The 50,726-nt window shown below is 58.2% G+C and overlaps 2 protein-coding genes across 4 annotated transcripts; one reads left to right on the top strand and one right to left on the bottom strand.

Moving 5' to 3' along the window:
• Positions 1-1,131: 1,131 nt before the first annotated feature.
• TFDP1 (transcription factor Dp-1) lies at positions 1,132-42,509 on the top strand. 3 transcript variants are annotated; one of them, XM_045869765.3, is made up of 12 exons: positions 1,132-1,194; positions 1,924-2,001; positions 20,170-20,236; positions 29,391-29,497; positions 32,394-32,515; positions 33,630-33,795; positions 34,168-34,311; positions 34,759-34,827; positions 36,615-36,766; positions 37,253-37,419; positions 38,192-38,270; positions 41,527-42,509. In XM_045869765.3, the coding sequence occupies exons 2-12, from the start codon at positions 1,990-1,992 to the stop codon at positions 41,672-41,674; spliced, it is 1,233 nt and encodes a 410-aa protein (XP_045725721.1). In that variant the 5' UTR covers positions 1,132-1,194; positions 1,924-1,989; the 3' UTR covers positions 41,675-42,509. The 3 variants fall into 3 exon arrangements, with proteins under 3 accessions (XP_045725721.1, XP_045725720.1, XP_045725719.1); XM_045869764.3 differs by having other exon boundaries at positions 1,147-1,289; XM_045869763.3 differs by having other exon boundaries at positions 1,160-1,289; positions 1,927-2,001.
• Positions 42,510-44,182: 1,673 nt separating this feature from the next.
• Positions 44,183-50,089, bottom strand: ATP4B (ATPase H+/K+ transporting subunit beta). The gene is made up of 7 exons (XM_045867867.2): positions 49,978-50,089; positions 49,090-49,218; positions 46,851-46,964; positions 46,510-46,709; positions 45,493-45,549; positions 44,808-44,906; positions 44,183-44,344 (listed from the first exon to the last, which is right to left on the bottom strand). Exons 1-7 carry the CDS (start codon positions 50,087-50,089, stop codon positions 44,183-44,185), a joined length of 873 nt encoding a protein of 290 aa, XP_045723823.1.
• Between the last annotated feature and the right edge of the window lie 637 nt (positions 50,090-50,726).

The raw sequence follows: 50,726 nt of genomic DNA, 5'->3' as shown, positions 1-50,726 counted from the left end.
CTAATCTGCACAAAGGCACCTATTTCTGCTGTCTTCAAGAAACCAACGCTGAGCCCAGTGTTAGCAGAAGAGGCCGGTTGGCAGAGAAGTAGGAGTGGACCCGAACCGTGCTGGGGAGTAATGGAGTAACAGCGGCCCTCACCGTGGAGAGAGGCCTTTGCTCTGCTCCTCGTCGCACCTGGCCAGGCAGCCCTGAACTTCCGACTCCAGCCCACCCTCTGCTGGGTCTCTAGTCTGGGAGGTGGAGGGTGGGGTGGGCAATGCCATGGCCCTGCAGGTGGTGGGCTCCAGGGAGGAAGAGTCTCCAGGACTCAGGGTCCACCAGGCCCACCCAGTGATGGAGAGCAAACAGGCCGCCTGATTTCCCTCCTGAGCACCCCACGGGGATGCGGAGGATCAGGTGTAGGCGGGGCGTAGGCATGGAGACCGCTGGCCCTCCAGGTGGACAGGGCCTGCTGCGCTGTGTGCATGCACCCCCTATCTTCTCTGTGTACCTACACTTGCACATGGGCTCACTGCACAAACCCAGTCAGCCTTTCTCTTCCACAAGGACGCTTGCACACATGTGCACACACACCGGCCCTTCTTCCTCTGCGTCTGTACATCCACACCTGCACACAGCTGGCCTCTATCCAAGTGTGCACACACCTCTGCCCTCTCCTCCAAGGACATGCACCCCTGCATGTGCACACCCCCAGCCCCCTCTCCGCATAAACACCTGTGCGCACAAGATCTACCCTCCTTCCCCCTGCACAAACACACACCCACAAATACACCCATGTGCACATGCACACACCTGGCGGCCTCTCTCCCTTGCGCAACCCGTGCATACACACTTGCCCCCCCACCTCTGCACACACCTGGCCCCTCTCCGCGTGTGCGCGCACACCAGCACGAGCACACTCCCGGGCCTTCTCCAGGTGTGCGCACGCCTCCGGCCCCTCTCCAAGCGCGCGCGCACCACGGCCTCCCGGCGCCAGACTTTCCGCCTCCGTCCCCGCCCGGCGCGCACGCGCACACGCACCCGCACCCGCGCGGCCCATCCCCCTCGGAGCGCGCGGGCCGCACCGGCGGGAGGAGGAGGAGGGAGGCGAAGGCGCGAAAAGGCGCGCAGGCGCGCTGCGGGAGCCGGCCCGCCGCCCACGTCACGTCGCCGCGCCGCGCACGTCACGCCGCCCGACGCCCGCTCGCAGGGTGAGCCCCGCGCGCCGGCGCCTCGCAGGGCAGGGACCCCGGGGCCGCGCGCGCCGCCGGGACCCCGCCCGTGCCCGCGCGCCGGAGCGAGCCAGGTGCGGCGGGCCGGGGTCCCGCGGGGGGCGCGGGCGCGCGGGCGCCGCCCCGGTGCCGCCGCCGTCCCGCCGCGTGTGCGGGTCGGCTCCGCGGCTCCCGCGGTGGGCCCCGGGCCCCCCGCGCCCGCGCCGCCGTGGGGGCGCCCGGTGGCTCGGCCCGGCGGGGTCGCGGGCGGGTCGGGAGCCGGGGCCCAGGGCGCGCGGGGGCCGTGCGGGCGGGACTCCCGCGGAGCAGCGGCGCTCGCGCCGGCGGGGGCCGGGCGCCGGGGTCGGCCCGAGCGCGGGGTTCCTGGGGGCCCCGCGGGCGCGGCGCGGGGTGGGGGCGGCGCTGACCCGACTGCCGGTTTCGGCGCGGGAGGCGCGCGCGCGGCGGCGGCGGCGGTCGGGTGACAGGCCGCCGGGCCGGAAGCCCACCTGTCACGGTGGCCGCGGGCGGCCGCGGGCGCGGCGGGCGGCCGGGCCTTTGTGTGGGCCGGTGGGCTGTACCCGCCGTCGGGGCGCGGGCGCCGGTGGGCAGCCGCCCCCAGGCCGCGCCGTGGGTCTGGAAGGGCGGGCGGGCCGCCCCGGGGGCGGGGGCGCCGGGGCCACCGGGGTTCTCACTCTTACTCATTTCTTGTCTTTCCGTCTTTCTTAGCAGCAAAATCCGTTTTCTTCTCTGGAGGGTGAACATTTGTAGCATCGATTGCACGGATCTGGTAACATGGCAAAAGATGTAAGTATGTCTGCGTCGCGCCTCGGCCGTGGCGGTGCGCGGTCCTCCGCGGGGACGGCCGCCGGTCCTGCGGGCGGGGTCTCCCTCTCGGTCTGAGGGTGTGTGTTCAGTGAGGCCGGGCGCTGGGGCCCCGAGCACCTGTTTAGGTGGAGGGCACGCAGTTAGTTCAGCCCCGAGCGCTTGGTTTGGCCTCGTTTTTTTGCCTCAGAAAAATGAAATTTGGTGACTAACGAAATGTGAAAGATCCTACTTCAGCTTTTTCCGTATTTGTCACCAAACTCTAGAATATGTTTGTTCCAAGAAACAGGCTTTTAGGTCCAAAGCCAGTCTGTTTCCTGGGTCCTGTGGCTCTTTGCTGCAGTGTGACCTCAGGCAGCTGTTCCGCGGTCAGCGGTGCCGGGGGCCGCTTAGTGTCTGCTGCCCAGAGTGGACACACGGCCCCGATGAGCGGCACCTGCCTGACCCACGGGCTGTCCTGCATCTTGCAACCCCTCGATAGATGTCCAGCCTGCCCGTCATGCCCCAGAAGGCCTCGCTGGAGGCATGCCCGCGCTCAGCCGCCGTTGGGCACGCGCTGCTGTTAGGCTCCTGCCCTCCAGTGCGGCGTTTCACTTGGCAGAGAGTGTGAGGACACGCACTGCGCCCTGCGTGGTGGGGTTTAAGTTAAAGTCATAATCTGCACACAGTGTGGGGCTGTGGTTATCACCTCTGGTCGCATCTGTTGATGGCTGTGCCCTGTTCCCTGGCATTTGTCCCCCACAGATGCCCGGCAGGTGGTGTGTGCTCAGTAGCAGATGAGGTAGGGGTCTCAGAGGGAGCCTCTGTTGGAGTCAGTGCTGGGGTGAGTGCTCCAGGAAGCCACGTTGATTGACTTTATTAACTGTGTTCGGAGGCTGGGGCACTCCTTGTCGGGAGGCCCTCTTGGAGCCCGTGATGGCCTCTGCAAAGTTCAGGGCAGCCCCCTGGCTGGGTGTCCCTGGAGCTTATAGTGGGTGACACACTGGAGGGTGGAGCGGGGTAGTTGAGGCCGAGAAACGGTGTGAGGAGAAGCAGATGCGAAGGGCCTCTCTGTCCTGGGAGCTGGGGACGTCAGGTGTGGCTGGAACCAGGTCTCAGCAGGGCTGGTGGATCAGGCTGGGATGGGGAGTGTGGTCCAAGGAAAGGCGTTCGGCTTTTCCCCTAACTGCCTTGTTTTTTTAAGTAGGGGTGTGACGTCTGAGTTTGGGAAGAGGGCTCTGGCAGCCAGTGTTGGCGGGAAGCAGCAGGGGTTAATTTAGGAGGTGGCGCTGCAGTTTGAGTAAGTGTAAGATCAAAGCCCATAAGCACAGGCGGGAGCTGAGCCCCTTCCTTGGGTTAAAGGGGGTGGCTGGGTTCCCAACTTTACAGAGCTCTGGGGTTTCTGTGGAAGGCTGGAACGGGCTGCAGTTAGGTTCTGGGGGTCATAGTGAAGGACGACAAATGTAGGGGACAGGTAAGGGTCAGGCAGAATTTGCTGAAGAGGATACAGGAAAATGGCGTGGCAGCTTCCTACCTCCAGTGGAGGTCCAGGGACACCAGCAGGTTTTGGGGGCGCTGGACGGCTTGAGCCTGTTCACTGAGGGTGATGGGGTGGTGGGTGTGGGCAGATTTTAAAGGGCAGGAGCCACCCCTTGAGGGAGAGGGGCAGCCAGCTGGAGGGCCTAGGGAGGGGCAGCAGGCCCGGGGCCGCGATGGCCATCCCGACCGGTGAGCTGTGGGCCACGCCGTGGCCCTGGGCGGGCATCTAGGCATGCAGACCGCTGTTGTAGGCTAACCCCCCGAACTGTGTCTCTGGTGGAGGGGCCTGATGTCATCTTCTGGGAAGACCTGTATCTTTTCACTCATCCTGTTGTGGGCGTGTCTCAGTTTAGAATTGACAAGAGCCAGGCGTGTGGCTCCTGTGTGCAGTATGTCTGCCCCAGTTCTCGGCATGTGGGGACGAGGCGAAATGCCCGAGTCGAGGCCAACCTGCTTGTTCTGTTCATGCGTCCATCCTGTCCATCCTTCGCTGTTTGATGAGTGCCCGTGCCTGGCGGAGAGAGCCAGGTGTGCCATTCAGCTGCTCTCATGAAGCTTGCAGGGGCCGGGGGGCCTGGAGCAATGGGGGTGGAGGGGGCGCTGCGGGCATGGGGGAGGCCTAGGGGTGGGGGTGTTGGGGCAGGAGGGGAGCCAGGGGTATGGGGGTGCCGCAGGGGTATGAGGGGGCCCTGGGGGCAGGGGGCTGGAGGGGGGGCTGGGACATGGAGGGGCCAGGGGTTGGGGGGGTAGAGGGTGGATGGAGGAATGGGGTTTGCCCAGGGGCAGGAGGGCCTGGGGGGACCCCGGAGGCATGGGAGGGCAGGGCAGGGGTGATGGGGGTGGAGGCCCCGAGGAAGCCGTGCTGTTTCCACTGAAATGGTAGGACAGGAAGAGCGCGGAGGTGGGTGTGTGGGACCTGCAGGAGCCTGGACCTGGAGCCCAGCTGCTCTGGTGCTGAATGCACCTTGTGTTTTCTGTTTCTCGAACACAAATATTTCTGTAGTTTAAAAAGGATATCTAGACAAAACACTGTAATTCCTTTGCTTAAAAAAAACCCTTGCATTTTCTAGCAACGTGAAAATAAGCCAGATTCCTTCGTGATTAGTCTCGAGCGTTGCCTTTTGCAAGCACGTCTCTTCACCTGGAGGTGTGTGTGACAGGAGTGAGTGGGCTGCCGTCAGGTGTCCTGGGGGCAGGACCCCAGCTGCCCTCCTGTTTCCCTGGCTTTACTCTGGGCTGACACAGACAGATGGCTCTGTGGCCTGGGGCAGTGCGTCAGGGTGGAGGCCCGCTGCCTCCCGTCTCCAGGGAGCTGGCTGGGGCAGCAAGGGCTGAGTGGGCTGTAGGCCTTGGACGTTCGTTTACTGGAATTATGTTGGTATAAGCAGGCAACGAAAAATTCAAATGGTAGAAATCGAAATTCCATATTCATACCTGGCATGGATGGAAGAAAGCTCAGCTGGTGCAAAGCACAGTTTGGAAGTGACCGAGACCCCCAGCTCAGTCATTGCCAGAGGTGACCGTGAGCAACAGTTTCGGGATTCACTTCCAGAATTTAATATGAGAGTATTGGCGGGTGCTGGGATCTGGGGCGGGAGTTCCCTGGCTGTAGAGCCTGCCACATGATGATGGTGGTCCCTCCCGCAGTTGGGGACAGCTTTGGAGGCCGACACCTGGGGGTCAGTGCAACCAGCAGAGAACTGCCTCAGGGCCTTCCACCAGCGCCCCCGCGGGACCCCCTGGCTGCGCGCAGGCTGCCCCTCCACGCTCAGCCCGGAAGCTTGGGACCCTCCATAGATGAGCATCGTGGGCAGCGTTTCTACAGTCCTGTGGAGTCTCGGCCGGGCAAGGCGCATGGTGACATTTCAGTTGCCGCCCCTGGACCGCGTGGGTCTCTGCTCCCACAGCTGTGGACCTGTCCCTCCGTCATGGGGCTCATCACCCGGGGAGGTGAAGACTGTAGATTGTGTACTGATTGATGAAGCTAGGTGTCTGAATTTCGTTTTGTGCCAACCAAGGCTCCCGTGGACACAGATCATGAATGGGGAGGTTCGCCAGGCTGAGGGGACAGTCCCATTTCCAGCCTGAGAAGGGCTCCAGGGGTGAATGTCGACTTTGGAGAAAATACAGACATTGCAATGGCTTAAACGTGCTCCTTGTATTAGAGATCACCTTCGGGTGAAGTAGGAAAGGGAAGGCGTGTGATGCCAGTGTGTCCGTGTGCCTGCCGTGTGTGTGCACGTGTGGTGTGTGTGTGGTGCAGCCCCACAGGGGTTTGTGCATTTTCTCAAGGTCACCGGCAAAGCCCCAGTGGGAAGTCCGTGTTCTGGTCCTCGTCCAGTGCGGTGAAGGTTTGTAAAGAACAGGGAGATAGCTGGTTGTAGACTGGCAGAGGTGCTTCTGCGGGGCCGCCTCTGCAGGCTGCAGGTGTGGGAGCCAGAAGGCCGGCCTGCCTGCAGGGGTCCCGGTCTGGGGCTGCGGGCAGTGCAGTGGTAACTGGAGGAGTGGTCTGTAAAACCCTCTGCAGCGCGCGTGGCCTCCCGTTTCGAGAGCTGGTGTGTGACTCCACTTTGTGTTGTGTGAGTTTGTGGAAAATTCTCTGAATGGTGTCCTCAAGAGCTGGAGACCAAGGAAGAATGCATCCCATCTAAGCTTTGGAGGGTTGATATAATGAGGCCTGCTTTAATACCACTAGGAGACTATTGAGCTTATCTAAAAATACACGTGCCGAGTATCATTTTTCAGACCCAGACCTCGATGGCGAAATGAGGGCTGAAGAAATAAACGCGGTAAAGCAGTAACGTGCAGTTTCCTTCAGTCTTGGCTGCAGAGAGTTGTGGGATCTGATGCTGACTCGTGCAGCGGTGACGTCACATCGGACTCGGAGAGGGGCGTTGGTGGCGTGCCCGCAGGTTACCGAGTGACACGTGCTGGGGTGGCGGCCTTGCTCTTACCCGGGCTTCTCATGGTTCAGACTGGACGTTTTTCCGCGCAGGATGCACTGGGGAAACTCTGGGATGGGGTCCCAAGCAGAAAGTGACAGCTCGATTGAGTGTCAGCCTGGAACATCTCTCTGTCAAACTGTTGGACGAATGAATTCCTGGTGTAAAACTCAAAAGATGAAAGGCGTCCTTCTCACGGTCTCAAACCGTTGGGAAAAGGGCCTGTGGTATCTGCGCGGCCTGGCTGGTGGTGCGACTTCTAGGGGACGCTTTCCTCACAGATCACAGAGCCACCTTTCTGAAAAGCTCTTCTCTTTAAGTGTTTAGAACACCTTATTGCTTTTCAGTGTAGAACAGTTAGGAAGTTCTCATTCGGAATCCATACCAGGCTTCTCCTGTGTTGAGCTTTGCACCTTCTGTGAGGAGGGACTGGGTTTCCAGGGAAGAGCGGGGCAGGGAGGGGTCGCCCAGCAGGTGCTTGCTGAGGGCGTGTCGGCGCTGGCCGAATTAGAGGGGGACCCCCCAGGCACCTTCTGACTCTGTCTTGTGACACGCGAGGGAGGTGTCCGCGGTGGGTTTGGCAGCTGTATGTTTATTCACGGTGGGGAGTTGTAGATGGTAGGCTATTGAAAAGGTGAGGTAAAATGGGAAATCAAAATGGATACAAGCCTAAACACGTTATTTTAAATTCAAGCAAGTATTTATTCAGTCCCCAATCCTTGCTTTAGAGTGGAAGCCCTTTCTTAGCCCACTTGTTTGAATTTCTTGGCTGAACCGTACACATAACATCCAGTGTTAGTGTCTGTCATTTAACCTTCTAGATTGTTTGCAGTTTTTCCAAGGTCTTAATAACAGATGACTAGCACAAAGAGGTGTTTAGGAGCTGCCAGGAGCACAGCCGTGCAGGCCACCCGAGGGTCCTCAGGGAGGGCCGAATGCCCGCCGGTTTGGCAAATGCCCGTCCCGCCATGTGGACGCGCCCTAGGTCCCCCATCTCCAGCGCCGGGGGTTCCCGTGCTTTCCAGCCAGCTCTTCTCAATCTTGCGCCAATCTGTGATGACATCCGGGGCTAAGTCCTCGGTCGTGGAATTGTGCGTGGACACGGGCGGGCACGCGTGTGCGCATGCTGTCTCTGAGAAGGACTGTGCTGGCTTATCCTTACCCATCAGGTTATAGCAGAGAGCTCATCGTAACGACATTCGGTTTGAAATTCGGTGTAAAAGCCCAGAAAAGTTGCTTCCTTTGGTAGGTAAACTTTTAAATTGTGTTTTGTTTTAGTTTGCATCTCTTGACACAAGTTGAATATTTTCCTTTTAAAACGTGTTTCTCTGTGAATTGAGGAGTGTGTCCTGTGCTCATTTTCCTATTCCAGTGTCTGTTTCCTGTTGATTTATTTGCATCCACTCTTTATAAATTAAGGATATTAAACCTTTGTTCATCATTTCACAGCAAAATGTTAACATTAGGTTTGCCTTGGTCATTCTAGCAAGAGTTGTAAATATAAAATGATTTCGTTGTAAACCTATGGGAAATATACCTTGAATTCATACCCTGAATTTTAATGTTAAATACAGATAGTTTTTAGGTAGTTTAAACGTTGGTGCTGTGTTTAATGAGTTAGTGTGTTTTTGTTCATCTTCATTCAGTGTGACCCTCAGGACTGAGGCCCACGTTCAGGACAGCGGCCGGTGTTCGTGTAACTTCCTGAGTAATGACAGTGCAGCATAAGTATAGCCCATCGGGTCTGCTCAGCCTTGCGCAGTATCTTCCTTCCTCTGCTTGGAAGTATTAATGACTTGGACTCTACCTCGGAGGGGTCTTACGTTTCTCTCGTTTCATTTGCTCTTCCGAAAAATGAGGATTTGAGTGACAATATCTTATTCCTCCTGTATTGACAGACCCTAAATCCTGGTTTGCAGGGAGGGAGGATAAAGAGGGAGGTATTTACGTGGGAGTCCAACCTGCAAATTTGTCCCAAGGCTGAGTGCGGGGGTCAGTTTTTAAGTCATACGTGGCTTTGATGCAGCGCACTTTGCAGTTAACCCAGATCATCCAGAAGTTGTTCGTTCCTGGAGGTCATCAGTACTCCTGCCCTTCTGAAACCCTTGCTTTTTTAAAAGTGAGGTACCTTGTTTGTAACGAAATACAGCATAAAAGATGAATGTCTGTCTTAATATTGTCTAAACATGTAGGCTTACAGTAAGATGACTGTGGATTGGGAGGTGTCCCATCCTTGTTTTAGGGTGCCCTGATGTGCCCTCCCCCAGCACAAGCACCAGCTCAGGCAGGAGGGAAGTCACAAAATTACAATCTCATGGGGTTTTGCAACTGCAGAGAGCTTTGAAACGGGGCCTGTAGACCTAGATGCTGGAACACTTCCCAGCCGGAAGTGGGGGCACCCTGGGGGCACCTACCTCCCGTGGGCGTACCTCCTCTTTCCTTGACAAACTGGACAGTGGCCCCCATGGAGCTGCATGGCCACATCGTACTTTGAGAGCAGGAGGGGTGAGGAGGTGGTTAGTGTGCAGGTCAGTTTGTTTGATGGCTGAGGCCCCGACCTCTTGTGTGTCCTAGGTCGTTGCTGCAGTGACATATGGCTAGAAACTGTTCACTCTGGAGTCATCACTCCTTCCCCTGCGAGGGGCCCCACCTGGGCCCCAGGGAGCACCTTGGAGGTTGTGAAGGACTGTGGTCCTTGTTCAAGCTCCTGGCCTTAGCGACTTGGTTTTTGTTGAGAGGGAATTTAGGGTCTTTCTGAAAGGGAGAAAGTGCCCTGCAGTAACTTTTCTAGGAGAGAAGTTAGAGTGGCATGTTTTTATTTATTTATTTATTTTTTTAAGGTTTTATTTATTTATTTGACAGCGAGAGAGGGAACACAAGCAGGGGGAGTGGGAGAGGGAGAAGCAGGCTTCCCGCGGAGCAGGGAGCCCGATATGGGGCTTGATCCTAGGACCCTGGGATCATGACCTGAGCCAAAGGCAGATGCTTAATGATTGAGCCACCCAGGAGCCCCTAGAGTAGCATATTTTTAAATTAGCTGATAAAATAAAGACACTCCATGAGCAGAAGTGTCTCCACCTCTGGCTCTGTTACTCCTAGGAGAGCCCTATAGGCCTGGACCCCGCCACCCTCCACCCGAAGCCATGGGACAGTGGGCATTTCCTGGAAATGCTGTCTGTGTCTGGATAGACGCAATGATTCTGAGCAGACCCACACTGTGGGCTCTGAGTCCAGCTGTCCGTCTTGCTGAGTCTTCAAAGGGCTTGGTGACTCGTTGGTAGAACGAAGGTGACAAGTGTCCTATCCCTTCCTCTCTCGGGGCAGTGAAGATTAAAGGGCCAGGCACATCACATGTCCCGCCCAGCCTGGCAACACTTGGATGGGTTCTGAGAGCGAGGCGTATGGCTTTGAACAGCTTGGGAGCTCATCGCAGGCCCAGGTCTCGTAGACATGCTTCGTGGCTGTGAGTGGTTGGTCTGATCAGAGCTCTGGGGGGGACCCACTCCTAGTGAGGGAATCGGCTCCTTGTTAGGGCCTGAACTTGGGAACTGAGTTGGGGTGCAGGGGGCAGCAGGCTCCTGGAGACGGGGCATAAGGGGGATGCTTCTTCTCCGCCAGGAGCCCAGGGTCCCCAGGCCTGTTTTAGCCCCGTTCCTCACCTCAACCCCAGTCTCTCTGTAGACAAGTCTCTGCCCTGCCTCCTCCAGCTTGCCCTGACTACAGTTTGGACAAATTGCATGGGACGTGGGCAGCGGGAACTCGTCCTGGGTGGATGGAGCCTCTGACCCCTGGGGCTCCCCCTTTAGGGGTTGAGGCTGGGGCTGGGCCATCAGGAGGGTGGGTGTGGGGCAGTTAAATAGCATGGACTTTGGTTAAGGAGAAAAGCACTCAGTGTGGCCATCTGGTTGGCTCAGCCTTTGTCATTATAAAGAAGGCGGACTCCTGTTCTGCTGGGGAATGGCTTACTGATAAATCACATCCTGGCCTGCTGCTTTGTGTTCCACGTTACAAGTCCTCGTCAGGCCCCGGGAGTGAAAATGCAGGACACAACATACCGCGCCACCTCTGTGCAGATCGGCCATAGAAACGCCAGAAAGTGAGATGCAGGCAAATACTTAAACATTGTTTTGGAGTCCTGTTATATTTTCTTCCAGGCAGCTTTGCATTTCTGCGTGCTCTGGAATAAATTTGACATTTTTCTGGCAAAAAGGCAAAGGGTGAAGTGTAGAGTGCGGTCAGATAGGGAAGAAAAGCAGATGCTGTGGTTCCGGCTGCGTCTGTCTAGGAAGGGCGGTACCTCTGGGGAGCGAGAGAGACAAATCCAAGGAGCAACACAGAGCCTTGTGCTTTGGTGTGAGTGGGAGGCCGTGTGCCCATGCTTTCTGAAGTGGGGTGAGGGATCATACTGCAGTGGTTCTGCATTTGGTTGACATTCGGGTCCTGCTTGGCGGGTGGAGTCGGGCAGAGGTAGCTGGAGACACTAATTTGTGCCCCATCTCTGGTGGCGCTCTCCGGAGCCAAGGGGTGCGGGCATTCCCGCGCTGGGAGAGACTGCCCGTCTTGAAGCAGTGAGGAGGATGCGGGAGAGCTTGGCCTGGGCTGTGAGTTGTTCTGCTGACCGTTGGAGGAGGGGGCGGCAGGAACAGCCGTACCTTGTTTGTCAGCTGCTGGTGGGTGGCCCCTGGCAGAGAACCCACGTTCTCACCTGGATTTCAGAGACCCTGGTGGCAGTACTCCCTTCCCCCGGGCCACACCCGCTCCTGCCCCCCACCCCCCCACTTGCTGGGATTTGCAGATTTGACTCCTGCCTCCCAGGTTGCCCCTCACCGATGGACTTGGGCTCTCTCCTGCGGATGTGGGTTTCTTACGGCTGCTCACTGGAGTGCGCTCCTGGCGGCAGCCTGTGTGTGTGCTCTCCAGACTTGCCCTTCTGCTCTCTAGCCACCGCTGCCCTGCCTGGGGCTCGGGGCCAGCTCCCCGGGACCTTCCGTCCTGCTCTGTCCAGTCTGTGGACGTGGACCTCTGTTCCATTGGCTCTTGCCGCCATCTTGGTTTCTTTTCTGTGGTTGCCCCTCCGGGTCCTGACCTCCGATCTGCAGCCTCCAGCCTGCATCCTGACTCGTCCCTCATCACCACTAGATTCGCTATCCTTGGGGCCCGTATCCTTTGTTTTATCCAGACTCACGCTTTATCCAGTTACAAAACAGCGTTTCAGTAAGAATTCAGAGGATATCAGAAAGCTAATGGTTATTGAAAATCATAGTCCAGGGTGACTCCTTTTAATGTGCTGGTAATGATTTGGGGGCTAACTCCCTAGCTGTGTGTGTTTAAACATACGCATCTCTCATACGTTATGTAAATGGACTCCCACATTCTGTTCCCTGCTGTTCGACTCCACAACTCCTCCTAGGTACATTGGCAGGTATAAACAGAAAAACCACTTCCGTGGAACATTAGAGACGTATGGAAGTGCAGAGAGAACGTGGTGCTGACACCCTGCACCGTCCCGAGTAACGCTGCTCCGCCCGCCGGGGGATCGTAAGCCGGTTCCAAACACGTTGTCCTTCCATTAAGTATTCTAGTGTGCATCTCTAAAAATGCCCAAAATAATGAACGATAGTTTGTTAGTATTGTCGGAGAGCTAGCGTCTGGGAGTTTGAACGGTTTGCGTCCAGGGAGAGCCGGTGTTTTGTTTGGCTGTGTCCTCATGTATTTGGTCCTGCTGAGGGCATTTAGGTCGTTTCCGGGAGCTTCCTTCCTTGTAAGCGGAGTTTGCTGGCGGGCGGCTCAGGGCGCCATCCCTACCGTGGGAGTGCGCTGGTCTCTGCAGAGCGGGCGGGTTGGGTAGAGGCAGGATCTCTAGCTCACGTGTGCTCTTTAGGGCAGGGGCTCGGTCTGAAGCCCCTCTGGGTGTAGTGTTCCTACGTGTTTCCACTTGACCCTTTTGTCCACTTGCAACCTGTTCTTCATGCGATGAACCTTGGCTCTACCTTAGGCTGTTTTGCATAATGTGCCACGTCCGATTGTCACCGTGGTGCCCTTTCTGCGCAAGGACAGAACCCGCGGCAGGTGGGCAGGCAGGTGTCCAGTGCTCAGAGTCGAGGGCACGGGCCTCGGCGCGTCCGCACGCGCGGTCGGTCTAGTCACGGCTTGCCCAGGCGGCCTGGAACTACAGCGTTGTTACCCACGGTTTCTGTGGCTCCAGATTCGGCTGCAGCTGGGCCAGCTCCCAGTCCAGGACCCGAAGTGGCCTGATGGCTTGAGGTCCCTGTGGGCAGGACCGTGCCTAAGCTCACCCGGTCCGCGGCGGGATGCGTTCACTTCAAGGCTGTTGGTTGGAGGCTGCCCTCGGTTCCTGGCCTTGTGGGCCCTCTGCGGGGGTAGCTAATGTTGCCAGAGTGAGGGGGGAAGGGGATGGAGTGAGGCCCACACACTCACAAGGAGCGAGAGGCGAGCCAGCAAGACATGGCTCCTGAAACCTAGCCTGCTTTTGCCGATCTCGTCACTAGGTCAGGCCACACTCAAGGGGAGGAGATCGGGCAGGGCCGCGAAGTTCCACAGGTGGGAGGCCCCTCTCACGTCCCACATTGGATGCAGGCAGGGCGCCCGCAGGCTGTCCTCTGGGCCCGTCCTCGAGGGGCGTCTGTGGCTGGGAGGATGGTGGTGTTGGAGGCTCTGGTCCTGTTTGCTCTGCAGTCAAGTGGTGTTTGCAGGGTCTACATGGGACCCATGGGGTGGAGTGAGGGGCGGGTCCCGCTGTGGGTCCCAGGCCTTCCAAATGCCTCTTGACTCAGGTCCTTCCTTAGATCACCCCTAGAGCTTGTGTTGAGGAGCGTCCAGCATTCTGCGGTGGGATTTGCCATCTGGACGTTTCCGCTCAGTGATGGTGCCATGTGTCCCTCAGGGAGGTTCGGGAGTCTCGTTGGGCCCTGCGTGCTTCTGTGGTGGGATCGCTGCTGGTACTCGGTGTCTTTGCTGCCTCTGTGAGAGGGCCCCACTGCCATCTTTCAGGCCAGGTCACTGCTGGTATGAGGAGCACTGGGGGTGGATCTTCTCGTTCTCCCCATCACCCCGTCGGCCCATGCAGGGGCCCCCAGCAGCAGCTGCGCACTCCGTGCTCCTGCGGCCCACAAGTGCTTCTGATGCTGTGGTTGGGGTGCTGGCCGCCGCTGGGGGCCCTCTGGAAGGAGAAAAGTCAGGAGCAGAGCTGAGGGCGAGGGCCGCAGAGGGAGGTTCCTCTCTCAAGGTCCTTGTGGATGCTTTCCAGACGCTTGGACAATGGCACCTGCTGGTGTTGTGTGAATATCAGTGAGGAGATGGGCGTGTAGGCTTCTCTTTCTGTGCTGGCTCTTCCAGGTTTGCACATCCTCGTGACACCGTTTGAAGCCTCAGCTCTTCATCCCCTCATTGGCCCCGTCTTGGTGTTTTCGTGCTTCTGTCTTGGAACTATGTCTGCGTTTCAGTTGGCAAACTGCCCGGCCCACTGCCTCTTCTAGGAAGTGAAGTTCTGTTGCGGCAGTCTTGCCGTTCGTTGGAGACCTGCTGGGGCCGTGTGGGGGCCGCCGGCACTTCCCAGCCTGCCCCGGGCCGGTGTCCTGCCCGCGGGGCTTCTGCTCCAGCAGGGCTCGGGGGCAGCAGGAAGGAACTGGTACGGGAGTGAAGGTGCGCAGAGAGGCAGCGGGACGTGTGGGGCCTGCCCGCCCGGCCCGAGCTCAGGGAGCGGTGAGGCTGCGCCCTGCAGCCCGGCTCTGGCTTCATGTCCGATGCGCCCCGGCGGGCGCAGGCAGGCCCTCCACCCCGGGGCTGTGTCTGCTGTGGGGCCTGGCCACTAGGGGGCAGCGAGCGGCCCCGGGGGCGCAGGACCGCCAGGGCTCACGGCCTGTGCGTGACGCCTGGAGCTCCGTGACGTCCTGCTGGTTCTGCTGAATTACCTAGAGTGTCCCAGCCCCGATTCCGTCGCGGCTCCGTCGGCTCGGCGTCCCGTGCAGCCTTGTGCTTCGGTGCTGTGAGCGGGTCCTCGGAGCCACCGCGGGAGCAGATTGGCAGTCGCGTTTCCACTGAGTAGCAAACACGACAGGATGAACGATGTTTGTGAGAAACACTGAGGTGAGCTGTGGCCGAGTGCTTCTGCTTCTGGTTTACGTGTTTACACAAATTTAGCATTTTGGTGTTTTCTTACTGGAGGGAAGGTTTGCACCTTCAGTATGAAGATTTTGGAGAAAAATACATCCTGTGCACTTACCTTAAAATTAGCCTCAGCTTCAGCCTGTGTTCCGATGCTTGTAGTCGCCTCCGTGCGGGTCTCGCCTCTGGGCAGAAGGCAGGAGGGCCGTGGGTGGTGTGGCCGCGGTACTTTGCTGGGCCCGGTCTGGGGTGTGGCTGAGGCTGTTGTATTTCCTAACTGGACCTGTACCAGCGGGTTCGTGTTGGAGCATCGCAGGGAGGCTGTCACCGACGTGTTGGCGTTTCCTCGTGTGGAAGGCGCGGGCGGGGCGTCGCTCGTGGCTCTGGGCAGAGGAGCTGAGCGCGTGGGCGTGGCACACCTGGGCCGCCGCAGGAAGGCCGCGTGTCCGTCCTCGTCCTCACGGACAGACAGGAAGCAAGCGTGAGACCACAGAGCGGTAAAGAAGGAGCTCCGGGAGTGGGCACCTTTCTCAGGCCGCACCGCACACTCAACACAGACGTCAGCGTTGACTTCGTCGAGTGTGGTCTCAGCCTGCGTTATAATGCGCGTCCTCGGGAAGGGAGTCTCCCCACGTGTCTGCTGCGCCCCCCTCGTAGACCTCATCACCTTTGGGCTGCTGCTGACGACCCTGGCGGTCCTGGCCCCCGGGGCCACTCGGAGCCCCATGGTCGCGGGCAGGTGGAGACGACTCGTCCCCCGGGTGCGGGTGTTTAAAGGTTTGCACGTCATGCTGTGATTCTTGTGAGGCTGTGAGGGAGGTGGGCTCGCACTGCTGACCTCGTCCTGCAGGTGGGGACTCGCCCAGGGTGGGCGGCCGCTCCACAGGGGACGGCAGCGAGGGAGGGGCGCCTGCGCGGGGGGTCTCACAGCTGTCGCAGAAATCAGATCCACAGTAGCGAGCTCTTCTCAGGAAAGGTGATGGTAATTTCCTGCTGTACTAGGTCGGGTCTTGCCGCACCTCACCACGGTCAGCCCCAGAGGTCTTTATCAGGTGTTCTGTGTCCTTTGGGACTCACACCCCATGAAGGGGGCGGTGTTTTAGAAAAGCACCATTAGGGGAAGGCTGAGACCGGGACCTGGGGGTGGCGGTGGGGTTCTGGGTGATGATGCTGGTGACCTTTCCATATGTCCCTGAATTTGTGTGGTTCAGACAGACCTGCTTCTCTCCTGAACTCCACGCCACCCTCATGCTTCTGCCGAGCGATGCCCAGTGCCCCCCGCACTCCACTGTACCAGCTGCTATGCGGGAGGGGAGCGGCCCTGGGGGGCTGTGCACCTGCAGGCGCGGTAGACACACAGCCTGGAACAGGCAAGTGTGTCCCCCTGAGTTGGTCAAGCCCAGAAGTGATTTCTCATCTTCCCAGAGCGGAATCGGGGGGACGAGCTGGGTGGGCCCTGGATTCAGGCTTCATTTGGGAACTGGGTTGTGCAGTGAGTGTGGGCATTCAGGCAGGATGAACCAGCACCGGAACCCGCTTAGGTCATCCATACGTGGAAGCTGGTTGACCCCGAGAGTCTGTCCGGCTCTGGTGTCGCCGGCTGTCAGGCCTTTGCTGGCTGGGCCATGGGCGGCGATCCAGCCCAGCCGGGGGCCGCGGGGCCCGCTTGTTCCCAGGCCGCCGCTCCCTACGGACGGACTTGAGAAGTGCTGTTGTCTTTGTCTGAGGTCAGGAAACCCAGATAGCTCATTTTGCTCATGACTGTTTGTCTGTGATAATTGGTAGTTAGGCATCTTACACCAGGAAATTTGGGCCAAATCTGTGTGCTCTGGTTAGAGTTTGCTTCAAAAGTACTTTCAGTGACTTCCCAGTTGGTGAGAAGCACTTTCTCTTACGTTCTAGAGAAAAATCGTTGATCCCTGTGGAACAGACGACCCCAGAGCTCAGTGGTTAAGGGAACAGTAAACGTTTCTTCTCCCGCACGGTTTCCGTGGCTCAGTCTGGGAGTGGCTGGGTCACAGTGGACACACTGCCCGGGTCGGCAGCAGCCAGAAGGCGTGTGCCTGGAGCGTCTGCCTCCGTGGTGGCCGCCCCCGCGTGCCTCGCCACCTCTCCTCACGTCCCACCACACCCCCGGGCGAGGAGAGGGCTGTCGGGTGGCGTGCAACCCTCCTGGGGCCTGGCGTCCCGCCCTGGCCGCAGCGCCGGGGGCCCGCGGGTTCCCACGTTTGAACCATAACAAGGGCACCGTCCCCCAGGCTTGGTTTGTAGGTGTTCTGCATCGTGTTCTCCACATCACCCATGAGCGTTGAAAGTAGCTAATTTCCTTAGTGAAGAGCAAGCTTGCACCTCCTGTGATTCTGACACGTTGTGTCCCGAAACAGATCATTTCTGTGCCTGGAAGACTTGCCGTGGGGTAAACTGGTCACTGTCCTGAGTGCGGACCATGCAGGCGTCCACAGGAGCCAGTCACCAGCTGCTTGACTTCTCCCTGGTCCAGTTTACTGTCCTGTAGGTCTTGGCTTGGGAATAAGGCAGGTGTGTATTTTACTGACCTGGCAGCTCTCTGGGAAGTTGATCCCGTTCCAGAAGCGGCCCCCGGGTCCGTAGCACTCAGGCGGTGTCGCGGCTGGGGCGCTGCCAGCGTCTGGTGGTTGTGGCCCCTGGTCTGCTGGCCTAGCAGGGAACGGCAGCCCCGTCAGACAGTCTTCCTAGCCCAGTGTCAGGACTGGCGCTGCTGGGACAGCCTGCTCTGGACGCGGCAGCCTCTTTGTGCCAGGCCACCGCGCCTCACCGGGCTCTCACGGACCAGACTGGGGGCTGGGCCCTGCCTGCTGCATACGTGGAGAGGGGGGGCCTCGCCGACCGGGGCTGCCCACTGTAGAAGTGCAGCCCCCTTCTTGCAGGAGCTCTTTCGGGGTGCAAGACGCAGAAATGTGTCTTGCCAAGCGGGATTCACCTTAGGGTTTTCCTGGTGCCATGGAGCAGACACGATGCTTGTGGGTGGGTCTCTTGTGCAGGGCTCGGGTGGCTCCCTTCATCCTCTTCGCTCTGCCAGTGTCTTCCTTTATGTCCTGCTCTGTATGTTCTCCAGTGAGTCCTCAGCTCCGGCTCATGACATTGAGACGGTAGGGAGCGACTGGCCCCCTCGTCGGTTCCCAGACTTGCCAGAAAGGGCCGTCCAGGCCGCTCGTTGATGGCTCCTGCAGGCGGCGTGTCGGGGGGGATGCAGCCTTCTCCAGGGAGGCCAGGCTGCTCTGACTGATGATGTGAGTCGGACTGGGTGTCCCCCAGGGGGTCCTGGGGCTGCCCAGCTTGGTTCCCGATCTGGGTTGTGAGGGCTTGGTCTCCAGGGTTGTGCCCCTGCTGTGCCGACTGGGATCGCCATCTCTGCGGGAGGGGCGGCATTCTTGGCATTCCCATGAGCGGCCAGGACCGCCGCGCCCAGTGACCGCCGGGCGGGAGCCGCACATCCAGTGTCAGGCAGACGTGGGGCCCCACCGGTCCCACCTTGGCAGACCCACGCAGGCAGTGACGGCCTTGTTCTCACCGGCTCTGGCATCCGCTTGTGCATCTGCTCTGGTGTGGACGGATGGTGGACAAGGAGGTCAGGGCCGCTGTCCGTGGGGCTGAGGAGCCCTTGGGGCCGTGGGGGGGGAGGAACTGGCAGCACCCGTGATGTGCAGGGGGCCTGGGGCCGTCGGACAGGCGCTGCTGTCAGCGTGGGGGCTGAGGCTCTCGCTCTGGGGTGTTTGGTGTCCTGTGGCTCTGGGGCACTTTGAGCCTGTTTGCTGGGACCGGCCTAGCCTGGTGCAGGCCCCCTGGCCCAGAGCGAGTCGCTCTGCTCCTCCAGCAGGTGGAGAGTCCGCTTCACCCACCTCCTGGCTGGTGAGCTTCTAGCCCAGCCAGGCCTCAGGCTGTGATCGTCCTCATGGGCACGCACTTGGCTCCCTCAGTTTCTGTGGGAAGGTGGGGTTTTGGAGAGTCCGGGAAACGTGGCCCATGTGGTGTTGCCAGGCTCAGAGGCCATGCAGGTGGCCCCTCACCCACGCGGGCCTGACTTCCATCTCCACTGAATTCAGCGGGTCAGGATGTACGCTCTAAATTCTTGTGTGGATTGTGCATTTGGGTGCCTTTGGTTTGTTCACTGTGCACCCAAAGGAGGCAGTGCACCCATGCCCGGGATGCGGCAGGGCCCGAGGTGGGTGGTCTCCCGTGCCAGGCCCAGGCGAGCTGTGCGCGTGTGCTCTCCCGGCTTGTCGCTGCCACAGGTGTGCTTGGGACGTGTCCCCCTGGAGGCTAAGCCGTGCCCCTGGGGACTGCATTTGCTCAGGGTGGGAAGGCAGTGGGGCTTCCTGGAGAAGCAGGATGGCGCTGGAAGCTGTGCTCAGACCCCCTCACAGGCTGGCCTGTGCTCACACAGCCCGCGAAGAAAGCCCCGGCACACAGCCATGTGAGCTTCTGTGGGTGTGTGTGAGGTGAGTGTGGACACAGGCGTGAGTCCCTGAACACCTGGGCCGCGGGGTCTCCTGGGCGTTCTTGGGGGTGCTCCTGCCAGGCCAGGAATCCCACTGGCCTGGTTGCTGGAGGTCAGAGGCGAGGGCAGAAGGGAGAGCCTTGTCTGCTGGGCTCGACTGACCCGTGTGGTGGTTCGTGTGCGTGCGTGTGGGTGAGATGCCCGTGTCTGTATGGATGTGTGTGCTCGTATGCGTGTGAGGGAGTGAGTGTGTGTAAGCATGTGCCCACAGGTGCCCGCGGCAGGGCGGGAGTCAGGAGGCTCGGCTCCCCAGGACCCCCGTCCCCCCAGGCAGGAGCACGTGTGCTGGCCCCGTGCGGCATGCACACGCCCTCTGCTGGACTCGGGACTCCAGCAGTGCAGGTGCCCACGACTCACTGCTTCCCGTGGGAACCGAGATAAGCAAAAGCAGAAAGCAAGGCAGCAATCCTTCCTAGGCCTGGACACCTCCTCCTGTAGCGTCCTGGGGGCCCCTGCAGGCCCTTCCTGCGCACCGTGCGTTGGGACGTTGCTTCCTGGTGCCCCCAGCGTGCTTGTGCGGGCGCCCTGCTCACGAGGCGGGGGTGCCCCGGTCGCCAGGCGCACCCTGCGGTCCTGCTGTGCCCGACTCCTGCACACCGCGGTACGTTTCCCCAGCTGCAGGAGGAACTGCTGTGCCCGGGGCTCTGACCCAGCCCTCTCCTCGGGCCCTGTTACCAGGCTGCCCTCAAGACGGTCAGACGAGTTTCCACGTCCACCCAAGGTGTGCCCTGCCAGTCTCAGGCATGCCGTCTGATGCATATGCGGACTTCATCTACGAAAGCTGTGTTTCATTAACGCGTCAAGGGCTAAGCTTCGAAGGCAGACCTCTTCGAGTGAGCTTTTCTCTGCGGAGTGTCCAGCCACAGAGCTCAGCGGTGGGAGGCCCTGCTCTCCCTGCATGGCATCCTGCCCTTGTTTGCATAACTGTGACCATTGTACCTCTTAATGCTTTATTTTACACCGCCCTCAGACGGGCTGGCTTGTCGCTCTTTCAGACGTGCTATTTACTGTCCTTGTTGCTTTCTGCAGGCCGGTCTAATTGAAGCCAACGGGGAACTCAAGGTCTTCATAGACCAGAACCTTAGTCCTGGAAAAGGTAAGGCGTCTCTTTCTGAAATACAGTTCTGTTGATAAGAGTGTTGAGTTTGGTGTGTTTGTGAATTTCTCTGGTGTGAGAGTCCTGGTCAGCGGTGGGGACCCTGCTGCGGGAGTGCTCTGGCCCAGGGCCCCCGATGGAAGGGGTGGTGTGGTGTTCGGAGCTCAGCTGGACACGCCACCTGCGGGCACACGGCAGCGGTGGAGTTCATCTTGGTCTGTAAGTCATACGGTTCGCAGAAGTTCGGGAATGTGAACAAGTGCGGAGAACCCAGGGCATGTGCTTTCCCCTACCTCAGGGCCGCCGCGAGCCCTCCAGGTGTCAGCTCTGGACACGGGCGCCGACCAGAACAGACTCAAATCCAAAGCTTATGGTGCATACCTCGTGTGCGGACGAGCGTCCTCCCCGTCAGGAAGCTGTGTGTGTATGTTCAGGGGCAGGCGCGGAGGTGGATTGGTCGAAGCCCGTTCTCCCCCCGGGGCCCCACGGCTCCCCCCGTCGAGTGACCGTGAGGAACGTCTGCCAGTATGTTTGAGCCCACTGCTTGTTTCCTTGGGTGGACTAGCCGTGGGAGTGCCAATCAGAGGAGATGGCGGCTGCCCGCCGGCTGCCCGTAGCACTCGGTCACTTCCGCCACCTCTGCTCTGCCTGCATCAGCCGGATGGAGGTCCGGACACGGGATCTCTTGGCTGCTGAAACGGGTGCTGTGTCCCAGCCCCTTCCCGTCCATCTGTTGCCGGTGAGTGGGATAGGAGCCCAGCCGTCTCCTGCCCTGTGGGGCCCTTCCTGTGTGGGTCAGCAGGCCGGCGTGGTTTGGGGTGGCGGGCTTATACCCTGTCCCCTCTGTTGCTTTGGGACGTCACACCTTCAGATGCCCACGGAGGCTCTCGTGCCCTGCAGGGCCCCCGGCCTGCGCCCTGTCCAGGCTCCGCTGGTCTTCCTTGTCCCACTGGCCGCTCTCCCCCAGGACGGGCCATGGGTCCGTGCGTGCTCTCCTGGTTTCTCTGTTTTCAGAAGGTCGTAAGCAGTGTCCCGCTTTTCTGTGGATCCCTTGCTCTTTCGCTTCCTGTACAAGAACGGAGAGCCCGCTGAGGGGTTCAGCGTGTGCAGACGGTTTATCTCGATGGCTTTCACCGTTCACAGATTGCCTGAGTGAGAGATGCTGTAGTGAAACTGACAGGACCCTTAGAATTTCAGGAGTTGTAGGCATGACGTGTTCTGTTAGAGTGATGAAGCAGAAATAATCGTGAAAAAAGTCCACAAACTTTGCTCCCTTGGAAATACGGAAATCTTTTCTTCAGGTGTTTACCTTGAATGTCTTTGTTGTTTGGATGCTCTGAGAGTCTCGCTTATTACCACATGCTGCTTGTCTCCTTTTCCTTCTTACGAGGGCTTGCGTCCTGCGGAGTCCAATGGTGAGGCAGGGGGTTGAATTAGACCAGAAAACAGCTTCTTGAGTTCATTAGAATATTCCGGTGTTAGCTGCTTGCACTGTTTAATGTATTTCGTGTCCTTCTTGGGTGTGGTCTGGCTGCTCTGCAGCCCCCTTATCATGCCCGGGGCGCTCCCCCAGCGGTTCCGTGCTCCACTCATGGCTGGACGCAGAAGAGCTGCCCCTCGAGGCTCTCCTGGCTTCTGCCTCTGCTTCTGCACCTCTGCTGGGACCAGCATGGCCTCCCAGGTGCTTGCGCTCCTTGCCTTCTTCTGGGGCTCCTGCCCCTGCACCTCAGGGGTGTTCTGGGTGCGAGAAAGCCCATGACCACATCTCTGCGACCTGCTCCCTAGCTCTGGCCCTGCCTGTGCAGGCTGAGTGCCGCCAGGCTTCTGCACTTCTGATCAACAGAGCTGTTTGTCTGTCAGACGGGCAGCCCGGTGCTGTTCTGGCCGTGGACGGAGCAGGACCAGGCTGTCTGACTGCTCAAGCTCCGTCCCATCCTGTCTGCCCGTCGAGACCGTTTCCACCCGCATTCCCCTTTGCTTCGGGTTCAGGAGTTTGAAGGGTAATTTCTGGCAGTGTGGTGCTGACTTGAGCTCTTCACTTTGGGTCGTTCACTGGTGTTTCATTAGGTTGAGGAGCCCGTGGGGGTCACACTGTGTTGTCTGATTCAGCGGTCACTGCAAGGCACTTCCCGAGGAGGTTTGGCAAAGGCTCAGCCAGGGTCGTGGTGAGTGAGGCCCAGACCCTCCGGCACAAGCTTATCCGGGAGCCCAGGGGCGTGGCCGGCAGTGTGTGCCCAAGAGCTCTTGCTGGAGTGACCTTGAGGGGCAGGAGGGCTGCGGTCCGGCCCGGTGCAGGCTGGGCGTTGAGGGGCAGGGGCCGGTCTCCTTTTGCCCCCACCGCTGTGCCCCTGCACCCCACATCCCCATGCCCTGCACCCCTGCGCCCCGCACCCCGTGCCCTGCACCCCACGCCCCTGCACCCCGTGCCCCTGCGCCCCTGCACCCCGCACCCCTGTGCCCCGCGTGTTGCACCTGCAGGGCCAGCCTGCCACTGCTCCCAGGTCCACCCAACGAGAATTTGGGAATGGGCCGGCATCTGAGTTGTGCTGGGCCTGGGCACTCACGGGGTCCCTACTGCCCTTGGCTGGGGTCAGTGAGCCCCTTCTGAGACGAGGCCTCCTCCTTGCCTCCTGTGTTGTGCTCCTGTCCAAGCTCTGGCTTATGATGCCCCCCCCGCCACGGGGGTCCCGTGCGCTCCCATGTGGGGCTTGTTGCTCTTGCCCTGTTGTGTCCTGACCGCGACTCTGCTTCGCCTGCCTCTTTTTGCTGCTGTGTGTGGCCCATTTCCAGATCCCAGCGTCCCACAGGCTTCTCCAGAAGCAGGGCCTGTGGGAGGCACGTTGCGAGTGTGAGAGAGGCTCGTTTGGTGGAATTGGCCCACGTGACGAGGGGGTTGGCAGGTCTGAAATGTGCAGGGCGAGCCGGCGGGCTGGACGCAGGCAGCACTCCTTCCTCCTTGGGGAAACCTGGTTCGCTCTGAAAGCCTTGGTCTGGTTAGGTGGTTCTGGAGGGTGGTCTCCCTTCCCTGAAGTCGGCTTACTGGCTCCAGAGAAGCCGCCGGCTGGCCTGCAATCGGATAGCTGGGGATGGGCACCTTGGCAAGTGGGCACATCAAGTCGGTCATCACAGCTTTCTGCACCCACCGGCCCTGAGGACCAGAGCCCTGGCAGTCGGAGACGGGGAGTTTCTATGTGTGCAGTCTTGGTCGTGACGGCGTCGGTCACTTCCGGTGTCTTGCCCGTGGCGTAATGCTGTGTCAGCCTTCGCACGTTTGTTCCGTGTTTTGGGCTGATGCTCAGGAGTGGAAATCGGATCACGTGGCACGTGTGTGGGGCTGCACCATTTTGCATCTGCACCAAACACGTGAGCGCCCCAGGCCCTGCACACCTGCAGCAGCACTCCCCCTTGCCGTGTTTTGGGTTCTGGTGGCCCCAGTGGGTCTCCGCCATTTCGCTCCTGGGCCTGCCCTCCTGGTAGGGGTCTGTCAAGGGGCTTCGCTGGCCCACTTTCTCTCCGGTGTTCCTACTTGGTTCTCTTCTTCCAGCCATCTGGCTGCTACTCTGGGGCTCAGGCCGCCATCCCCTGCCACGCGTGCACCCTCCCCCTCCCGATGCACCTGCTGCCTGCCTGGGGCCACAGCTCACATGCGGGTCTCTGGCTGCAAATCCTTGCTTGCACCCTTCCAAAAAAATTTTTCTTTATTAGACACACAACACATGCTCCCTGAAGAAACCCCGAGTTACCTGAGTACAGTTAAAGTGTGTCTTCACCATTCCATAAACACTTTCCTGACATGCAGTGTTGGGGCGTGTCATGCTTGCGTGGGTGCTCATCCAGTCCCTGCAGCGTGTGACTTAACACTTGGCTGTCGCTGGGCCATTCCTGGAGTTTCTAGTGCCGCCTTTTTGGTGGAGAGCTGTGATACCTGTCGACTGTTGACAGAGACCCGTCTTCTCCCCAGAGAGCTCTGTGCCCGCATGTGCTCCGTGCCGGGGGCAGGCCTGTCTCTGCGGAGCGCTGTTCCAGGGTCCGTGGCCGCGTCTGGCAGGTGAGAGGCCATCGCCCGCGGCTTGCGGCACTGTGCTTCTGCTTCGGTGGTGCCTCTCCTCTTAGAAGGGCTCTGAGGCAGGAGAGATGAAATTTTGGGGGTGCTGTGTGGCTGAAAACGTGGCATCGCTGTGTAATCCTTGAGACGTGGTGACTGCACCCTCCCAAACACACACACACCTGTGCACACGTGGGTCCGTTCAGGCTGGTGTTTGTGCGGCAGTTTGGAGAGGGGCCTCGCTGCAGGAGGAAACGGCAGGACTCGCTCAGCCCCTCAGAGGCTGCCCTCTTGGGGAACGTGGAGTAGAGGCATCGGCTTGTTCTCTCCTCCCAGCCGTTCGAACCCAGAGGACGCCTGGAGCATGGAGTGACGTCCCAGCCTCTGAGCCCTGCTGCTGGGCTTGCGATGGTGACCAGCCACAGTGCCCAGAAGAGTGCGCACTGAGCACATGAATGGTGAGGGTGTCGTCGACCCGCCTCGGTCAGAGCGGGCATCCTGAGACGCGGCGCACCTCCGCTCAGACCAGGGGAGCCCCTGCAGAGCCTGTTTCCCCCTTTCAGGGTGCTCAGCTGGTGAGCAGCGAGCGAGGGAGGCGATGTGGCCGCCGCAGTGGCCCTAGGAGCAAGCCTGTCCTGGAGCTGCTGCCATCGCCTGGGGCGGAGCCGTGCCCACCGCGGGCACATTCTGGTGGCCCTTTTGGCCATATCAGCGTACGCAGTATCTGTAGTATGGTGGGCAAAATAGTAACTCTTAAAACGTTAGGTTCTCAGAAATTAAAAGTGGTTAAAATTGTTTTCAAGAAAACATTCAGCGTTATGATCTTAAAACCTATAGATACTAATGGATTGTGATTACTAATTACAATATGTTTGCGTAGTATTTTTAGGATCCTTTTTCTGTTAGCGGTTACAGCAATTCAGACCATATGTGTCCCTAATGCATTTTTTTGCCAGGAAAGGAATCATCCATTTCATGATGTTATATTTGAAAATATCGTGTTATATAGTTCCCTTAATCAGAGGCTTTAAGTGCGTTTTACAGTTAAAATAATACTATTTCTAGTGAGTAGATTTCTAGGCTGTTGTAATCTCGCCCGTCTTGTAACTGAAGTGTGAGTTCCTGAGCTCTGTAAGTGGGTTGTGTGTGTGGCGGTCTTTGTCGGAAGAGGATGTTAAACATTCTAATATCTGTGACCGGATTGAACCAGAAATGAAATCCCATCCTTGAGATTGACAAAAAGGGCTGTGTCTTCCTGAGTCAGCAGTTGGCAGGAACCTGGGAGAGGGACACTGGTTGCTGGGGCGTGTGCTCATACATGTGGGCACATGCGTCTGCTGGGGTGCGTGTGTATGTGTGTGCGTGTGCCGGGGTGTGTTCCCATGCACGTGTCCGTGTGTGCATGTGTGTGCGTGCGTGTCTGCCGGGGCGCGCACCCATGCACGTGTCCGTGTGTGCATGTGTGCATGTCCATGTGTGCATGTGTGTGTGTGCGCATGTCTGCCGGGGCGTGTGCCCATGCACGTGTCCGTGTGCATGTGTGCATGTGCTGGGGCACGTGCCCATGCACGTGTCCGTGTGTGCATGTGTGCGTGTTCATGTCTGCCGGGGCGCACGCCCATGCACGTGTCTGTGTGTGCATGTGTGCGTGTGCGTGTCTGCTGGGGCGCGCCCATGCACGTGTCCGTGTGTGCATGTGTGTGCGTGCGTGTCTGCCGGGGCGCGCGCCCATGCACGTGTCCGTGTGTGCATGTGTGCGTGTGTGTCTGCTGGGGTGCATGCCCATTGCACGTGTCCGTGTGTGCATGTGTGCGTGTGCGTGTCTGCCGGGGCGCGCGCCCATGCACGTGTCCGTGTGTGCATGTGTGCGTGTGCGTGTCTGCCGGGGCACATGCCCATGCATGTGTCCGTGTGTGCATGTGTGTGCGTGCGTGTCTGCCGGGGCGCGCGCCCATGCACGTGTCCGTGTGTGCATGTGTGCGTGTGTGTGTCTGCTGGGGTGCGCCCATGCACGTGTCCGTGTGTGCATGTGTGTGCGTGCGTGTCTGCCGGGGCGCGCGCCCATGCACGTGTCCGTGTGTGCATGTGTGCGTGTGTGTGTCTGCTGGGGTGCATGCCCATGCACGTGTCCGTGTGTGCATGTGTGCGTGTGCGTGTCTGCCGGGGCACGTGCCCATGCACGTGTCCGTGTGTGCATGTGTGTGCGTGCGTGTCTGCCGGGGCGCGCGCCCATGCACGTGTCCGTGTGTGCATGTGTGCGTGTGCCGGGGCGCATGCCCGTGCATGAGCACGCGTGTGTCTGCTCGCGCATGTGCGGAATGGCCCTGGCCCAAACACAGATGGTCACCTGGACTCAGCTGGAGGCTGCCTGGACTCCCTGCACCCCCGGAGACTCAGCAGGAGGAGGCCCGTCCGGCGTTAGCCGCCGCCTTGTAGTAGGAGCTTCCGTGCATTCATGCAGCCGACCTGTTACCGGCGGTAAAGGCATCAGCTAGAGCTTTCTGTGGATGGGTCCCAACAACAGTGTAAGCAAAGCTGCAGACTGTTATTTTCTAGATTTCAAAGGCCCACATCAGTAATACTTGTATTTTCTCGGGTTCATGGATGTGCGTGGGAAAGTATGAAACACGGACGGAGTGCATCCCTCAAGCCCTGATGGCTGTGGGCGGGGATGGGGTGGGTCTGTGGACGGTGAGGTTAGCTCTGCTCCTCAAGCCTCTTCAGCAAGTAGGATAGAATGGTCGTAGTCAGTCCTAGCTTGTACTGGAGCAAGATTGTCTGCAGAGTAATTCTTTGTATTGAAGAGTTTCTCACTTAGTGGAACAAGGACGAGACCCTGGTGGGAAGGACAGGTGGTGTCGTCCAGGAAAGGGCCCCCATCCACTTCTGCCTCTCAGCCCTGCCATTGCTCGAACTGCTCTCCTCCTCGTTCCCCCAGCCGGGGAGCGGGGGGGCTCTAAGCATGTCAATTTTAAGAAGGACGTTCCTGGGGTTTTGGGTGGTTTGTGTTGTCCTTTTGGTGGATGGCCTTGTGGCGGACCTGCAGGTTAGCCCCAGAGACGAGCGCCCGACCCGTTGGCCCCTGTGTTCTAACATCATTTATTTGTAAGCTTTAATGCACAACATCATAAGAACCGCCTGGATCACTGGTGTTGACAGGGCATCATTTGCAAATTAAAAAAAATAATTTTATGTTTTTTAGTCAATCAGTTCAGTATTTCTAGAAACCAAATTACTAACCTGTACATGAATCTGAAAAGTGATGTTTTAAATCTCTGTGCAAGGGGCACCTGGGTGGCTCAGTCGTTAAGCGTCTGCCTTCGGCTCAGGTCATGATTCCAGGTCCTGGGATCGAGCCCCGCATCGGGCTCCCTGCTCAGCGGGAAGCCTGCTTCTCCCTCTCCCACTCCGCCTGCTTGTGTTCCCTCTCTCGCTGTCTCTCTCTGTCAAATAAAATCTTAAAAAAAAAAAAATAATAAATCTCTGTGCAAGATAGGATAATTTTGTTATCTTTTAAAACATCTTTTACATATCTAAAACAATTGTTAAAAATTTGCTTTTGCTAAGATACAGATCTCTATGTTTAGAGGAAAATAAAAAACTCAGAGCAGATACTTACAGAAAATAAATATCTGTCGGTATTGGTTGGTAAAAATACAAATGTTTAGCCAGTTGGTTTGGTCGACCTGCACTGTTAAGACGTTATTCAGTGTTGGTACAGCAGTAAGAGTCACTGTTGACTGAATTCTGAAGTCTGTTCTTTGAAATGCGTGGACTGTGAAGGGCTCAGAAAGGAGCCTTCAGGCTAGAGGACGACAGGGTTTGCGTATTCGGAGGCCGCTGCAAGGCAGAGCCTGTGAAGCAGAGCAAACGTCATCCTTGTCCACCGGGCTCGAGGCCCTCATCCCCATGCCCGCCGCAGGGTCCCGTGCTCACCCTGGGTGGCCGCAGGAGACTGGTCTGCTCCAGGAGCCAGGGGATGTAAGGCATGATAACCCGAGCAGGGTTTCTCCGCTCCCCACGCGGCAGTGACCGGGAGACCAGGAGTCGGTCTGCTTCCTCCCCAGGGCGCTCAGGCCCTTCTCAGTAAGGCTCCGACGGTGTGCATGCTGCTCGCCCTCCCGGGTCTCTGGGCACCTCTGTTCACACTCCTTTTGTTTTTTCTCTGCCTTTTGAGGCTTTCAGGGCAAGGGTTTTGTTTCTGTATTTTGAATTTTTATCATTCCTACTTCATTTGATTTTATTATTTATTATGTAAAGTAAAATGTTTTACCATTTTTATTCGCTGTTATATTCCTAACGCCAAAGACAGAGCCAGGCATACAGAACTCTTAGCAAACACTTGAAGGAATGAGTATTTCTGTTCCTCGTTGTCCGTCTGTGTGTTCAAAGAGGGGGCAGCTTCCTCCCCAGGCATTTCTCTTCCTAGAAACAGAGATGTGATTCTACTTCTCAAGGAAGAAGAGTGTTAGATTTCTTTAGAATTCTTTTTTTCTTTTTTTTGGAGAGAGCATGAGCATGAACACGTGGGGGTGGAGCTGGGAGAGGCAGAGGGAGAGAGAGAACCTCAAGCCGACTCCACACTGAGTGCAGAGCCTGATGTGGGACTCAGTCCCACGACCCTGAGACCTGAGCTGAAACCAAGAGTCAGATGCTCAGCTGACTGAGCCACAAGAGTGTTAGATTTCTAAACTCGTTTTGCAAACAGAGAGAGAAATGCTGGAGCATTTAAAAGACTCTAATTGTCACAGAATTGTAGGCTTTCAAGAGCTGCTCTCCCCAGACCCTGTAGTCCCACCAGAATATTCCGTAGATGGGCAGGCAGCCCCACAGGGGTTCAGGGCAGGTCGGTGATGTGCCTGGGGCACCTGAGCCCCTGCCTCCTGGACACAGAAGCACCCAGGAGGGGCTGGTTCGGTGGGAGAGCAGGTGGTCATGTCCCACGCAGATGCCTGAAGATGAGAGTTGAACTTAGAAGTATTGGCAGCTGACCCGTAGACCTAAGGTGGGTAAAGTAAGGATCTCTGCTTAGAAGCAGCATCGTCCTGAAGCTGTCCCATTTAGCCTTAATCCAGAACAGAACTAACCTGTTCCCTCCTTGCGTTGCAGGCGTGGTGTCCTTGGTCGCTGTCCACCCCTCCACAGTGAACACGCTGGGGAAGCAGCTCTTGCCAAAAACATTCGGACAGTCCAATGTCAACATTGCACAGCAAGTGGTAAGGGGCCCTGGGCAGGTGGGCTTGCCGATTCTGGACGGTGGCCTGTGGCTCTGGTGCAGAGGTCGGGGTGTGAGGGCTGCCTTCTGCAGTGCCCTCTTGGATGCTTGCGCTGCTTGCGGTGCTGGGACGAGGTGCACTCCCCTGGCCTGCGGGCTCAGGCCAGGCACCTTGCCCTCCTGCTACGTGTGTCCCGCTCACCCCACGTCTGCCCCAGAGTGTGGGGCGTGGAGTTGTGGGGGTGGCAGTGCCTGGCCTCAACCCTCCTCAGCGTGAGCGTCCCTTGCCTGGGAAATGAGGGTGGGGTCCTTGCAGGACTCATAGTGGGCTCAGGGCTCTGCAGGCCGTCAGGTGCTGGGGCATGTGTCCCTGCTCTGGCCCACCCACTAGCAGCAGGCAGAGGTGGGTCTGTGCTCCTGGGTCCGTGCTGGGTGCCCCTGCTTACTGATCCCCTGTCGGCTCAGGGGGCCCTTTCTGACGGAATCTGGTCAGATTGAAGCTGCCCCTCCTCCTGGGCCATGCGTAGTGGTGACAGAAGGATGTTGACTGCCCAACTGCTCTGGGCAGACCTGAGCTCCCACTCCTGGGTGAGCACCCTGGGCAACTGTGCATGTGCCCGTCACTTCACCCCCATCAGGGGATATGACTGCTTTTCCTGGCAGAGTTGCTGTGATTTTTTTCAAAGCAACGCTGTGTCGAAGTCCTCCACCATATTTGGCTCATCACAGCTTTTTAGCAAATGTCTTTTTGATATAAGTTAAATATTCCACTTTGTGTTTTATTCTGTAACTCATTATTTTTAGTTACTATGTAGCACAGCAGATTTAGCTTGGGAATACCTCCTTAATTATAGGAGTAGTTCTGTTTTTATGGTTGTAAATAGTAGGGAGGAACATTAACATGAAGATTTGTCTGTCGGTGCCTTAAACTTTATCAGCCTGAAAGTTGTGGCCCTGGTCTGAATCTGGTTGTTTCGGGGCAGCTAGTGACGGTAACTCATCCTCCGCAAACCCCAGCACCGTGGGCTACAGCTTACACGTCACGGGGGTCTCCCAGTTTTGTCTGCCAGAGGGTTGAGGACAGAAGGACTGTCGCATTGTGACCTGAGAGCCTTGTCTTCCTGGGATGTGAGCGTGGCTTGGCTCTCGAGGGGCTCAGGCCCCGGTCCTGCCCGAGTCGGTGCCCACGGGCACGGTTTCCAGGAGAGCGGTTAAGATGGGGGAGGAGCAGAGAGAGAACAGCTCCCTGTCATCCAGTGAGCAGCTATTGAGCACCTGCTGTATGCCTGGTCCTCTGACTTTCGTTCTCATTTTGGACCAGTTGCACTAAGAGGTCCAGCTTACAGAGAGGACAAGAGCAAGGGTGTTGGCTGTGGGCGCCCAGACCACATGTCAGGCAGCCCTCCGGTGACTCTCCTGCCCATCTGCGTGGGTGCTGGTGTCCCAAATCCACTCTCCGACCCAGTCCATGTAAAACATGTTCAGTAAGTGCCTAGCTCACAGGCCTCCATGTGTCCCAAACTGTTGGCCTTGAGCCTTGGCTAAAGTTCTCCACATTGAGCCCGGGCCCCAAAAACACTCACTTAACAGAAACAAGGTTCGGGAGGCGCGTCTCCTCTCTGGGGACTTGTTCTCTTTTCTGTCCTCTTTTTTTTCAGAAAGCTTGCTGTTTGATTTCATGGCTTTTGAATGAAGGTGATCCACAATTTGGAAAGCACTGTGATGAAATTTTGATCATTGGAAATGTGAATTAAAAGAATGAAATTGAGAGTGTTTTTTCTTTCTGTGGCCTGTGGGTCGTTAGCCCTGACCAGTGACCTGACCTAGGTCAGCCCGGTCAGCTGTCCCCCGGCCCCAGCAGGCAGCACACGCCTCCTGCTAAGAAGGGGCCCGCCCGGCGGGCACGGCCAGTTCCCGAGGCTGTGCCCCGCCCCCGCCAAGGGCTGCCCCAGCGCCTGGTGCCTGACGGTGACACACGGGGGTGCTAGGCTGTGCAGAACCTGAGAAGTCATGTTTCTGAACTGTTTTCCTGGATCAGCTCTTTGGTATGGGTGGAGTCACGTACAGGATCCTAGAAAACTGGGATCTGACTTGACTGCACAGCAGCGTCTGTGTGTCCCCCGTGTGAATATTTGCATATTAATCAATGGGACCACATTCTAAGTCCTTGTTGAAGACACACCGGGCTTTCCCTTCCTTCGGGAAAGAGATGGTGTGGGGTGCTCAGACTTAGCCACGTGCGGGGCGGGTCACACTGCCGTCCCCAGAGCTGCCCTCGCCCTGGGGTGTGTGTCTGTTGCTCCCAGTGCTGATTGCCCCCCGCCCCCGCATGCTGCACTGTTTGGGGTGCAGGGTCCCCCGCAAAGCAGTTCTTGGGATGAGACTCCCACATGCGGGTGGGCTGGTGTGTGATCCTTGTGTTTTGGCCTTACTTTAGCACCCCCTGGAAGAGAGGGTTTCATCCTCATCCGCGTCACTAAAAGGAAGGGAAAGTAAACTAGGGCCGGAGGAATGGCGGGAACAGTGCCCTGAGGCTCGCTTTGCAGGCCCCTCCACTAACCACGACCTCCCCAGGGCAACCTCCCCGGGCGACCTCCGTGGGGCTCACTGTTCCGTCGGGCTAGGGCTTGCTGGGGTGGGATGGTTCCTGCTGCTTTTGTTGAACCGGAGGAGACACCTGAAGTCGGTGAGGGACACGACTCGTTCAGAACAGAAGTGCCGACTGATGGCGTCTCTAGCTCAGCAGTGTCAGCTGTTGGTGCTCACGCGACCGTGTTCTCTAATCTTCGTAGTTTATGGAACTCGGCAGTACCTCTAGAGAATGGGAAATGGTAAAATGGCAGGGTCGTATGCGGGAGATTGCTGATTGTGTTCTGAATTGTCTCTTTTGACTGTAGGTAATTGGTACGCCTCAGAGACCTGCAGCGCCCAACACTATCGTGGTAGGAAGCCCACACACCCCTAACACTCACTTTGTCTCACAGAACCAGCCTTCAGACCCCTCACCTTGGTCTGCCGGGTGAGCACATTGCCTAGAATTGTAACCCCCAGCTCTCTGTGCCACGTGCCCGGCCGTCGTGCCCGGAATAGACGTAGTCAAGGTGCACTTTTCCTCGTAAAGGAGAAGTCTGGCTGCAGGGGGGCTGCGCCCTGCGGTTCGGGGGTGGCGGCACCGTAAGGGGTGGGAGCTGTTCCCCCCCCCCCCCCGCGGTTCGGGGGTGGCAGCACCGTGAGGGGTGGGCAGCTTGTGGCCGAAGAGGAGGAGGAAGCTGGCTTGTCAGCGCTGTGGTGACTTTGGCGCCTTTCCCATTGTCTGCACTGGAAAGTAGCGTCTAGGGAACACTGCGCCCACGTGCCGGCTGCCGGCGCTTCACCCACTGCAGCTCTGTAACTCTGCTGCCCCACGGTGACCCCGCGGGAGGCCCCCCACTGTCACCTTGACCGTGTGAGAAAACCGTTTTACTCAGAGGTCAGCTCTGTGACTTTCCTTAAAAACAAAAACAAAGCTTTTTGGCATTATTGTCTGTATTGGTTCTAAAGCAAAAATCATGATTCCCCGAATCATCCAGTGAGAAACTCAGAGCCACCCTTTCCTTGGCGTGGTGACTTAACAAGTTGAGACGCAGGGTTTCCCGCGATCTGAAGCGCACTGCGGTCTTCAGTGTCGGGTGCCGCCGCCACACGGCTGATGTGGTCCCCACGCCGCCTTGGCTCGTAGTCTGCTCAGATTTTCCCTCAAAGTTCTTAAATTTGCAGTAAAAGTTCCGTAATTCCCACGTCTGTGGACATCTTTTTAAGAAGCAGTGTTGGTGTATCAGGATGCGGTAGATACGCACCGGCTCCTGCCCTTTCGGGTGTCTGCCCCGTGTTCCCGGGGAGCTGATGCAGATGTGAGGCCTGGCCACTTAAAAGTTTGTTTTCTGGCCCCTAAAGGAAGCAAGGGAGCCTTGGCCCCATGGCTGCGTCCAGTGCGCTCTGTGCCCAGCGGGCTGTGCGCACGCGCGCTGGGTCCCTGGAGCTGTGCCCGGGGTGTTGGCCCGAGCCCAGCTTGCTAGCCTGTGGGTGAACGTGTGTCGCCCTGGGGCTGGCGCGGAGGGTGCTGAGGGTGCTGCTGTGTCTTTGTATTTTCAAAGGAAGCGCCACAGGAAAGGGGAGAAGAACGGGAAGGGCCTGAGGCACTTCTCCATGAAGGTCTGCGAGAAGGTGCAGAGGAAGGGGACCACGTCCTACAACGAGGTGGCCGATGAGCTGGTCGCAGAGTTCAGTGCTGCCGACAACCACATCCTACCAAACGAGTCCGTGAGTATGTGCCGCGTGACAGGGACACGCCCCAGCGTCGTTCGGCTCCCTCTGGGTTTCTCTGAAACAACTGGAGACACACACAGTTCAGAGGACAGTGCAAAAGAATTTCCTGGACCTGTTGGCGGCGCAACGCCTTACCCTCCCCAGATGCTGGGATGTGGGATGCGCAGACTCTGGCTCCTATCAGGCCAGCTCCCCGGAGAAACTCCCTCTTCCTCGGGGCTCAGTGGGGATGTGCTGGGCGTGACCTAGCTGCTGCTGGGGGGTTCACGGGGCATGAGCAGGTTGGCACTGCCTTTTCCTGAATGTGTTCTGGGTCTGTGAGCTGTTCTGGACGGTTTGGAAAACTCACGCTTTGTCTGCCACCAGGCTTACGACCAGAAGAACATAAGACGGCGAGTCTATGATGCCTTAAACGTGTTGATGGCCATGAACATCATCTCTAAGGAGAAGAAGGAGATCAAGTGGATTGGTCTGCCCACCAACTCGGCTCAGGAATGTCAGAATTTAGAGGTACACGGCTCACCTTCTATTTCCCGTTGCGTCCCTGTGGGTTTGCCCCAGAACAAGTATTTGGAGCAGACGTTTCTGTTGTGTGTCCTGGGGGTGCCTGGCCTGGACTGGGGGTCAGCTGCTCCCCCGGGCCCCACGCTTGCCCACCGAACGTTGGCGTGCTGCCCGTCCAGCCTGCAGCGAACCCCAGCGTAGGGAATTCCCTGGTGGTGGGGTTTGAGTCTTACAGCCGCTGTGTCCAGAAGATGAGAGAAGATGGAGAAGAGTGTGCGGTTTTGAGATTGAAGAGACCCCCCCCCCCCCCCCCCGCCCCGTCCTGTCCCACGTGCCCGGTCGGCTCTAGGCCGTCTGTTTGCCCGCCCTTAGATTTCGGCAAACGGGTTCCGAGAGCATGTCCCTAGGGGGCGCTGCTGGATGCCTTGTAACGCCACTGTCTTTGTTTTGAAGGTGGAGAGGCAGAGGAGGCTGGAAAGGATCAAGCAGAAACAGTCTCAGCTTCAGGAGCTCATCCTGCAGGTAAGGGCGCTGCTCTCTGCCAGTCTGGCTCCCTCCCGCTGCGGCGTCCCCTGTGCCCCTTGATCTGCTGCCTGGACACATCGGAAGGCCCAGAGCACGTCCCGCGCCTGCGCCTCTTCCTGTGCGGATGGAGGGCGGGAGGGGCGTCCATGCGGCTTTTCTCCGGGCATTGTCCTAACCACTGCTCTTACTTCCATCTCTTACCGCTCCTTGGTTACAAGCTCTGTGCTAGAGCGCAGGTCTAGGAGGAAATGCAGATAAGCAGGGTTCAGTACTATCTGCGGCCTTGGCGTGTGTCCGCCGTGGACAGTCTCTCCTTTGAGAGTTTGAATGGACATTTCACAAGCACCCGCTGAGCTTCTGCTCAGGTGTTGTCGACATGAGCTCTTACAGACACGGGCCTTCCTCCCAGAGAGAGTGCGTGTATGTGTAAGACAACGTGCCGCGTGTGTGCTGCTTGTCACAAAGTCCAAATGGCAGGAGGGATGCCCCTTGGAAGGCAGCACGTGAAGCTTCCTTGGGACGGGTATGAAGTACATTCTGAGCACCAGACCCCAGACCAGGGGTGTGAAATGGCGACTGTGGGTCAGAGGTCAGCATGTGGGATGGTGGACATGAGTCGCCATCCCTTGCATCTGCAGAGATGTCCCCAGGTGTGGCCCTCATCCTGCAGGGTCCTGGAGATGCCCATTCAGGGTTGGAGGCAGAAATACAGATGTGCATCAGGGGCCTGCTGTAAGGGGTGGCCGGTCCCTGGACCGAGGCCGTGTGGTGCTGTCTGGCGGGGGCCTGGGGTGTGGGGGCAGCGGCCATGGAAGTGGTGGCTGGCCAAGGAAGGGAGCATGGCTCAGCAGCGATTTATTGAGGTCCCTGTGGAGGGAGAGTGGAGGGAGCATGGAGGAGCATGGGGGAGCCCTGGGACCCTGCGGGGATGTGTAGCGGGGGCTGAAGACAGGCCTAGTGGCTGATGTTGGGAGATACTCGAACACGGGGAAGGGCCAGGAGGGGTCAGCGAGGGGCTTGGGACACGTGCTGGCCCAGCACCCGCAGACCACAGCTGAGGGTGTGCGTCTTGCCCCGCTGGATGCGCTGGGCATGGGGGCACCGGGGTTGCTCCTCTGCCCGAGCAGAGGCATCCAGAGCAGGGAGAGAGTGCTTCAGCGGGTGGGAAGCGGCCTCGGGCCAAGGGACGCAGGAGAAGAGCAGGCACACGTCTGCCGGGCAGCGGTCCCTCTTTCTTCCTCTCCGTTCCCTGCGGCATCCACAGCAGGGATCCAGTCACAGAAAAGATCCAGTCACCGCCTCTCCTGCTAAGCTGTGAGCCCCAGGTCCCCTCGAGGGGCACTGTGGCGGGAGGGTGCTTTCTGGCTTTAACTGCAGGGGAGTTAGCGTGAAGGTGTGTGTCACCAGAGAGCCCCGTGCCCGCGGGTCTGCTTCTGTTGTTGCTCTGGGAGGCTCCGGGTGCTCAGCCGAACGTCCGCCTTCTTGGGACATGGAAGGGACAGGAGGGGTGTAGCTTCAGCATTGATGCGTTTCTTGTAACCCTCCTGGGAGAGGTTTCTGTCTTAGCGGCGTGAGCACCTGCCTCCGTTCCCCTCGGGGTGTTTGGTTTTCAGGGTGCGCGCGCTCGGCCTGGCCCGGCATCCCCCAGCTGCTCTGACCCCTCAAGGGGCTCAACCCCCGTTGCTGCCCTGGGGGGCTGGGCGGGTCGTCCGCGACGCCCAGGGACAAGGCTTTAGTTTGGTGGCAGCTGGTGCGAGCACGTGCTGGTGGCTCATCTTTTATAGCAAATTGCCTTCAAGAATCTGGTGCAGAGGAACCGCCAGGCGGAGCAGCAGGCCAGCCGGCCGCCTCCTCCCAACTCCGTCATCCACCTGCCCTTCATCATCGTCAACACCAGCAAGAAGACTGTGATCGACTGCAGCATTTCCAACGACAAGTAGGTCCAGTGACAGGTGGGCCCCCGCCCTGAGGTCCCAGCTGAGCCTCAGGCCGGTGGAGAAGGCCACCCTCACTGTCAGCGGCACGCCCGTCACTTCTTCGTGGAAGTGTCTGACTGTTCAGTAGTCCTGTGGCATGACGAAGTTACAGATTTCCTTCTCACGAACCTGGTTTTGTGTTCACCTTGTAAAAGGGAAACGGACTCTGTCAGGTTGTTGCTAGCAGAGCCGTTGATCCTCGTACAGACAGCGGCCAGGGTTCCCTGTCGGCTGGGGCGCAGGTGGGCTGCCCACGCTCGGGGGCCGCCCGGGCCGCGGAGCTTTGTGATGCGCCACCGCTTCCGAGTGGCTGGGATTTGGAGGGTGCCGGATGAAGTGGGGGGCGCCGAGGGAGGTTGGGCTGAGTGGGGCGTCTCCGCTCGGGGCCCTGCGCTGCAACGAACGTGGCAAGTGACTCCTTTTCTGACGGTGACTTTGTCCCCCAGGTTCGAGTATCTGTTCAACTTTGACAACACGTTTGAGATCCACGATGACATAGAGGTGCTGAAGCGCATGGGGATGGCCTGCGGGCTGGAGTCTGGAAGTTGCTCGGCCGAAGACCTGAAGATGGCGAGAAGTTTGGTGCCGAAAGCGCTGGAACCCTACGTGACAGGTCCGTTGTGTCCCGTTCCCTTGGTGGCCGCGGGGCCAGACCCCACTCTAGACGTGTGGCCCACCTTTGCTGAGGCCGACTCTGCACTCGGCAGCCGGACTGGGGGGAGGCCGGGGGGATGGGGGGGCCGGGGGTGGCGGGCAGGGTGCCTGTGGGGACCGTGGAGCATGGAGGCCACGATGGCATTTTGTGGGTTTGCCGGTGTAGTTTATGTGATGAAGGTGTTAAGTTAGGATTTCACCTTCCGGGTTCAAGTAGGGAGAGACTGGAATTCTCAGAGGGCGTGGCGGCTCCCCCGAGGCGGGTGGGTGGCCTGCGCGGGCAGGTAACCAGAAAAGGCTCCGAGGGGGTTGTCTGCGCCTCCTCCTGACGCGGGGCTGAGGAGGTGTTTGCTGGGGCAGCTGTGCTCTGCTTCTCTTGCGCCCTTACCTGCTGGGACGCCTTTGTGGGGCGGTGGGCGCTTTGTGGTGAGAGAGCTGCTGGGCCTGCCCCCCAGAGCCGCATCAGAGCCGGCGCACCGTAGAAGCCCCTGACGCTGGCCGCGCCCCTGTGCGTGCCGTCTTCCAGGCTGGGGAGTCGGGGTTCTCCCGCCCGCGGCCCCACTTTCCGCTTTCCGACAGTGTCATGTAAATTAAGGACTGGGCGCCTTCTTGGGAGGATGGCCGGTGTCCCGGCAGAGAAACCGCTGGCCGGTCAGCTGTCTGGCCCGTACCCACCTCGTGGCAGCGTGAGCCTCTCTTGTGACCTTTGCTTTGTGTTCTTGTGTTTTCAGAGATGGCTCAGGGATCAGTCGGAGGGGTGTTCGTCACGTCATCGGTTTCGACCTCGAATGGCACAAGGCTTTCTGCCAGGTGACTGCGGCTCTGGGCCGAGCGGGGCCCTGGCTCTCCTGCAGGCAGCCCCTCCTCTGGCTCCGACTGGCTCCTTGCATGGGTGGGGGGACCCCCCAGTCTGGCCGCAGTGTCGGCGTTGGCCACTCCCAGCCAGGGCTCCTCTCGAGCTGTGCACCCCAAAGGCCCCCCGTGGCTTGTACACTGGGTGGACAGGAGCCTCTTATGGTTTCTTCTCCCTAAAACTTCAAAGTGACACGTGACTTTTATTTTTTATTTTTATTATTTTTATTATTTTTAAAGATTTTATTTATTTGAGAGAGAGAGAATGAGAGACAGAGAGCATGAGAGGGAGGAGGGTCAGAGGGAGAAGCAGACTCCCCGCCGAGCAGGGAGCCCGATGCGGGACTCGATCCCGGGACTCCAGGATCATGGCCTGAGCCGAAGGCAGTCGCTTAACCGACTGAGCCACCCAGGCGCCCCATGACTTTTATTTTTTAAAAAGTAGCATGCGGTGCGGTGGGACCCAGACTGCCTGAGCCCCCCTGCAGGTAGCCTGAGGGATGGGGAGTTTCTCCATCTGTGTTTCCTACTTCTGCTTAACGCACTGAGGTGAACACACTTGAGGTCACACTGTACATAAAATTTTCCTTTTTTTTTTTAAGATTTTATTTGAGCAAGAGAGAGAGCATGAGCTGGGGAGGGGGGAGCGGCAGAGGGAGAGGGAGAAGCAGATCCCCTGCGGGGCTTGATCCCAGGACCCTGGGATCATGACCTGAGCCGAAGGCAGATGCTTCACTGACTGGCCAGGTGCCCCTTCTTTTCACTTTACTATTTATTGTGTGTATTTTTTTTTTTGTTTCTGAAGTTTTATTATTTAAATCAAAACATACTAGCCTTTGACTTAGCTATCCCCCAAAGCGGAATTATATCATCCCTGAGTATTTATCTTAGTTTTTTAAAGATTAGTGTAAGATAATTTCCATATTAAGTATTGGCAAAACAATGGTTTTATTAACTTTCACGTCATATTATATGTTATACACATTATCTTATCAGTTCTAGATATTAATAGATGTTTAATTTCTTGAAATAAGAGATAGATTAGTAGTCTGTAGATTCAACAAAATGCACTGATCTGCAAAAGGGTGATGCGGTGCTCTGTGGCCGTCTTGCACTCCAGGGTTCTGTGACTCGGGTGAGGCTCCCGGCCTGCACCGTGAGATGGACTGGCCACGGGGTCGTCACTGAAGTCCTTTGTGGGGCGTCTGGTCCGGGTCAGGTTTGGGCGGAGAGCAGCCCAGTTTTTAACTGTAACCCTCCCGCTGTGTGTGTGTGTGTGTGGCGGTCAGTCTTTGGGATGCTGAGCACTGGTTATTCCAAGAGACAGGATTTGGGTATTGATTCGAGTTTCGGAGACTCGCGTCAGGTTTGTAACAAGGCAAGTAAATTCACTACCATGTCAGAAAGAAAACCAGTGTAGAAACTGGCGTTATTTTATGAAGGCACGAGAGTTTCTTGGGCAGTTAGGTCGTTCCCGCTTATAGGAAAAGGTGCAGTTTGAAGCGGCTTTAGGGCTAAGTTTTTTTACCCTTTCTGCCTTTTTTGCTGGGCTGGATTTCACAGATGTGGAGTTCCTTTGTCAAAGGGCCTAACGTTTAATAGTTTCTATCGTATGGTGTTACTAAACACTAGTAGAAAACATACGCGTAGGGTTGTGTGTAAAGAAAAGCGCTCCTTGGCGCCCCAGCTCTGGCCTGTGGCAGGGGTGGGTGCCATACACTGGGGGCTCCCCTCTGGGTTGCCCGATGAGAGCCGTGCTCATGAGTCAGCCCACGCCCCAAGCCCCCTCTTTTTCGAGTCTAGAACAGCAGTGTCTCCTGGGTAGTTCTGTCCTTCTGTGTCCTGTCGCCTTCCAGTTGAGTAGCAGAGAGGATGCTGAGCGTGGGGCTTCTCCTGGGGTGACCCCGAACCCCTGTGTACTTGTGGGAAGTGTCTGGCTCGAATCTGGAGGATCTCTGTTGAGCTTTAAAGTCTAGACTGGTATCCCTTTAGTATCTGTTGTTTCTTAGGATACGTTTTCTTGCTGCTCAAATACTACGAAATCACAGTGAGTTTTGATGACAACCATCTGAGCAGATTATACATCGGGGCGGACGTGTGCATCTTGTGGGTATGGGCTGTCACCTGCCGGTGCCCCAAGACGGTGTCTGACCCACTCTGCCAGGTGCTGGGAGGTGGCTGAACCCGGAAGTTTTTCCTCAGGATCCTGGCTTTTAGAATCTCTCTGTTCTAGGCCATGGCCTTGCCTGAGGCGCTGTTGACATTTGGGGCCAGATGACTCTCTCGTGCGCCTGCCATGTGCCTTGTGAGCTGTTAGCGACACCCTGGGGCTCAGATGCTAGTAGGCCCCCTGCAGTCGTGATGGAGATGGTTAGATGTCCCCCGTCGAGACTCCCAGGGGCACAGTGGCAGCGTAGACGGGTTCCAGACACCCGTCTGAAGACAGAGTGTAGGGCGGAGCGGCCTGCTTCCCAACAGCACCCCGCCCTGCAGCTCCGCCTCCCTGCGCCTGTGGGCTCCACCCCGCTAGCCCATAGCCTTTCAGCAAGTGCCATTTCGCCAGATGGGAGACAGCTGTGGGGTCCTTGGAGTTGATTCTGGAGTTCAGGTTGCAGAGCAGCTGTGTGAGGCTCACCTGTCTCAGCTCAAGTTTCCTGGCTCTGCCCTGGGCCAGAGGAGCTGAGGGTGGGGCCTGGGTGTCACTGACACATGCATGACACAGCATCACGCATCAGTCACACGCACACCCCCAACACCTGCATGCGCACGCCCAGCCACACGCATACAGCAGGTGCACACGTGTGCACACAGCAGACCCAGCACGTGCATACATGCGCACGCACAACCACACACAACATGTGCATACACATGCGTATGCACCTCGCTGGGCACCTCCCATGCACTGCTATCCGGGGAGCCTTGCTTTGGAAGGTCCTCTGTCCTTTCCTGGGGCCCCTTTTCCTAACCTGCCCCCCCCCCTTGGAGATCAAGGGCGTCCCAAGTACAAGGCCTGGAAGAAGGAGCTGTGGTTTTGCAGCTTGAGCACGTGGGGTTCCGTGTGTGACGTAGCCCCCGACCCCGTGGCTGCTGGCGTTGCCTTGTTTCGGTTGTTCTGTGTCGTGGAGGCTGGGCTCAGGCGGAGTGCTGGGGTCGCTGGTGCAGGCGTGGGGCTCCCCACTCTGCCTGACCGCCCTGTCTTGCCTCGTCCTCACAGTGACCTGACCAATGGTGCGGACGGCATGCTGGCCACGAGCTCCAGTGGGTCCCAGTACAGCGGCTCCCGGGTGGAGACCCCCGTGTCCTACGTCGGGGAGGATGAGGAGGAGGACGACGACTTCAATGAGAATGAGGAGGAGGACTGACGCCCGCCCGCGGCCCGCCCTCGCGGTCTGCGTCGGGAGAGACTGCTTCTGCCGTGGCCGTCTGTTTCCTTTCGGCCTCCTTCCCGGGCGCTGGCCGTGAGCTGTGGCCCGGCCTTGCGTGCGGCTCTGGCCCGCAGGCGAGGGCTGTGTTCCGCGGGGTCTCGGGTGAGCTGTGGTGCGCTTCCACGTCAGCGGCGACACAGGGCCTTTCTTCACTGTCTGGGATTTAGTTTTCACGTCTGTTTCTCGTTCAGAGTTCACTTTGCTCCCTCCTTGCTGCGTGCGCCGGAGCGGGGGCGCTCCGTCCCTGCCGCCCGAGGGCTCGGTTGTGTGCCTGGGCGCCGCGTGTCCGCCGCGTGTCGGGAGCGGTGCAGCTGCTGGGAGCGAGCGGCCCCTCCGATGCCGTCGCGTCTCGGGGCGTCCGGGGCCCGGCGAGCGGCGGGCTCTGCTCTTCAGCGTCCAGCGCCATTAACTGTATCGTGACTTTTTTTTCCCTTAAATTATATTGACTGTGTGATTCCATCGAGTTTATACTTCTTTTTTCTCTATGTTGCAGCAGATTGCGAAGTTCTTTGTTTTTGTTTTGTTTGGTCAAATTTCCTGCCGTGCTGGTGCAGCCGTGAGAGCGGTGGAAGGCTCGGGCGCGCGTGCTCGTGGGGGTCCGCCTGATTTCTCACAGGCGGGCGTGGACTCTCGTGTCCGTGCTTACAGGCCCACACGTCTGTCATCTGAGGACACGAACGGAAACAAACGTCGTCTTTGTTTCGTGAACATCTTCTTGTAATCTATGATGAAGTTGACATTAAATAGAGAGAATGTTCTAACAGTTTTTTAACTCAGAATTTGTCAATCATTTTTAATAGTTCTTTTTTTATAAAAAGAAAAAGGAATTTCAGGACAGGCAGTAGTCCCTTTTAAAATTTATTCACAAAGAACCATTAACCGCACAGTTGCTGTCAGCTGCCTGTTCTAAACAATAGTCTTTTTATTGAAACACAAATAAACTTTTCTGTAATATTTTATGGAATATAAAGAGACTTTAATTGTTTGACTTGTTTAACTTGGCACTGTTAGTTTTTATTAATAAAACGCGCATGGGCATTTTAAACAAGCTCTGTGTTCCTCTAATTCAGGATTCTTGTCCACAAGTTACTTTATCTTCTGTGTCAGTCTTGCTTCTCGCTGAGCGAGGGGTGGTTGCCAGGCCAGAGGAGGGCCCGGTGGCCACGCCAAAGCGCTCTTGCCCTCCCGTGCCCGCCCCGCGGACAGCGGCCCCCGCCTTCCTCCTGAGCCCTGGGGTTGAGACTGATTCTGGGGGTTTGACTTTCAGGAGTAAGGTTGTAAGGTAAGAAAGGACAGCACGGTGTCGTACGAACGTGGGAGACAGTAGGCCTCAGAGGGGCGTCCGCTGTGCAGTGGAGAAGTGACGGCTGGTCCTTTCTTGCCACCTGTGACTCACTGTCCTTAGGGCAGCAGGAACTGGAGGGCGGGGGGCCGGCAATGGCGGCCGGCGAGTTCTGCTCCTCACTGGCCGCTGTGTGCCCGCAGGCCTGAGGCGGCCTCCCTGCAGGACCCATTGAGGTGACACGGGCGGGCAGCTGGCTCCCGGGGGCGGGACTCTGCCTATCCTCGGGGGCCTGAGGTTTCCCACCCTCAGTTGTGTGTCGCTCTGCGGGCGGCAACGTGGTGCTGGTGCTTGTGTGGGATCAGGTCACTAGGTCGCACGGTGGCTGGGCTGGAGGGGACGCTCTGGGAGAGCAGGTTTGTTGGATCAGAATGCTCTCGTTCCGGGATTTTGCGCAGGGGCTGGAGTTATCTGCCCGTCCGTCCCTGGGTGTTGGAGGGCGGGCTCGTGTCTGTGGCTTCCTCTGGGGCTTGGACCCCACCCCACGTGTGATGCCCTCACGCCTCACCCGCTCACCTCCTGCAGCTGCGCGAGTTCTCGGGGGCAGCCCCGCTCCAGCCTCGTCTGAATTTCCCTGACGGGGGTGTGAAACTTTCAGAAGATTTTTAAAGAGCGTGATTTTGTTGTATTTTCCCCTTATCAGAAAAGACATGATTGCTTTATATAGAATAAGAATGACTTTAATGTTTTATTAGGAATTCCATTCTTTAAGAGCAAACCTCGCTGTTCTCGTAAGTCAGTGTTCTCCGAGAGCGTGAGCAGTCTTCACGTTGATGTGGGTACCGGGAGTTCATCGATGTTAGAAAAACGAAGGTATGGTGAGGAATGTGAAGTCGGCCTGGAACGATCTTTAGGGTCTTGTTAGTCGGGTCGCTGCTGCCTCGGGGTTATCACGTTGGTCCAGCGTCGTTATCATAGCTACAGGTTCGGGGTCAAAGAGCAGGAAGGATTTAGTGAGAGGCCGCTGACTCTGCGCTAAGCGCTGGGGGCGCAGTTTCCTGCCTGCTGTTCCCGGGCTGGCAGGCCGCAGAGCGTCGCGAGGTCTGGTGGGGAGCAATGGCCGCTGGGTCTGCGGTCGGGCCCCCCCCCCCGCCCCCCTCCGTCTACTGCTGAATGTTGAGCTTGAACTCCACTTTCCCTTCGAAGGGGTCGTGGGGGTTGTCGAACGTCACGTGGTCTGCCAGGATCTTGCACACGATGAGAACTTCCGTGTTTCTGGGGACGTTGAGAAGCTTCGCGGCGACCAGAGGGTTGTGGTAGTGGGGCTGGGGCACGTGTGAGAAGACGGGGGGAGGAGAGCGTCAGAGACTGCGCGGCCGGGACCAGTCGGCCGGCCTGCCCGGCCCACCCACAGCTGTCGTGCGGGCGCTCACTCTCTCCGTGAGGAGCGAGGAGAGCCGGTCTGGGGTAGGGAGGGAGCACCAGTGACAAATTCGAGTTCAAATTATATTTGATGAAAATTAGTATAAAAACAGGAAAACAAAGATTTGGAGGATGTGCTTTAAAATGGGTATATGGTTGTCTGAAAGGATTTGGGAAACTCTGGGAAAGTGAAAGCATTGGGCTTGATATTTGTGTTTTGCAGGAGAGCTGTGTGTTTTCAGGTGAGGAAACACCCAGAGGGCTACACAGTCACACTGTGTAACTGAAATGTTGAGGGCTTTCCTTTTGCCAGTCATTGCTAAATTTGAGACGATTCTGCGGCTGGGGAACGAGAAGCAAACCTACCTGCGCTTTCTTCCCGTAGTAGGGGAAGTAGTGGAGGCTGAAGGTGCCGTTGGGCGGGTAGTACTCCACCTGCAGGGGCCGGGCATCCTTGTGCTGGTCCTGGGGGCGAGCGGGGAGACCACGGCGTGCGTGAGGCGGCGTCTGGGAGCGCGGGCGCGTGTCTGTGCGTGTCTGCCTGTGTCCGCACGTGTGCGGATTGCCCCGTGGATAGCTGGGGCTTGTCCGAGCACAGGTGGGGGGCCCTTCATGTCTGTTAAAGGCTCAAGTCAGCCCACACGTGCGGTTGAGCGACGCAGAAGGACACAGAACGAGGCAGAGCCTCACCCCACGGCGAGGCGGGCTCTGGGGGGTGGGCACTGCTGCTAACAGCAGGGAGCCTTCGGTCCGGAAAACAAAGCGTTAGAAAATAGGCCATGAAGACACATTTGATTTTTTGGTGTTACGATTTAAAACTGGTTTTGAGAAATTCATGCCAGCTCTTAGCAGGTTTTTCCAAATTGCCACCAAATACTTGGAAGGGTGTTAGTGATACACTGTCCCCGATGCTCCTTGAAGCAAAACAGTGAAAAGATAACAGTTTTTCTTCCCAGGTTTTTGCTCCCTGCGGTAAAGCTGCTCTGAGTGACGGTTCGTGTGGCCGTGAGGGGGCTTAGGGGGAGCGGCTGTGGTGCGGCCATGCACTCACCAGGAAGGCGCAGTCCACTCCGGGCGCCGTGCTGTTGCTGGGGAGGAAGTTCACGATCTGCAAGGAGAGGGCGTCCTGGTAGCTCTCCCCCCGGCTGCGTGCGTGAGCGGCCCGTCCGAGCTGGGCATCCGGCCGGCACCTCCTTCAGAGCCAGAGCCCCGCCCCACATGGTCTTGGCTGCCGGCACGTGGCAGGGCTGGACGGGAGGCCCGAGCTGCGGCCGCCCCTCCCTGGCGCTCCGCGGTGCCCACCTCGCTGCTCCCACGTCACGCTCTCTTGGCCTCCTGGGTCCCGGCCCTGGTGTGTGCCTGCTTGTGCCTGGCGCCCTCCCCACACACCTGCCCTGGTGTGCACGGCTCCCCCCCGCGCCAGGCAGCGTCGAGACCCCGCGGGGACCCAGGCGTGTGTGCCGTTCACAGATGTGTGGCTTCCCTAGGGCTCTCGGGAAGGAAGCTTCTTAGTGCCGCACGCTTGCCGGGCCAGCACGGAGCAGAGATCCCCCCAGCCTCTTGCCCTCCTTGGCCTCCAGTGGGATGTCCCCTGCCCCGCACCCCAAGGCTGGATGGCCCATGCCCTCCTGTGATTTGCTTGCTTCGGCCTGTTCAGTCTCCCTCGTGCCCGGCAGAGGGTCCCTGGCCCAGAGTGAGAACCTCTGCTTGGGATGGTTCCCAGCTGTCCTCGTGGCACCTGACAGCCCGGCTGCTGTCAAGCTTTTGTGTGCACATGGCCGCCCTGAGCAGCCCGGACTCTGCTGCTCAGTGTCCAGGTGCCGTAGAGCATGAAGTCAGGGCTGTGTCTGAGCTGTGCTCAGGTTGTATTTGGGGAGAGGTCAGCTCCTGAGCCAACATGACAGGTGCATGCTGAGCAAAGGTGCAGGGCAGGAGGGGCTGCAGTGTGTGTCCCAGCCCTGCCAGCCCGGACCCCTGCACAGGGATGCATGGGGTCACACGAGGACCAGGCACCCTGGCCCCTCCAGGCCACGGCTGGGTCAGGGGTCTGCAGCTCCTCCGCACTCACCCTGTTCATCTTAATGATAAAGCACGGCTTTCCTTCCGCGAAGCCGAAGTTAGGGTCCGTCAGGCCCGAGCAGTTTTGCAGCATGTCTGCCACGAACTTGCAGGAGAACTTGGTGTGGTTTGGGGCCCAGAACCTTTCCTGGAAGAAGTACTTCTCGGAGGTGCAGTTGATGCTGTCCTCCTGGGATGCTGGCGAGTAGCCTGCCGGGACAGACGGCGCCTGTGGGTGCAGACCTCCAACCACAGCCACCTGGGGCTGGCGGGAGGGTGGCGAAGCCCACGGCCCTCCATGAAATTGTCTTAGGAGAGGGAAGAAGAGGCGGGAAGCGTGTTAAACGTCACCTGCCAAGAAGTCATGGAGTGTGTGCACGAGGCCCACCCAGGTCCTGTTGTCAGAGACGTTGTAGGAGATGTCCAGGCCTTTCTCCCCGTAGACATCCGGCCTCAAGGTCACCCCTGGAGAGAGAGCACGACACATCTTATTCCGTTCCCCCCAAAGTGTTGGCCACATCCCAGCTGCTTGCTGTGGAGGTGGGTTGCGTGCAGGGCTGGCCCGGCCCCGGCGGCCAGGCGTGGGATGCTGCGGTCCCTCCTGGGCCTGGGTCCTCGAGGGCCCCTGGGCGAGGAGGCTGTGGCCGGGTGTTCTCTGGGGCAGGCAGCACCAGCTCAGCGGGGACCCGCCCACCCGGGAGCCGCACCGGCAGCCAGTCAGGACTGCGTTGCTAAATGAAGTTGTGTTTGAATGCATATTTGAAAGCTTTTTACTGGTTTTGGTCGAGTCCGAAAGCAATCGGACAACGTGTTAATTGTACAAGAAAAGACGCACACGTGTGGAGTCAGAACAGCTGCATGTCTGGTGGGCATCCTCACTTCTGTTCACACAAAGATGCACAAACCTGTGTCATCAATTAGATAAATGGAGTCCTACCACTCAGGTCCTACTTGATTCTTCCGTTTTCTTTTTCCTTTCTTTTTTTTTTTTTTTAAGATTTTATTCATTTATTTGACAGAGACCCAGAGAGAGAGGGAACACAAGGAGGGGGAGTGGGAGAGGGAGAAGCAGGCTTCCCACGGAGCAGGGAGCCCGACACGGGGCTCGATCCCAGGACCCTGGGATCATGACCTGAGCCGAAGGCAGGCGCTTAACGACTGAGCCACCCAGGCGCCCCTGATTCTTCCGTTTTCCAATGCCGTTGTCATCAAGCACATCATCGTCACGCTGACTCACCTCCTTCCGTCCACAAATACCGTTGTGTTTTGCCGTGTGAATGTTCCACAGTTTACGAAGCCAGACCCGTTGATGTGACTTTTTAAATAAGTGAGCTAGTATTCTCTTGTTTCATGGATGCTGTCGAAGTCACAGCTGTATGTGGTTTAAAAATAAAGACCTCGAGGGGATTTGACCCAGGGGAGAAAGTGGGTACCCGTCACGAGTTCCCACTCCGTGTGTGTTCTACAGCCGCTTCCCGTGGTCTCAGGGCTTGCTCCTCCGCGTCAGTGGCGGCTGTCGCCATCTTCCGGCCTCCCCTGCCCCTTCCACCCACTGGGTTGTGGACAGATTATAGGGTGGTTGCATCCTGAGATTTGTAACAGACTGTGTTCTGCTCTGAAACTACATTGAAACCTCCATGGCTATCTGTTGGTTGGCTCTAAAAATGACACCCAGTAAAGCACTTGGGTGTTGAGATCACTGATCAGGGTGTTCACTGAAGACCCCGGCAGAAGAGCTGGACCTGCCTGAGGAAACACACCCACCCCGGCTCCAGTGTCTGAGCCCACCGTCTTAGAGACTTGCATTTTCCTTTCCTCTCCTGGGGAAGTGTGGGGACTGCTGTTGGGCATTTCTGTGGTTATTGCTTCCTTAGAAAGTATTAAGGACGTGTGGGTGATAAACGTTCTGAGTAACCGGGCCAGAGAGTGTGTTTTCCTCCCTGATTTCTCTGTCCCTTCCTTCACCCCAGCTCCCTCCTGCCCTTGTTTGGTTTGTGCAGGCAGCTGGGGTAAGCCACCGTCCCCAGGACCTAGGAGGTGCTGCCTCTCCGTCTCAGGCCCTGGAGTCCTGTTGTCACCAGTGACCTCTCCTCTCGGTGCCGACTCACAGGAGTGGGTGCTCAGCCTCAAACGGGACGAGAGACAAGCTGCTTTTAGAGAAAACTGTGCTCTGAGAACGTGTGGTTATGGAAGTGATCCTCCCACAGTGCTCAGGGATGTCCAGTGGAAAGCAGAAGCCCTTTCCTTCCCATAGACCCTCTGTTCCTCATCTCCCTGCTGTCTCGTACGTCCTCCCAGACGTGTTCTCTGTGTGTTTATCAGCATATAAAGTAAGTGAGGTAAAGACTGGCTCTATTACTAAATCTGTTTTAATAATTAAGACTAACGCTAAGTCAGACCATAATCTGGGGCCACCGTCCTCAAAAGAGGGTGAGGGGTTGTCCACAACTGGTGTGCCCCTTCAGGACCCTGGGGCCGCCAGCGGGAATGGCCCCTCAGGCTGCCTCTCTGGGCTTTGTTCTGCAGGGACCCGGCATTGCCCCGATGCATGGGGTCCTGGTGTCCAGGCGCGAGCCACCGGCCCTGTTACCTGGTGACTTAAGCTGGTCTTGGTAGTCGGGCGTGTAGGGGTCGAGCGTACACATCAGCGTGTAAATGCACAGAGCGAAGACTCCGGTCATCACCACGTAGAAAGCCGCGTAATACAGGCTGATCCACACTGTGGGGAGAGGCAGGTGAGACGCAGCCGACCTGCGGGACCCCACGCGAGGCTCGCTGTTTCACCGTCTTAGGGAGGGACTCGGTGGTGTTTACAGAATGCAACCATCACTTCTGTCAAGTTCCAGAATGTTCTCATCACCCAAGAGATGCTCCATACCCCTTAACTTAAAAGTCTGTAAAAATCGTAAGTTTTAGGAACATAGCTTTAAAAATGCTCTTCTCAAATCTAGGGCTGAACCTTTGGGACTGCCCCTCTGATGTTCCCACTTCGTAGGCATCTGCTGTCAGTGGCGATTAGAGCCAAAATGGGCTTTTGGGGTCATCTGGTGAGGGAGGTGTGGCCTGGCCAGAAGCCCTGGCAGGGCTTGGGTCCTGGGCGCCTGGACTGCTGGTGGGTGGTCCTGTGCATGTCCTTAGAGCGGCGCCTCCCTGCTGTCCCTGCCGTCCCCCACTGCCCCTGCCGTCCCTGCCGCCCCCCCACCCCCCGTCCCTCGCCGTCCCCACCGTCCCCGTCCTTGCCGTCCCCGCCGTCCCTGCTGTCTCCCACTGCCCCCGCCGTCCCTGTCCCCCGCTGCCCCCGCCGTCCCCGCTGTCCCCCGCTGCCCCCTCTGCCCCCGCCGTCCTCGCCGTCCCCGCCGTCCCTGTCCCCCGCTGCCCCCGCCATCCCCGCTGTCCCCCACTGCCCTCGCCGCCCTCGCTGTCCCCTGCTGCCCCCTCTTCCCCTGCCGTCCTCCGCCGTCCCCCACCGGGCACGTACCCCACCGGGACAGTGTGCGGCCCAGCATCTGCCCCGTGTCCGGGTTCCAGCAATAGTGCTGGAATTCCTCCATCCGCTGGCTGCATGACTTTTTCTCCTGCAGCGCTGCCATCCTGCAGAATGGGGGTGCTGCCCACAGCCAGGCCGAGAGGAGAAGGGTGGCCTCTGGGTTTTATAGTCTCCTCCCCCGGAGGTCAGAGGCACTGTGGAGACAGGCTCCAGGGAAAGCACCAAGGCGTTGTTGATCACACCTTGCTGTCCAAACAGCGGCTATCAGGTGCCTCCCCCCTTGTCGCCTCCCTCCCCTCCGCTCGGGCTGCCCTTGGCCATGTCCTTGTCTGTCCTGATACCGAGCAAGGAGGACTTTGGTGCAGGAGCAGCAGTTCCTCAGCTCTGCTCCCTTCACTTCCGTCAGGGGCAAAGATGTGAGGAGTGCAGGGTGGGTCCGACCCTGGCACGGTGCCCGAGATGGTCCTGGTCTGAGCTGATGGGGGTGGCGACCCAGGGGGCTCCCGCCACTCTCGTTCCTGCGGTTATCACTTCCTGGGGAACATGTCTGACGGTGAAGACAGGGCCACATGCTAAAGGGGCCAGAGGCTCTGTTCTAGACGAGAGGGTTCAGAGGGTTCCCATCTTCACCTCCCATCACTTCTGATGCTTAGTGGATGGTGCTGTCCTCTGAGATCTGTTGCTGGGGTGTGGCTGGGGCCCTTTATGACTACTTTGTGTCTATGAGGAACTCACGTACA

This window comes from Mirounga angustirostris, unplaced genomic scaffold (assembly GCF_029215605.1).
Source record: "Mirounga angustirostris isolate CCGP_5_RB_7025 unplaced genomic scaffold, mMirAng1.0.hap1 SCAF_3, whole genome shotgun sequence".
Classification (NCBI taxonomy): Eukaryota; Metazoa; Chordata; class Mammalia; order Carnivora; family Phocidae; genus Mirounga; species Mirounga angustirostris.
The sequence above is the reverse complement of the archived record's forward strand: the minus strand, read 5'-3'. Positions and strand labels throughout refer to the sequence as shown.

Coding starts and splice junctions, on each gene's coding strand:
- ATP4B (XM_045867867.2), bottom strand. CDS start 50,089: ATGGCAGCGCTGCAGGAGAAAAAGTCATGCAGCCAGCGGATGGAGGAA. Junction 45,550..46,509: donor TTATCATTAAGATGAACAGG/GTGAGTGCGGAG, acceptor CTCTCCTTGCAG/ATCGTGAACTTCCTCCCCAG. Junction 44,907..45,492: donor GAGTGGACTGCGCCTTCCTG/GTGAGTGCATGG, acceptor GCTCGCCCCCAG/GACCAGCACAAGGATGCCCG.
- TFDP1 (XM_045869765.3), top strand. Junction 32,516..33,629: donor CCCTCACCTTGGTCTGCCGG/GTGAGCACATTG, acceptor GTATTTTCAAAG/GAAGCGCCACAGGAAAGGGG. Junction 34,828..36,614: donor TTCAGGAGCTCATCCTGCAG/GTAAGGGCGCTG, acceptor CATCTTTTATAG/CAAATTGCCTTCAAGAATCT.